This window comes from Euleptes europaea, chromosome 6 (assembly GCF_029931775.1).
Source record: "Euleptes europaea isolate rEulEur1 chromosome 6, rEulEur1.hap1, whole genome shotgun sequence".
NCBI classification, from domain to species: Eukaryota; Metazoa; Chordata; class Lepidosauria; order Squamata; family Sphaerodactylidae; genus Euleptes; species Euleptes europaea.
The window spans coordinates 34,200,634-34,272,165 of record NC_079317.1 but is presented as its reverse complement, the minus strand read 5'-3'; the positions used below and the strand labels follow the sequence as shown (position 1 = coordinate 34,272,165).

At 45.8% G+C, this 71,532-nt stretch overlaps 1 protein-coding gene across 1 annotated transcript; it reads left to right on the top strand.

Annotated features, from left to right (window-relative positions):
• The first annotated feature begins 27,641 nt into the window (after positions 1 to 27,641).
• Positions 27,642 to 67,192, top strand: TMEM63C (transmembrane protein 63C). The gene is made up of 23 exons (XM_056850881.1): positions 27,642 to 27,735; positions 30,202 to 30,444; positions 32,347 to 32,426; positions 36,612 to 36,699; positions 37,638 to 37,675; positions 40,618 to 40,760; positions 42,827 to 42,878; positions 43,634 to 43,742; positions 46,246 to 46,319; positions 47,295 to 47,375; positions 48,531 to 48,651; positions 51,697 to 51,830; positions 55,314 to 55,436; positions 57,196 to 57,349; positions 58,596 to 58,702; positions 59,584 to 59,670; positions 60,621 to 60,686; positions 60,905 to 61,067; positions 62,034 to 62,139; positions 63,694 to 63,861; positions 65,101 to 65,216; positions 66,640 to 66,711; positions 66,964 to 67,192. The coding sequence occupies exons 2-23, from the start codon at positions 30,247 to 30,249 to the stop codon at positions 67,174 to 67,176; spliced, it is 2,493 nt and encodes an 830-aa protein (XP_056706859.1). The 5' UTR covers positions 27,642 to 27,735; positions 30,202 to 30,246; the 3' UTR covers positions 67,177 to 67,192.
• Positions 67,193 to 71,532: the final 4,340 nt, after the last annotated feature.

Here is a 71,532-nt window from a genome sequence, read left to right as displayed (position 1 = left end):
GGAGGTTGCACGCTCACCAGCAAAATGGCCTTAAACTAAGACATAAAACTCTTTCCGCCCCCCCCCCCTTGTGCTTGTCCTACTCCTTGTATTCTATACTGCCTCTTGGGACCAGCATGCTGTTTTATTCTTCTTAAGAATGATTCACACTTTCTGGTGGCATCAGTGCTTGCTATGTTTACACCCGTGTCTCAAGAACAGAAAGTGAAAATAGGAGGCATAAGTCTCCAAACACTAAGGTGCAGATGTTGGACACATGTTAGGGAGCTATGATTTGCATGATTCCCTGGTGCACGCCTACTGTGTATTTAGCGATATTCGTCACCCCTTCACACTTCTTGTTTCCCCTACAGAGAACATGTGAGTGGGAGTGTGGCAAACAGGCCTCACACCGTGAAGCATAAATCAACCCTTAATTTAGTAGTTGCAGAGAGCTGCATTTCAAACACTAGTTTTTATATTAAGGTTGACAGCAACAAATACAAAAGAGGCCTGAAGCATTTTGACTCCTGAAGACGGAGGGTTCGTGAAGCTCCTCTTGTTCAGGATGGGATACAGGGAGCAGGGTGGTTATCTCTGGTGGGAGGAGCTCACAGTTCCACTGAGAAAGACAGTGACCTGTGAGTGACCCAGGACCGTCAACAAACTGGAACAGGCTTATTTATGGAGACGGGGCTGATGATTGCAAGGAAAGTATCCTTGAAAAAATATCATGGTGAACGGTTCCTAGGATGCCTCAGAGGAAGAGTGGGGGAAGGAGAATCTGAGAAGCAGCCAGCTGATGCTGTTCCGTACACAATTCTTCCCGTTTTAAAGCAACAAGAGGTGTTTGCAGCAGACATGCAAATTGGAAACTAGGAGAATCTCACTATTGGGGCTGCGCTCAGGGAGCCGAGCTCTCTTCCCTTTTCGCAGCCATCTAATGTACCATAATGCAGAGGCTGTTTCTCTACAGAACCTGAACAGGCTGGTTGCCGCACAGCAGGAGAAATCCCTTCCAGGTTCTCAGTCTAGTGATGCGTCTCTGACTGCCGCACTTGATTGTCTCTAGGGCTGGACAGGAAGCAGGCAGTATCTGAGCCTCTTCCTCCCCGAATGGTGATTTAGCTGTGGGCAACAGCCTTCCTAGTATGGGAATAACTAAAATACTGAACCCCATGAAGTTGATGAATGGCTGCAGTGACAGGATTGTGTGTGTGTGTTTGCCAGATTCCTCCCACATGTGCTCTGGCTGTAGACAAATGCTCCAAGCAGCATGGCCTACCGAGTATGATATATAAAGGGCATAATTTGGGGGGAGGGGTGAGCTAGTGGTTGCTTGCTGATGGCCAGAGCCCAGCTGAGGAGCCCGAGGAGGCAGAATGTTCTTTCTCTGGGGTCTCTGCTTCCCCTGTGTGTCGGGTATGCGTTGTGCTTCGAACTGGGGAAAGCCAAAAGCCAAGCCTTCTTCACAAAGCTGGCCCACCCCCTCTCTGATCTGCCAGTCAAGGCGAGGTTGCTCCCTGTGTCCAAAAAAGGCAAGCGGCAGGGAAGGAGGCCAATTCTTCATGCATCATCAGCTGCGTACACACCGTAGCGGCCTCAGATGTACTGACAGCATCTTCCCTCTTGTGTCTATAGAGGCACAGCTGCTGCTTCTCAGCAAGAAGTGAAGCTCTCGGGCTCTTTTCTGGGAACTTCATCAGGACCCAGAGAAGAGATTCGGTAAGTCAGTCACTAACCAGGACCACACATTCTCCCCCCCCTCCCCAATTACTTCCAATAACGTTGCTGTCTGTATTTGGGAACCAGCCGACTGCTGTCTAGGGTAAGTGGAAATTGAAAGAAGGTTTCTCGTTTGTCTGTTTGTTTTTAAAGGCAGGGCTTTGCATCAGGATTTCTTGAAACAAGATCTCAGTCTGCTTTGCCAGAGAGTTTCCTGTAACCTCTACCATGGCAAATGTATTCACAGTAAAGGGGGTACGGTTTTATTTTTGAGTTATGCTTTTAATTGTGAGTTCTTCACAGGGTTTTTAAGCCCCTGCAGGGTTGTTTCTGTTTTGTGCCTGGAGAAATTGAGTTGCGTGAGGAATCTTCAGCTGAGGAATTTAATGTGCCTTCAGCGTCAGGAAGTGTTCTTCAGCCTCAGTCAGTGGCTTATGGGCTTCTGCCAGCATGTGGAGTAAGTCGGGGTGGGATTGAGGCCTTAAGAACATAATGGTTGGAGAAGCAGCTTCTCGGGGTATGTATTTATCAGAGGAATATGATAAAGTCATGCTTTTTTTCTTTCTAAATATGAACTAGCTTTCTAGCTGCAGAGAGTGCCACAGAAACACTAGAGTGTTGTGTCTTAAGCAGTGTTGAACACCCAGGCAGATGGTTAGCAGTGCTCACGCCCTTCTGGCCTCAAAAAGGGGCGCAGCGTTTTGGAAGGAATTCATCATTGGAGTTGGCCCTTTATAGTAATTGTTCTCGTTGACTTGTCTTTCTTGATCTCGAAGCCTTTCCCGTTTCATTGTTATGTGCTTATTTGCCCCTCGCAGCATCGTACAGGAAGTTAGAGGGCTAGCAAGAATGTCTTCTTGGCCCACTTCCTAGGAATCCCTGAAGTAGATCAAGAGCTAAAATACACAAATGTGGTGTGTATGTGTGTGTTTAAAAAACTTTAAACATTCTTTAAAGAGAAGAGAATTTCTAAAATGGGATTTTATTGCTATTGAAACAAAACACTGCACTCTGATGTAAAACTCTTGTAAACTGGTTTAGCATAGATTTTAAATGAAGTACTTTGGCACCATAAGCACACACACACCCATTTTCTTTTGTACTGAAGCAGAAAAAATTCTGCTCTGCCATTCCCCCCCCCCCAAATCCCTCCATGATGATAATCAGTCAAGTAATACAAGTAATATAAATTATGAACTTAGGTGTACAGGAACCTGTCTTATACTGTATCATATCTTTGGTCCATCTGATTTAAGTGTTGTCTGCTCTGATTGACAGCTGCTCTCTGGAATCTTGAGCAGAGAAACGTCTTGCCTACCACCTGCTCCTTTAACGAGAAATGTCAGGACTTGAACCTGGGACAGGCATGCAAAGCAAACATCCTGCTGCCAAGCCTCACTCCCCTCTTCTTTTGCTTGCTGTTTTTTTAAATACCGTATCCTGTAGAATTTGGCATTTTTAAGGCCAGTGTGGTAAGCAACTCGCTAAATATGAGTAAGTGTGAGCGAAAGGGGGTGTATGTTGAGGGAGGAATGACTGTAGGCTGTGGGGATCTGCGTGCACATAGTGCAGAATCTCCTCCTCTCAAACTGTGGCATCCTGCAAATTCTCAAATGGGTGTTCAAAGCCATGAAGAGAAATTGCTGCTTTCAACATGTGAAAGCTGAAATTCTCAATATCGCTCTTCATCTCTCCTTATGAAAAGTCCTGTACGCATGGTGCCATCCTAGATTTCCAGCCATGCCCCTGAATGAGGGAAGGCCATTGGAAAGGCTGAGTCTCAACTTTAAACAAGGAACCTGTTCAAGCAGAAACAGCAAGGAATAATTTAAATGTGCAGTTGGATGCTCTGTGGCCATTAAAGGCAACCCAAGTACTAGCACCGATCAAGCAAGCAGCAAGTTATGCTCAAAGACCATTTACTAACCCAGATCTCTCCATGCGAGAGAAATGTTAGTGCTGGGATGCAAAATCCACCACCTTTGGGGGGGGGGATCAATTCACAGCTGACTTATGGCAACCCCGTAGGGTTTTCAAGGCAAGAGATGTTCAGAGGTGGTTTGCCATTGCCTGCCTCCACCTCACACCCCTGGTATTCCTTGGAGGCCTCCCATCCAAATACTTGCCAGGGTCGTCGAGGCTGAAAGTGCGTGACTGGCCAAAGGTCACCCAGTTTCCATGGTGTGAGTGGGGATTCGAACTTGGGTTTCCCAGATCCTAGTCCAGTGATGGCGAACCTTTTAGAGACCGAGTGCCCAAACTGCAATCCAAAACCCACTTAGTTATCGCCGAGTGCCAATGCAGCAATTTAACCTGAATACTGAGGTTTTAGTTTAGAAAAAACAACTCATACGTTAACATCTTTTGCCTTAAAAGAAAAACACAATAACAGAGCTTTCAATGATACAAACAACTTTTTATTGAAAGGTAAAAGTTTGCATTTGGCATGCTTTTGAACAATTAATGTGATTTTTGCTGTTGTGTGCATGCTGATAATTTGTCCACCCTTGGCTCATACTTTGTAAGTTTGAGAGCAACACATGCAGCACTCAGGTCATCTGTTAGTCTGTTTCTGGTGTCAGATTTGATATAATTCAAAGATGAAAACAGTTGCTCACAAGCATAAGATGATCCAAACAAAGTAAGGAAAGCAATCCCAAGTGCTTTCATTGACTTAAAATTATTTGGCAGAGAATTCCACACTTTAAGGATTTCATTTTAAGAACTAACTGTGCTGTCCTTTGTCATCCCTTCTATCTTCTCAAGTGTTTCACGCAGCTCATAGAATTTATTTTTCCAGATAGAGCTTTCTTGAAATTCTATTAGCTCCATTTCCAGATTTTCTAAATCTAACCAGTGTAGGCAGGAAAGATCAAGTTCTTCAAATTTGGCTTTATCTGGAGAAGTAAGAAAACACAGGGTTGTCTCCATCTTACGGAACTGTAAAAATCTGTTGCTAAAATTCCCCTGTGCAGCTGCTACAATACTAGAAAATTCCTTGTAGATTTCCTGATGGCTTGTAGGATTGTCTGCAAATGTAGAATTTTCTAAATGCAATTTTAGTTTTGGAAAATATTTCAGCTGCCCACTTTCAAGGTCTCTTTCAAAAACCTGCAGTTTTCTCTCAAATGTTTTGATATCACAAAACATCCTTTCTGCAGTTTTCCCTACGCCTTGTAGTTGTTTGTTCAGTACATTGAAGTGTTGTGTAAAATCTGTAAAAAACATGAGGTTGGTAAGCCAGGCCATATCAGTGAGGTGTGGATATTCCTGCCCGTTTTCATTCATAAACAGCCTAATTTCATCCAAGCAGGCTACAAATCTCTCCAGGACTCGTCCTCTGCTCAGCCACCGGACATTATTGTACATAAGTATACAATTATACTGTGCCTGAACCTCCTTAAGAAGTGCTTGAAACTGTCGACAATTCAGAGCACGAGCCATGATGTAATTCACCATTTTTGTGACATCTTTGAGGACATCATCAAATTTTTTGCTGCTGTCCCTGGCACAAAGAGCTTTTTGATGTATAATGCAATGGAACTGAATGACTTGATGTTTTGTTTCTTTAACAAAGAATTGTATGAAACCAGATGTTGCCCTCACCATAGAAGGTGCCCCATCACTAGTAATTGAAACCACTTTTTCTGGTCTTATGTCTTGTGACAAAAAAGCCTCCATCACAGCATTGTAGATATCTATCCCTTGTGTTCTTTTAGGCAAAGACACCAGTTTCACCATCTCTTCTCTCATGATGTCACCAACAGCATAATGCAAAATTACTGCTAGCCTTGCATGGTTATTTATATCTGTGCTTTCATCAAAGCACATGGAGTAACAGGCTGCCTTTTGTAAGTCAGTGGTGAGCTTCTGACTAACATCACTTGCCATGCGCTGGACTCAATCTTTAACAGCATTTCTGCTAAGTGGCATCTCAGAGATGCGTTGAATAATTTTATCCTTGTTTGGGAAATCATGAAAAAGGGAATTACTCCCAGACAACATGTCTGTTTTGATAATATTCCCATCAGAGAGGGGCTTACCATGTTTTGCTATGCACAGTGAAATTTGAAAACTGGCAGCTGTCAGATGATATGTTCTAGAAAGAGTTGGAAATTTCTTCTAGAAATGAGGCTTGGGGGAAGCTAGGTAGACAGACAGAGATACACCCTGGCATGACAGGAGGGTCAAAGATATGGCCCATGTCTGAGAACAAAGCCACTATAGTACCAGCCACATGGGACACCTGAAGCTTCATGGACCTTTATCAAGGTCAGTACTGTCTACTCACTGCAAAGCAGGTGTTCTACCGTTGAACCATGTCCCCCACCCCCAGCTCCTCAAGGGGAGAAAAGTATTTTCTTCTATTTAGCTCTCAGACTGAAACCAAGAGGACTAAAGGCCAAACCACACATTAGGTTGAAGATCCATTACTAGATCTTCACATGGTTTTTTCACCCTAAAATGCAGCCATATGGACAGACCACACTGGGCTGGGAGGATATTAACTTTCTTCATTTTCCCAATTAAAAATGTCCTCCCCAACTGGGTGGCTATTGTTCCTGGTAGACAAATCTGTTTCTGTCTTCTTTCCTTGCTAGGAGATAATTGTACCTGGCGTGGAGGGGAGGGTTCAGCTGAGAAGTTAGTACCTTGTTGTCTCTGTAAAGGGCCTTTTTAAAACAGCTGCACCCTGGGACCAAGTTCAGAATTAGATATATAGGTGAGTCAGCATGGCACTTAACATTCTGTAAGGGGGAGAAAACAATGTGGATGTTTGAAAAGGCAGTTGGAATGGGGTGAAGAGAGTCAGTTGGATGGTAAGGGATGATGAGAAGGTGACAGAGTAAGCAGGGATAAAAAGAAAAAAGGCAGAGCAATCAATGTGGTAATACCTACCTAGGAAAGCAGAATGGAAGAAACTGAAGATGGGCAGGGGCCCCAAACTGAAGACGGGCGGGCCCCCGACAAACAGCTGAGCTGCCCCGCAGCTCAGCTGAGAGGGGGTGTGGCAAGGTGCTCCACAGACTCCCCGGTCCAAAGTAAAGACGGGCGGGGCCCTGACAAACAGCTGAGCTGCAGCTCAGCTGAGAGGAGGGGGCGTGGCAAGGTGCTCGGCCACAGCCTCCCTGTCCAAACTGAAGACAGGCGGGGCCCCAACAAACAGCTGAGCTGCGGCTGACAAACAGCTGCGGGTGAAGCTCAGCTGAGAGAGAGGAAGGGGCTTGCTCGGGTGCAAGGAGAGGGGAGCGCCAGTGCAGGCTTGGGGAGCATGGGCTTGGGGAGAAGGAGCACCGCACCACGGCACAGCCCTAGGCAGACGCCACGGCTCCGCGTGTGACCACAGAGAGGGCTCAGCGTGCCGCTTGTGGTACGCGTGCCATACGTTCGCCAACACGGTCCTAGTCCAACACCTTAACCACTACCTCACTCTGGCTGTCACCACCTTATACTACTTTGCATAAAGGGGCCCTAGTTAATGAGTTCCAATTCACAGGACTGTCTGTGGCCCTCTGGCTGTATTCATTGAACCCCTTGTGTGGTGTCTTAATGGGGAAGGCATGCAGTCTGCATCCTTCCTTGAGAATACAAGAAGTTCCTTGCGACATGAGACAAACCATGCATTCCTGAGCCTGGGGGCCAAGGGCAGTTCCGTTGGCACCTGAGCGCCACAGAGCTGCATGCCACTCCTCCACCAGCACAGTCTCCCCGTGGCGCAGATCACAGCAGAGACTTGTGGCACCAGCATGGGGGGGGGGGCATTCCCGGTAGGCGGCTTCCTTTCCCCTTTCGCCCTGTAACGCTGGCGCTGAGAACAGCATTGCTGTTCTCTATGGGCCGAAAAGGCCCCATTTAACAAAAAAGCGCTGCAAAATGGCTTTTTGTTTGTTTGTTTCTCGGCATAGGTGGAACTGCTTAGGAGGCGGCTCAACTGCACCTTTTCCCCACCATTCCCCTACGCTGATTCTCAGGAATGCACGGTTAGGCTGTTTCAGACTTTGCAAACAAATCCCAGTTTGTTCATTAGAATGAATCTAGGGTTAGTCCAGGGCCCCCGTAACCCATTCCTCCTTCCCTTACACATGGAGCTGACATTGAAATGTTCATAAATCAGGATATGTTATGAGTCACATGTTACACAGTTTCTAGGTCCACGCTTGGTCCTAGCAAACCAGGCATGCTCTGGGAGTTCCAGCAATTTTTGAAACTTCATTCTTAGGCATCTTCCTCCCTGCCGTTTTCCTGACCTGAAATGGCTCAAGAGAACTGCAGTTTGCTCAGCTGAGGAAACCTGTATGTGGTTTGTGATTACATATAAGCTTCCCCAGCAAGGCAAGTAGTGATTCCCCATGGCTGTTTCAGGCCTAGAAAACAGTGTGGAGAAGGCTTAAGCCCCAGTTTCCCATGTGCTACAGTCTTGATCTGCATCAGGCCCCCACAGCGCCTGATAGTTAAGTTTCATAAACTGCTGGGAGATCCATATTTGGAGCTCCCAACACACATCTGCTTTGATGGGACCCAGGGTGGATGTGGAAACAACATGACGCGGTTTGGCCCTGTCAGTCAAAGCACAACTTGTTGTTCATTTCAAATTGATTCAGCACACTGAAGTTCCTTTCTTGTCTACAAAGTAGGAGTCTACACCATGGCCTGGTTTGTAGGCAAGAAAGGAACTCCAGTGTGTTAAAGACGCCCAACTGGAACATCTCTGCAAATTGCAGCTTGTTCTGGTTTAGGAGGTATTCAGTATGGTGGGGGGGAGGGGGCATGTGAGCCTAGGAATAAACTGGACTCACTTGTACTGCAAATATACTTGGAAGTGTTTGTGTTGTCTGAGTACAGCCTATAGATCCACTGTTGTGTTTCTGAGTTCAGCGAGCCAAATATGTCAGGGTGTTTGGAAACAGGACCTGAAGATTATGGCTTTTCTTTTTTTTTCCTTTTTTTTTTGTCTTCCCCTCTGCCTTCTGTTTATTAGGGAGAAATTGAGGAGAATTGGATTTAAGCAGAAATAAATAGGAGGCTGGCACTGTGGGAAAATTGCCGAGGAAAGTTTAGGCTTTCACATTGTTGTTTCTGAAGAGTTGAAACCTTATTTCAAGGAAACGGATTAGAGGATCTTAAAATTGTCCTTCCAGCAGAGCAACTGTACGATTGCACCCAAATGAACCTCTAGTAAAATTGCGATAATTAAATGAAAATGGGCAGTTGCCGTTCGAGCAGAAAGGGTTTTTGTTTTTGTTGTTGTTCGATAGAAGCTAAGTACAGCTGTTGTGCTCACTCGCTTCCCACAGAAACAATTAGAACTAATTGACTGCTAATTATTCTAAGAGAAATGTATAGCTGGCTGATTATCGCTAGCTATTTTAACTTTTTTTGCAACCTAAATGCAAACCAATCAACAAAAGTGGAGGGACCGTTTCTGATTCGTGGAAGCTTGTTTTGCTAGTTTAAAATGGAGGGGAAACACTCAAAACATTCCTGCACATGTGCTGCGTCTTCCTCATACGCTCACTCAGGTAAATATACATTTGGAGCTGTGCTCATCTCTGAGTTATGTACAAGCCCTCATACCAGTATGGCTGCTTGGTTGGTGGGTATTTGGCAGGGTGGTAAACGAATAAGCAGGAGCAGCACTTTGGACACAAGAGGGCCCTTCACAAGGACAGCTAAAAACGTTTCTGCTAAGATGCTATTTCCCTGTGAGAATTCCTGAGACAGGACCTGCCAGTATCCCTTTGCTAACTGATGCTAAGTGTAGATTTAGGCCTTGGCTATGCTACATGCTGATGGTTGATGCTGGACAAAGGTGCGAGACATTGCTTGGAAAGCAGGCAAGGGGGGTAGAGATATTTGTGAAGGAAAGGTCCATCAATGGCTACTAGCCATGGTGCCTGAAGGGAGCCTCCAAATACTGAGGCGGCAAACCTCTGAATATCAGTGCCAGAAGGCAACACCAGGGGAAAGCCTTGGCCTCTATGCCCTCTAGGACAACTGGTTGGCTGCTGCGTGAAACAGGATGCTAGACTAGATGGACCACTGGTCTGAGCCAGCAGGCTCCACTTATGTTCTTATGTTCAGGTGATGAGTTGCTTATACCCAGAGGTTTTGCTCTAACTTTTGTCCAGAGTGGAAGTGGGTTTTTCAGAGCATCCATACAATGTCATGCCCTAATGCTCCACTTTCTGGGTTTCCCTTGCTCTGCTTCAGTCTCTCCCAAGCTTGGCTTAATACAACGTTGAGGAATGATTGAGGTCAAAGTCTATTTGGATACCATGGGGATTGTGTGTGTGTGTGTGTGTGTGTGTGCTAAGTGCCGTCAAGTCGCTTCTGACTCATGGGGACCCTATGAATCAATGTCCTCCAAAACATCCTATCTTTAACAGCCTTGCTCAGGTCTTGCAAATTGAGAGCTGTGGTTTCCTTTATAGAGTCAATCCATCTCTTGTTGGGTCATCCTCTTTTCCTGCTGCCTTCAACTTTTCCTAGCATGATTGTCTTTTCCAGTGACTCTTGTCTTCTCATAATGTGACCAAACTATGATAGCCTTATGGGGATCATAGAATCCTAGAATTGGAAGGGGCCATACTGGCCATCTAGTCCAACCCCTGCTTAATGCAGAATCAGCCTAGAGCACCCCTGACAAGTTTTTGTCCAGCCTTTGCTTAAAGACTGCCAATGAGGGGGAGCTCACCACCTCCCTAGGTAGCTGATTCCACTGTCAAACAACTCTTACTGTAAAAAGATTTTTCCCTAATATCCAGCCAGTACCTTTCTGCCTGAAATTTAATCCCATTAATGCAAGTCCTATCCTCTACTGCCAACAGGAACAGCTCCCTGCCCTCCTCTAGGTGACAACCCTTCAAATACTTAAAGAGAGCAATCATGTCCCCCTCAACCTCCTCTTCTCCAGACGAAACATTCCCAACTCCCTCAGCCTTTCCTCATAGGGCTTGGTCTCCAGACCCCTGATCATTCTCGTTGCTCTCCTCTGCACCCGGTCGATTCTGTCCACATCCTTTTTGAAATGAGGCCTCCAGAACTGCACACAATACTCCAGGTGCGGTTTGACCAATGCAGCGTACAGTGGAACTATGACATCATGTGATTTAGATGGCCTACGTTGATGCACCCCAAGATTGCATTAGCTTTTTTGTCACTGCATCACACTGGCTGCCTGTACCCCAAGATCTTGTTCAAATACACTGCTACCCAGAAGTGTATCCCCCATCCAGTACACATGTCCCTCATTTTTGTTACCCAGATATAGAGTTCGAAACTTATCCTTGTTGAACTGCATCTTGTTCACATCCACCCACTTTTCCAGTGTGGTCAAATCTTGTTGAATTCTGTCTCCATCTTCTGGTGTGCTTTAGGGCTGTTGAAAAAAAAAATTCAGTAAAATTTGGATCCAGCAAAATTCGGCCCGTTTTTATTCAGGAAATACTGAAGTCCGAACTCCCCCGATTCAGATCCGTGGAATTAGGCATGAAATTCGGAGTTCATAAATAAATTCGGCCGTTAAAAGCATTAAAAACACATTCGCGGCTTTCCGCAGCTCCGGGGGGGCATTTTTGGAGGTAGAGGTCCCAAATTTTCAGTGTAGCTTGAGGGGACCCTTCTTGCAAGAACTCCCACGTTTTGTGAAGATTGGGTCAGGGGGTCCCAAATTATGGGGCCTGGAAGGGGTCCCCCCCATCTGCCCATTGGAATAAAGCCATTAAAAACACATTAGTGGCTTTCCGCAGCTCCGGGGGGGGCATTTTTTGAGGTAGAGGTCCCACACTTTCAGTGTAGCTTTAGGGGACCCTTCTTGCAAGAACCCCCAAGTTTTGTAAAGATTGGGTCAGGGGGTCCCGAATTATGGGGCCAGAAGGGGTCCCCCCCAATCTGCCCGTTGGAATAAAGCCATTAAAAACACATTTGTGACTTTCCGCGGCTCTGGGGGCCATTTTTGGAGTTAGAGGTCCCAAACCTTCAGGGTAGCTTGGAGGGACCCTACTTGCAAGAACCCCAAAGTTTTGTTAAGATTGGGTCAGGGGCCCCCGAGTTATGGGTCCCCCCCATTGGAATAAAGCCATTCAAAACACATTTGTGGCTTTTCGCGGCTCCAGGGGGGGCATTTTTGGAGGTAGAGGTCCCAAACCTTCAGGGTAGCTTGGAGGGACCCTACTTGCAAGAGCCCCCAAGTTTTGTGAAGATTGGGTCAGGGGCCCCCGAGTTATGCAGTTCCCCCCTCATCCACCCATTGGAATTATTGGGAGCAGGCAATCCTTAATGTGCATCTAGAGAGCGGCAAATCTAAGGCAAAACCTCCCATTGTTTTTGGGGCAGCCAGAGATAGACTCACCAACCCACACTGACCTCCAGGTGAAGGTGGCAACCAGTGAAAACAGCAACAATCACACTCGCAAAGAGGAGATCAACCCCCCCCAGGACAGGTCACCCCCCCTTTGGCTTCCCACACATACACACACACAGTAGAAGCCAGTCCGTGGCTTCTAAGAGCCAATGTAACTACACCAAAAGTGCATCCTGCTCAAAGAGTAAGTAAACAGCATAACTAGCATGGGTAACGTACGTATCTTTTCATTTCAACACAGCCAAAGTGCATCTTATAACGCTACTTGCGTAAGTGCGACCTGCACATATTGTATATCTTCAGTATTGATAGATGTCATGCTGCTGGATTCAAATCTTCCACAGCAACAATCACACTCGCAAAGAGATCAAGCCCCCCCAGGACAGGTAACCCCCCCAAAATCACACTCCACAGAGGCAATCAAGCCCCCCCCCCAGCAGAACAGCCCCCCCCCCGAACCAGAAGACGCAAATTCCTAACGAAGGAGAAGAACGGGCCAGACAGAGAGAGACTCACTGACATGGGATGTACTAAAACGAATGACAGGCTAGCCCATTATAAACAACAGGAGCGGCTGCACAGCCCATTGGAAACAATAGGAGCCAGCCAGAGAGAGACTCACACACTGACCCACAACTCCAGACTAAGTTGGCAACCGGTGAAAACAGCAGAAAGCACAGTCCCGCACAGAGGCAATCAAACCCACCCCCCAGCAGAACAGGTAAACCCACCCCCCTTTGGCTTCCCCCCTCACACACACACACACACACACACAGAGAGAGAGAGAGAGAGGAAAAAAGTTATAGAGAAAAGCCCCAAAATGGGTCATACTGTGGATGTCTTCTCTTCCATCAGGAGCAGGGACTGGGACTTGGAGTCAGGACTCAGGAGTAATCCAATACGATTCTAGCAGACTCACACACAGAGACTCTGGCCATTTATGCACGGGAGGTTTTGCCTTGGATTTGCCGCTCTCTGGATGCACATTAAGGATTGCCTGCTCCCAATCATTCCAATGGGTGGATGGGGGGGACCGCATAACTCGAGGCCCCCTGACCCAATCTTCACAAAACGTGGGGGTTCTTGCAAGAGGGGTCCCCTCAAGCTACACTGAAAGTTTGGGACCTCTACCTCCAGACATGCCCCCCCCCCGGAGCCGCGGAAAGGCGTGAATGTGCACACGCACCCCCCCACACACACACACAGGGATCTCTCTCACACACAAACAGACAGTGTCTCTTTCTCTCCCCGGACCGCGCAGCGGCCGGGCTCACACACTCATTCACAACTGATTGGCCAGAAGAAGACCCAGCTTGGCCACCGATTGGCCGCAGGAGAATGCTGCTTCGGGGGCGCCGAACTTGTACGAATTTATCTGGCGTCCGCCCAAACTCACCGAGTTCGGTTCGTCGTTTTCCCGTCTTTTTTTAATTCAGCTCCATCCGAACTAGAAACCGCCGAATCGGGGAAAATTCAGCGGTTTTTCTTATCGATGGAACCGAATCGACAGCCCTAGTGTGCTTGCTGCTCCTCCCAATTTGGTGTAATCTGCAAATTTAATGAGTAGTCCCTCCATACCCTCATCCAGATCATTTATAAAAATATTGAAAAGTACCGGGGCCAGAACCGAACCCTGTGGCACCCCCACTGGACACCTCTCTCCATTCAGATGAAATGCCTTTGACAGCTACTCTTTGAGTGCAGTTCTCCAACCAGTTCCATATCCACCTAACTATCCTAGGGTCCAGTCCATAGTCCTCTAGTTTACGCATCAGAACATCATGGGGAACCCTGTCAAAAGCCTTACTGAAATCCAGGTAAACAACATCAACCGCATTCCCTTGATCCAGTAAGCTTGTCACTTGATCAAAGAAGGAAATGAGGTTGGTCTGGCGGAACCTGTTGGGGACAAATCCATGCTGACTTCCCCAGATCTGAAACCTGCACAAACATACAAATTGTTATAACATTTCAAACTGCAGTCAGAAGATACAATGTTACAATAAACATGGGAATTCCTAAAGTTGAATGGCAAAGACAACAGAAGGCGCTATCCTCTTGTTTCATGGATCTTCATCAAGTCTCTCCTCATGCAAAATGTTTCACAAACAGCACTCCCCAATACACATGGAGAAAAACTTAGAACATCTGTCTAAAGTCTGCCTTCTTGAAAAATTAAACCAACATGGGTTACACCTGTCAAGCTGCTCAAGGAGAGCAGCATCCACCTCCTCAACCTGGTCAGGAGGTCTGTAGCAGACTCCAACCACAATACTGTTTGGCCTTCCTTCCGTTATCCTCACCCAGATACTTTCCACTGGGCTGTCACCCTCCTCCTCCAGTATTTCTAGACAAGCAAACCCACATACAGCACCACTCAGCCACCTCTTCAACCTTTCAATTTTTCTTGAACAACTCATATCCATCCACTACTACATTCCAGTCATGGGAAGGGTCCCACTAAGTCTCTGTAATGCCTACTAAATCATATCCCTCTGACTGCATTAGAAGCTCAAACTCTTCCTTCTTATTGCTCAAGCTTTGGACATTGGTACATAGACACCTGAAGCCCTGCACCGTCGTCTCCTTTAGATCTGGCCCTCCCAGGTGGGCCTCTGCTGTTTGCTCTCCTTCATTTAACTCCCTACGTTGGTCGTCTTCTTCCCCTCATGGTATTAGAAATGAGAGCTACATGGAGAATCGTTGCCATGGGGCAGCAACTGTGGTCAAGCTTAACTTGCAGCCCTGAGATTCCCTGCTGCTAAATTTAAACCTTTGCTGTCATTCAATCAGATAAGCCATTTTGCTTTGTGTGCTAGCTCGTACTATTTTATCCCACCCCTTCCTTCAAGGAGTTCACCATGTCGTTACCTCTTCTTCATTTTAGTCTCTTGCCAAGCAACCCTGTGAGGTAGGTTAGGCTGAGAGAGATGGCATCCCAGGCCCTAGTCTGCCACTCAGACCATTATACAATGGTATAGCACAATATTGCTGCATCACTACGTCACTTCTGGGGAAACCTGGAGGTGACCGAGGGTAGCTCTAGGAATCACCATAAACTCTGTGGTAAAAAAATGGGAGTACACCATGACATCATTTCTGGGTGCTCACCTAGTAGTGATGGCCCAGTGTCCGTGATGCTCCCCTTCCCCAGGCTCTGTCTCCCAAATGCTCTGTTTTGGAGGTGCATTGCCAAAATCCAGAACCCAGCACTGCCGGTCATGCATACTCCATGATCTGATATCCTTTGCCCTTCTGTACTGTGGGTGATGATGTTTTAGCATTCTGCACATTTACTGTAACTGCACTGAAATGATCTCCTGATCTTGCCAAACTAGATTTATCTCCAGAGTCGAACTAGAGCAGGATGCTGCTTGAGGATGATGCAGCATTAAGAAGTGAGCGCTCAGCAGCACTGTAGGCTTGGCAAGCAAATCAAGAGCGCATTTTGGCAGAGGATCCAATTGGGCACTGCCTGGGTTTTTCTGAGCTGACCTGCCAAGAAGAAAAACACATTGGAACACTCTTATATCAAAAAGCTTCAGATGTATATGAAAAGCGCATCTTTCACTTTTTCAAGCCCAAGCAAGATCCAGTTAGTATTATAGTCATGATAACAGACAGTATGCTACTTGTTGTTGAAGTCAAATCCCACAGGGAGGCTGGCATGAGCGCCCCAACGCCAGCGTCTATGCCACTTTCGGCGGTGCAAGTAGCCCAGGAACTGGCGGAAGCAGGCCAAATGCCAACTTGGGCCCTTGTGCGCCTCCTGAGGACTGTCGTCTTCCCAGCTCAGGAATGGGCTGTTAGTCTTCTGCCAGTTGCCAATGCTGGCCTGAAGGCCAAAAGTGAACAGTTAGATTTGTACAATAACCTTGTTCCTTTATTAACCTTGGACAATATGATCCAGTACATTGGTGGCTCTCACCTTTGTGGGGCCCTAGGAAAGTTTGCCCCCATCTGCTCCTCTGTTCAGTCTCACCCACCTTTCCTGTGCAGCATTGCTGAATGTTTCCAGTACACGAGTGGCAAAAAAAAAAGGGGTGTCAAAATGCAGGATGTGGGGCTTTGAATGCACTGTAGCACACACAGATTGCCACACTTATCTCCTGCTCACGCATACTTAAGAGAAAGGTTAACCTCTCCTGACTTCGGCTCTTTTACTGTAGAGGCATTATGTGGAATAAGATTGTTTGTTTTGTATTATGGCCTATGCAGGTTTCTTTAACAGGGTAAAATAAATATTGTCCCAGGGAGAATGAAGAGGTCAGGAGGAAAAGAGTGTTCTCATATGGTGATGGGAGAGGACGGAGGAGAGTGAGTTGCCCAAGCATGCCCGCTCTCTTGGAAGCTGTCCAGCAATTTGGGCAGACTCTTGCTTACATCTTAGGAGACATTTAGAAGATCTGTAATGACAACAGCATGCATGCATAAGTTGTGAATGTTTCCTTCCTTCCTGTGTGTTCCTTTGACATACATTCAGGCTTCTTGTGGATTGAGGGCTTCTGAGGCCCAAGCTAGACATTTCAGCGGCCATTTTAGAACAGAATTTAGCCATTTAAAATTGCCATGAGGGCACTGATCCATTGATTTCCTGAGGATTGCTCACTTTTATTTGATACATTTATATAGATATTTATATCCAGTTTTTCCTCAGTGAAGATCCAAAGAGGCTTACTACGTCATTCTCGCTTCCTCCAGTTTATCCTAGCAACACCCTTATGAGGTAGGTTAGAGAGAAAGTGACTGGCTCGGGGTCACCCATTGAGCTTCCATAGCAGAGAGGGGATTTGAATCTGGGTTTCCCAGATACTAGTCCAGCACTCTAACCATTGTACCTTATGCATTTCAAAGGAAAGGCTGAGATTCCACCCCCACCCCCAATAACTGATGCAAGGCACATTTTGCATGCGGATGTCAGAACGTGGGCAAAAACCACTTTCTTAAAAGCAGCCTTGTGTGGAAACATGCCATGGGATTGCTGAGGAAAAGGAAAAGAGGAGGAGAGAAGGAGGGAGCAACTTAATTACAGGGGGTTACATTATATGACAGTCGAGAAAACATTAACCGTAATAAACAAACACAAAACAGAACTTAACATTTTGTTTTTATCGTTCCTTAGTTTTATCACAATATAGCTTGGCTCCTGTAGCAGTTCCTTTGCTGCATGTTTCTGAGTCCAGCCACATCTATGTAAAACGACAGTTAGTAAAGCATTTTTAACAGTTACTTGTGTTTGCTCTGCAGAGAGGAATGGAGGTAAGAGCTGTTGGATCAAAGAGCTTCAGTGGGTGAACAGGTTGGGCAGAGCTGAGAGGTTGGAAGGGACTGGTCATGGCTCAGTGGCAGAGCATCTTCTTTGCAAGCCGAAGGTCCTGTGCTCAGTCCTTGGTATCTCCTGTTCAAAGGATGAGGTAGAAGGAGGTGTGAAAGGCCTCTGTCTGAAACACTGGAGAGCTGCTGCCAGTCAGAGTACACAATATTGATAAACCAGTATTTTGACTCCCTTTATGTGGAAGCTTTGAAAGCCAGTACTGGGGGTGGGGAGCTGCATTTAGACATTGCAGCAAACAGATTTGTCAATCATGGCACAAACGTAGTTTGTTTCCGTGCTTACTTCTCTCTGTCCTTCATGTATGGAGTGTAATCGAGGGCTTCTGAGGGCCAAACTAGACATTACACTGCCCATTTTAGAGGAGAATTTAGCCATTTAAAATTGCCATGAGAGCATGATACTAATTGGGCACATGGCACCTTTTAAAGTGCCGACAGAGCAGCCATTTTGGCACTTTAAAAGGCGAGCTGAAGGGAAACAAGATAGCCTGTTGCTGCAGCCCCCTTCTAGCAATTTTGAATGCTAAATTCTCCTCTAAAATGGCTGCTGTAATGTCTAGTTTGGTCCTAAGCTTTGAATCAGACTTCAGTTTGCCATAACATCTTCATACAGGCACCTGGGCAAAATGGTGTTTGTTTCCTCCTCACATACCAGGATTCTAAAGTTTGGTTTAATCCTAATTTGGAATACCTATTTGCCCAGCTGCCTGGATTCAAGGCCCTCCCTACATCTGTGGAGGGGAGGGGAGTGCAGCAGCATTCCAGAATGCCCTGCTCCCTGTTGACTCTCTGGGCAGAAGTTGGGACATCAAGATGTTACAGGGAAATCCTCTTTGTTACTTGGAAACCTTTATATGCTCACTGACTCCAAAGGCTAGCCTTACCCTGCCAAGCTGCTTTCATGGGCCCCTTAGTGCCCTTTTCCTGTACCAGCACACCTTTGTTATCCTGGACACTGCGTTTCTTCACATCACTGATGTCATGCAGCTGCCTTCCAGGAACTCTGCAGGGCCTGCACATTGTATAGTTCTGGGTCTAAAAAAGACGCATGCACTTCATTGTCCTACAGTAATTGTGCTTGTTTGTGGGCAGGCTTGCTGTTCTCCTTTCAGCCCTGTGAGATTTCCAATGCGCATTTCTTTTACGAATTGCTAAATGCTGGCTGATTTAATTGGTTTTGTGGTTAGCTCCCTTGAATGGCGTGACAAGAAGGCAGGATATAAACACATGAAATGGCTAAAGTGTAAAGGAAAGTGCTAGGAAGTAAGTGGGGAAAGAAGTTGGGGGGAAAGATTCCTTTGTTGAGACTGCTAAATTGTGGGTGTATAAAGTGCCGTCAAGTTGCAGCTGACTTATGGCAACCCCGGCAAGAGGCTTTCAAGGCAAGTGAGAAGCAGAAGTGGTTTGCCATTGCCTTCCTCTGCAGAGTCTCCCTTGGTGGTCTCCCATGCAAGTACCGATGCTGCCTAGCTTCCAAGATCTAACAAGATTGGGCTAAACCATGCCCCTTTCCTTCCCATTGCTAAAATATGTAGATGTAAAAATTTGGTAATTTAAAATAAAGGGCATACAAGGGGTAGGATTAAGAGGAGGCCACAAATGGTGTGCTACACTCTCTAAAGGAACCTATTGGTAGTAAAATATTGTGGCAGATATGCTGGGTTGGATCCAAAAGTCATGCTTCTCTGTTGTCTGAAGCTTCTGCCTGCAGAATGGAACCTTCCCTTTCCCCCATCCCAGTGCCACCCACGAGTTCCCTGAAATGCTGCTCCAGACAGGGAAAGCTCAGGAACAACATAAGAGGGCACTGAAACAAAAAACCTTTCCCTTTTTCCTGCGGACGATTTCAGTTGGATCCAACCCAAGGTTAATATCTCTTTCTGAAGAAAGGCTTTTCTGTGAAAATGTCTGGAAACACACTCTAATTATGAAAAGGTATGGAAGCACTGTAGTTTCTGGTGCGGACTGCAAAAGCCTGTTGTTATTCCTGCTGTCAGTGGTTATGTATTTTGACAGATGTGTTTGGTATAGCCACATCATGGGGGGGGGGAGTTGCCGTCAAGTCACAGCTGACCTATGGCGACCCCAGTGGGGTTTTCAAGGCAAGAGACATTGGGAGGTGGTTTGCCATTGCCTGCCTCCGCGTCATAACCCTGGTATTCCTTGAGGGTCTCCCATCCAAATACTTGCCAGGGTCGACCCTGCTTACCTTCTGAGATCTGACGAGATCAGGCTAGCCTGTGCTATCCAGGTCAGGGCACTTCTCATTACACCTTTTTAAAAAATTGAGATCTAAAAGGGTGATGGTTCAGGCAAATTGTGGTCTTGTTGTTTCCTTGGTGAGTTGAACTACAGCATGCAGGAGGGCAATTCTATCCTTGCTTCTCTGCCTCCTCCCCCATCACTGCAATTCATGACCTCACTCCTGGTATTCTGAGCTGAGCTCAGTGTGGCGGTATTGACTGATGTCTGTTTCCCAGGCAGTGCAAGTTATTGACTTGTCTGTGGTGCTGAGTCAGTATCTCTGGCAAAGATTTCCTTCTCGCCTTCCCGGGGAGGGGAGGTTGCCAATAACCTTGCACACTTGGCCATCAAAGTCGTACAAACAGAGAGTTCCATTCCTTTGTCATGGCTGTGGTCAGCAAAGGATGGTTAACCTGAGCAGACCCTAATAGCCATATGGCTAGGGTTGCCAACCTCCAGGTGGTAGCTGGAGATCTCCTCCTATTACAACTGATCTCCTGCCGATAGAGATCAGTCCTCCTGGAGAAAATGGCCACTTTGGCAATTGGACTCCATGGCATTGAAAACCCTCCCCTCCTCAAACCCTGCCCTCTTCAGGCTCCACCCTAAAATCTCCAGGTATTTCCCAACCTGGCGCTGGCAACCCTACATATGGTACTGGAAGATAGAGAAAACTTTTCCAATGTGTAGAAGGGAAGGAATGCCAAAGACAGCAAGGATCTCTTACTGAACAGCTGAGCGTGTGACTGACATTCCGGACTCCTGGCCTGCAGTTTTTGTCTTTCCAATCATGAGTGATCTATGTTATGTTTTCATTGTTCTATCAGGAAATTAGATTATAATTATGAAATGTCTGGTTGTCTTGTAAGGTATAAATGGTAACAGATAGAGCTAAGAATATAAGGCAACAAAACTCTGCATTTTTTTAAAAAAAAATTCCTGTAATTTATTTTGTTCTGACTTGCTGGTTATTGGATTCCAGGAAGGTTTCTCAGATGTTCTGAGTTCTGAAGTGGCTTTTAGACAGCACCCACCTATGGAACGCATCATATTAATAATAGCATTCGGAAGTCTTAATCGTGGTTACTGTCCTCATCCTATCGGAGATCAAATATAATTCTGCATTTGCCCAGAATAGCAAAAATTTCGGTTTGGTCAGGTTAGTCTTTAGAGAAAAGACTTGTTTTTTTAACATCTTAAAGATTAGTTTATTTTATTTTAAGAACATCAGCAATTGTAGACTATGCTGTCAGCCAGCCTTTCTCAAAATGATGAGAAATTATTAGATTGACAGACTTGAATAACACAAAAGATTTCAACTTTTGGAAGATCCGGGGGAAAGAACCTCAGCTACCACTTGAGGTAACCTTATGGGCTTGTATTTGATATCCAAGGGTTTTTTGGGGTCTAATCATGGAAAATGGAGGTTGAGTGCCAGGTTGTTGTGCTGTGTGGATGAATATTTTATAATGATGGATACATTTCTTTGACCTTTGATTTCTCATCTGATGGATAGAATGCGGTCTGTATTGATCAAGCGCTGTTTTTGCCAATGTACCATGTTTCGAATACGTTTAGGGCAGCCAATTTTTTTTTTTCAAAAGTCCTGCCAATGGCATGGAGCCAGGATTGGGCTACTGAGCAAGGCAGAGCATACCTAGTCTCCAAAGCCCTTTGTTCCTAACCAGCATGCATAGCAGTAGTCATTACTTGGGGTTGCCAACCTCCAGGTACTAGCTGGAGATCTTTTGCTATTACCGCTGATCTTCTGCCGATAGAGATCAGTTCAGCTGGAGAAAACAGCCGCTTTGGCAATTGGACTCTATGGCATTGAAGTCCCTCCCCTCCCCAAACCCTGCCCTCCTCAAGCTCTGCCCCAAAAACCTCCCACTGGGGGCAAAGAGGGATCTGGCAACCCTATCATTACTGCTGCCAAGCAATGCCCTCCAAAAAGACCAGCACTACCTGATTTAAGCTACCATTATGTTCTACTAAGCAATCGAGTAATGAAGTACTTGCAGGGCAGATAAACTCCACATTACCCTGGAAGATGGTAAGACAAGCAACCCACTTCTAAGCAAGTTAGAAGATGCCACAAATCCATGCAGTGCAGGTTGGGGGAGTCAGCACTAATGGGATTTTAACATGTCCCCAAAAGCAAAAATCTGAGCAAAATAAGAACAATGGTTTATCAAGGACAGCTGCCGGATAACGGAGACTGTGCTCATATCAATGATATTGGGGCATATGTTGCTATTTCCTGTTTGTTTGCTTATTGTGATTTTATTGCAGGTTTAGTTTTTCTTATTGGAAGCCGCTTGAAAGGGAAAAAAAACCTTTTTTTGAAAGGCACAGTATAAACCTTTAAGAGGATTTCTGTGTAATGTCGAGGCTTTCTTTGTAAGGGTGAAACAGCAGATGCTGATCCTGGAGATGTTGCTCAGTAAGGAGTTCCAGGGAAGGTATCTTAAAGTTGGGGGTGCAGGTTGCTTGCAGCCTTTGTTTGCTGACAGGCCAGAGGCTCTCTCAGCCAGGGACTCTGCTCTCCTGGTTAACAAAGAGGAGATGAATTATTCAGCATCTGACTGTGCCAGATGGTGACTTCCCTGCTGTTTACAGAGGAAAGGGGGTGAGAGAAGACAGGCAGGCAAGTGCACTTAACAGACTCTGCTGTCCCTCACACGTCATGTGCTTCCTATGGTTGCCAGCTTCCAGGTGGGGCCTGGAGATCTCCTGGAATTAGTATTTCCAGACTACAGAGATCAGTTTCCCTGGATACAATGGCTACTTTGGAGGGTGGACTCTATGGCATTATACCCTGCTGAGGTGCCTCCCCTCCCCAAACTCCAGTCTTCCCCAGCTCCACCCCACAATCTCCAGTAATTGCCCAACCTGGTCTTGGCAACCCTAGCCTTCCCCGTAAACATATGGACCCTCTTGGGGTTCCATCTTGCAGAAGCCAGCGGTTCAAAGCTTTGGGAGAAACCAGAGGAAATGTATTGTGTCCTGTTCATTTTTTAAGAGAGAGGTGCTCTTTATTTCTTATTTCTTTCTGCAAGGAAGATGTTCTCTTTATTTCTTATTTCTTTTTTGCAAGGAAGATGTACAGAACCCCTGCTGCTGGTGTGCTGTACGTAGAGCCACTCAGGAGGCTTCCATGTCTCCTTGCCTCAGGTGAAGAAAAGAAGGGGCCGCACCAAGGCAAAGCGAAGGCAAGGAAACAAATGGTGCTGAGGGAAATGAATTCTTTATTAATTTCACGTGTAGTGTCATCAGGGGGTAGGGTAGGGTTGCCAACCTCCAGGTAGTAGCTGGAGACCTCCCGCTATTACAACTGATCTCCAGCTGATAGAGATCAGTTCACCTGGAGAAAATGGCCGCTTCAGCAATTGGACTCTATGGCATTGAAGTCCCTCCCCTCCCCAAACCCAGCCCTTCTCAGGCTCCGCCCCAAAAACCTCCAGGTATTTCCCGACCTGGAGCTGGCAACCCTAGGGTGGGGACATTACTAAAACGAATCTTAAAATTCCCCTGACAAAGCTACACGTGAAACGCATAGGGGTTGCAAAAATTATTAAAGAATTCGTGTTCCTCAGAACCATTTGTTTCCTTGCCTTCCTTGTTTCAGGTGCCAACCCCCCATTAGGAAATCATCTGCCAAGTATATATCAGGGGTGCTTTTGTGAAAATGCATAAGAGAAATGAGCTGAAGCTGAAAACGGACAGTGACTTTTCAGCCTTTCAGAAAGTTTGAGCGGCATCACTTCCCAAAATGTGCATGTGATACGTGTCTTTTGACCTGCTGTTGTTGCTGATCAAACACGTTTGTCGGGTTTTTGGAACAATGCAATGCAAAAACCCCTTTGAAGTCTGCTTTCCAGAATCAAAAGCAGGATGTGTGTGCATAACAAGAGCAGGGATTTCCCCCATCCCTTGTCGTTTTGGTCAATTGCTTACTACACTCTGAAGGAATATTGTCTTTCAGCGTCAAAGTTATTAAAGCAGGCCTTAGAATCTGTTGTTGCGGATTTGCAGATTGGGCAGCTGCAGTGGTACTGCAGAGTGGTTTGAAGTGGTTTGCTAAGTAGGGTGCTGGCCCCCATCCAAAGGTATATCATGGAAAGCCAAACAGTTATCTTCATTTGTTACGCAGGCAGTTTCTACTGCCTTGACTCTCTCCTCCCCTTCATTTTCAGATGTGGTGTTGCCCATACCATGCTCCCTGCCCTCTCACAAGATTGCCTTCATTTTCTAAGCAGAGATGTCTAGAGTACTGAGTGGGTATAAAAAAGACGATGTTTTAGGATTTGTGTGGCAGTTGCCTTTCCTCCTGCATATATACTGCAGCATACTGGAAGTGCTCTTTTGACCTGTGTGCGGATGCCTCTCTCACACTTTCGGTTTATGCATGCAAAAAGAAAAACACATGCTCAAATCACACCTTGTACTTCCATGATTGGGAACGCCCACTTTTTTGTGGTGTGGGAGGAGGGAGGACGATGCTGTACTATGGCTACTCCTGACCTTCATATAGGTTACTCCCCAGGATCATTAGTAGTTATGATCAGGGCTGGAATCTGCATTCCCTGATATGAAGCAGCTACAGGGCCCTGGCCTTTTGGTGGGGTGCACTACTGATCCCCTGCTCTTTCCCTGTCACTTGCCTATGTTCCCTTCCTCTACCCTCTTGCAAGTGCTCTGCCACCCATGTTCCTGGCTGCATATGCTGCCCAGTACCACCAGTGAAAGGGCATATGGGCGGTGCATAGCAACAGCAGTGCTCTTGGAAATAGGGTTGGCAACCTAGCTGGAGATCTCCTGCTATTACCACTGATCTCCAGCCGATAGAGATCAGTTCACCTGGAGAAAATGGCCGCTTTGGTGATTGTTTCTATGGCATTGAAGTCCCTCCCTCCCCAAACCCCGCCCTCCTCAGGCTCGGCCCCCAAAGCTCCTGCCAGTGACAAAGAAGGACCTGGCAACCCTGCTTGGAAGCCATGGAGGCAGAGCTTTCACCATGGGGAAAGGGCTGCCGGTGGCTGCGAACACAGGTGGTGGGAGAGCTTGTGAATGGGCAGGAGAAGGACACTAGGTGGGAGGTACACAGGTGGATGGTCAGGCAAGGGGGCCCTGGGCGCTCTCTGCAAGATTTTTATGGGACCTAAAGGGCTTCTTAGAGATTCTTTACAGAACAAGGAAATGACAGGCACAGAGTGTTAAGCTGCAGTACTGCAGCTGAGTTCGATCCCAGTGGAAGCTGGTTTCAAGTAGCCGGCTCAAGGTTGACTCAGACTTCCATCCTCCCGAGGTCGGCAAAATGAGTACCCCGCTTGCTGGGGGTAAAGGGAAGATGACTGGGGAAGGCACTGGCAAACGACCCCGTAAACAAAGTCTGCCTAGAAAACGTCGGGATGTGACGTCACCCCATGGGTCAGGAATGACCCGGTGCTTGCACAGGGGACCTTTACCTTTAAACAGTTGCCAGATTTGAAAAGGTGTTGGAGATCTTGAAGCCTGACATCTTCTCCTTGGCTTTCTTTAAGGCTAAATTCACCGTATTGAGCACGTACATGAACACACAAAGCTGCCTTATCCTGAGTGAGACCATTGGTTTGTCAAGGTCAGTATTGTGTGCTCTGACTGGCAGTTACTCCCCAGGATCTTCTTGGGCCTTTCACATCACCTATTATCTGATCCTTTCTTAACTGGAGTGCAGTTTCCACTCTGGTTTACTTGAACAATAGGAGGTCCTGCTAGGGAACAGAAGCACCGAGGACTGTGTACAAGATATATACTATTCTTACTATGTTTTAAGTAAGGAATGTACTTGGGCAGGACATTTCATATAGAGAACCATGCAGTCCTAAGCACCACTGCTTGGGAGTAAGCCCTATTGATCTCTGTGGACCTACTTCAGAGGGAACAGGCATAGGATCAGGTTTTAAATGTGAAAAGTGGTGAGAATACACCTTTTGTAAGAAATTTCCAAGCAGAGTGCCTTCCCCATTTCTGCCCATGCAGTTCAGAGTTTGATATAACAGCCTCTCTTCTGTATAAAGAGGAATAAACTTTATTCGGAAAACTTCCTAAAATAAGAGAACAAAATTCAAGTCAAAGAGCCAGGCGTTCCGCGTTCCATCATTCTGCGTTCAATCAACTCTCTTACATCAAGGGAAGGTGCCTTGTGCTAGCAGAAGGCGCTGCTGCCAGCGGGACAGACCTATGGAATCCTACCTTTGGAGGGTCTGTGGCTCAGTGGTAGAGCCTCTGCTTGGCATGCAGAAGACCCCCGGTTTGATCCCCAGAATCGCCAATTGAAAAGCACCAGGCACTAGGTGATGGGAAAGACCTTAGCCTGAAACCCTGGAGAGAGGCTGTGGCTCAGAGGCATAGCATCTGCTTGGCATGCAGAAGGCCCCAGGTTCGATTCCTAGAATCTCCAGTTAAAAGGACCAGGTAGTAGGTGATGTGAAAGACCTGTACCTGGGACCCTGGAGAGCTGCTGCCAGTTTGAGTAGACAATATTGATCTTGAGGGACTGGGGAGGGGCTGTGGATCAGTGGTAGAGCATCTGCTTGGCATGCAGAAGGTGCCAGGTTCAATCCATGGCATCTCCCGTTAAAGGGACCAGGTAAGTAGGTGGTGTGAAGGACCTCTGTCTGAGACCCTGGAGAGTTGCTGCCTGTCTGAGTAGACAATACTGACTTCGATGGACCAAGGGTCTGATTCAGTAGAAGGCAGCTTCATATAAGTCCAGTAACACCTTAAAGATCAACAGAATTTTCCAAGGTAGCTGACAATGTAAGCTTTGACTTGTGAAAGCTTATGCTCTGGAAATTTTTGTTGGTCTTTAAGGTGCTACTAGTCTCAAATTTTGTTCTACTGCTGCAGACTTAACATGGGCACCCACCTGAAATGAAAAAAGAGGGAAATGGAAGCATAGTATATACCGTAGCTCACTTCTTTGTCTGCTTTTTTGGTTTTTATTTTTTTTTAATTGGGGGGGGCTTGCTGTCAAAGCACAGGTGACTTATGGTAACCCCGTAGATTTTTCAAGGCAAGAGACCTTCAGAGGTGGTTTGCCATTGCCTGCCTCTGCATAGCGACTCTGGACTTCCTTGGTGGTCTCCCATCCAAATACTAACCAAGGCCAACCCTGCTTACCTTCTGAGATCTGACTAGATCGGGCTAGCCTGGGTTATCCATGTCTGCTTTGGGTTGGTCTAAAACATTAGGAACAAAGGACGTTTAAAATTCAGTAAAAACCCTGACGGGCCTTTAATAATGCATTGGCTGCCCGTGCTCCTAGATACTGAATGATATAATTGCGGTGTTCGGCTGGCAAGAGGAAATGGTCTGAAGGTCTAGAAGGACAGAAGGGGAGACATGATAGAGGTCTATAAAATTATGTATGGTTTGGAGAGAGTGGACAGGGAGAGGTTTTTCTCCCTCTCCCATAATACTATAACACGGGGTCATCTGCTAAAGCTGGAGGGTGAGAGATTCAAAACAGATAAAAGGAAGTATTTTTTCACACAACGCATAGTTAAATTGTGGAACTCCCTGCCCCAGGATGTGGTGATGGCTGCCAGCTTGGAGGGCTTTAAGAGGGGAGTGGACATATTCATGGAGGAGAGGGGTATTCATGGCTATTAGTTAGAATGGATACTAGTCATGCTGCATACCTATTCTCTCTAGTATTTTGGGTGCGGTGGAACACAGGCAGGACGGTGCTGCTGCACTCGTCTAGTTTGTGGCTTCCTAGAGGCACCTGGTTGGCCACTGTGTGAACAGACTGCTGGACTTGATGGACCCTGGTCTGATCCAGCAGGGCTTTCCTTATGTTCTTATGACATTCCTGCTTCTTACAACAGTTTGTTTTTCAAGGAATGGGGCTGTGCAGCAAGACTGGATCCACTGGATCCTTACAAATCATGACACTGGGAACAGGGACTTGCAGATCTCAGTGACTGATCACTGCTTTGGTTTTTAGTGTTTTTCTGTAGTGCCTTGGACAGACTGCTCCATCATGACAGCGGCTGATCCCAGCTTCTGGGACTGAATCGGAAACAGGGAGTGACCCTTCTCAGGTAACATGGGTAAAGCTGCATGTTCAGCTGTGTGTAAAAAGATGGGTGTGTGGATGCTATGAGTTCTCTGCATAGAATTTTTGCATCTTTCTGAGTAGCGACAGCTAATGGGGCTTGTAGAGATCTGGTAGAAGAACAAACTCCCTTGCTGGTTTTATTTATTTATTTCCCTTTTTTAACACCATTTATAGTCTGTGTTTTTCACTGAGACTCAAGTTATACAGCATGAGACAATTTAAATAAATAGGAACGGAACATCCAATAAGCAATACAATAGAAGTTTGGATTGCAGAAATCTAATAACTGCTGAAACCAAACTGAAACAAAGCATAAATATTAACATGACACATTAAACAGTGGAGGAATTACATAGTTGGGTCATACTTATATAGGGTTGCCAAGTGCCAGGTGGTGGTGGGCAAAACCCTGCCAATCCACCTGGCCGCCCGCTGACCAGCTGAGGGTCGGCAGGCAATCTGTGCAGGCAGGGACAGGTCACTTCTGGTTCACATCCGGAAGTGCTGCATTGCAAAGGGCCAGTTTCCACTCAAACTCCCAAACTGGGGAGTAGAAACCAGCCCTTTGCAATGCAGCACTTCCGGATGTGAATCAGAAGTGCTGAAGCACTTCCGGGAGCGCGCGACCACCACCACCACCTCCACTCCAAAAACCTCCAGCCGAAGAAGAAGAGGGAGCTGGTAAGCCTATACTTATAGCATCAGACAGTAGGTTTTTTTAAAAAACCTCCTAAATAATTCAGTTTTGCATAGTTTGCAGAATGCCAGGAGAGTTGGAGCCTTCCTGGCCTCCTCAGGCAGGCCATTCCACAAGGTGGGGGCCACAACGGAGAAGGCACGTGCACAGGAAGTTGTTGATTCTGCCCAGTTGAAGGTTGGCACCTGATCCAGGCCAAGTAATTCAGTGTTCTGTCCTAACAATAGCCTCTGGGTCTAACCAGATTTGAACAGCAGCACACCTGTGCAACTGACTAGATATTTATTTGTATTTTTATCCTTCCGGGTTATCCTCCCAGGAACTCAGGGCTGTGCACAGTGTTCCCCCCACCCACCCTTGTCATCAAACAACTCTGTGAGGTAGCTTAGGCAGAAAGAGAATGGTTGACCTAGGGCGAAAATGCACGGCTGAATTCTGGCTGGAACAGGGAAGAAAGGAGGCTAAAGCGACCGTGCATTTTCGCCCCTAGAGTCACCCAATCCAAGTCATGGCAGAGTAGAGATTTGGACTCAGATGTTCCTCGGTGACGATGAGCATTCCATCTTTGTCCCTGTCTTAAGCATATTAAACTGCCTTATACCAAGTCGTCTAGCTCAGAATTATCTACACTGACTGGTTCCCTGGGTGCCAGGTAGAGAAGAGGCCCTTCCCAATGCAGATACCACAGATCCTTTAACCGACGATGCCCAGGATTGAACATGCATCCTTTTGCATGCAAAGAAGATGCTCTGCCACTGAGGAGAGCCAGCATGGTGTAGTGGGTAAGAGCGGTGGTTTGGAGCAGTAGACTCGAATCTGAGAAACCGGGTTTGATTCCCCACTCCTCCACATGAGTGGCGGAGGCTAATCTGGTGAACCAGGTTGGTTTCCCCACTTCTACACATGAAACCAGCTGGGTAACCTTGGGCTAGTCACAGCTCTCTTAAAGCTCTCTCAGGCTGACCTACCTCACAAGGGTGTCTGTTGTGTGGAGGGGAGGGGAGGTGATTGTAAGCCAGTTTGATTGTTCCTTATGTGGTAGGGAAAGTTAGCATATAAAAACCAACTACTACTACTCTTCTTCCTCTTCTTCTTCTTCTTCTTCTGTAGTCTCTGAATGCCAGCTTCTGGTATTCAGAAGCTGAATGCCAGCTTCTGGTATTCAGAAATAGACTGCACCTGAACTTTGATGTTTCAGTTAGTTATCATGGCTAGAGACCTGAGCTTCAACATTAGACTGCAGTCTTAGGCATGCTTAGTTGAGAGTAAGAGTTTATCTCTGCCATGATGGTTTCTTCTCCTTGCTTCTGGGGCCATCCTATTGCCAGCAGTGCATAGGTGTTATTCCCTGTATGTAGTGGTAATAATTAGTAAATCTTTGTAGGACTGAGTTTTTATGGGAGTAGCTGTGGCTCAGTGGTAGAAGATCTGCTTTGCATTCAGAAGGTCCCAGGTTCAATCCCCAACAACTCCAGGTAAAGAGATCCTGTAACAGCTGATGTGAAGGACTTTCACCTAAGACCCTGGAGAGCTGCTGCCAGTCAGAGTAGACAATACTGACCTTGATAGACCAGTGGTCTGACTCAATCTAAGGCAGCTCCAGATATGTTAATGTATTGAGCTTCCCTCGTCTTACCTTGCAGCATTTTCTGCTGCCTAAAGTGAGCGCTGGAATAAGGATGACTGTCTACTTGGCTTGAGCATTTTCAGACTCCTACTCTGACCCTCCCTCTCTTTTCTAACTCCATCCAGGTATTTTATGGAGTGAGACACCCAAGGAGACCACCCACATCATCGATGGACAGCATGTTCATAGACGATCCTACGTCAGGGGATGGGAGCTCCCTCTCCCTGAGTGTCCTCATGCTTCTGGATTCCCTGAGCAACAGCACCGAAGAGCAGTGCTTCAGCGCCCGCTCGCATAGCACAGTCTTGCAAGGGCTGCCTTTTGGTGGGGTACCCACTGTACTTGCTCTCAACTTCATCCTCTGGCTGGTGAGTGGTGCTGGGCCAAAGCCATATGTCATTACTGTCCACTTATTTCCCACCTCCCCACAGTGCTCCATGTGCAACTGGGCATGGCTGGGATCAGTCAGCGGGACCAGGAATAACCCTTGGAATAGAAATTAGTCCAGGGGGGATTGATGTCACAAACATCCACAGTCAGAGGTCTCAGGTCCAGAGAAGAAAGGGGGAATCCTTACTGCAAAAGGCGCAGAGTGTGCATACAAGTGTGGTTGAGTATCTGGGGAAGAGTGTAGTAACTTGGAGTGAATAGATTGGCTTCAGCACTACTCTATATGCTGTTTATTTCTTTGTCTTGATCCACCTAATATCACAACATATCCGGACATATATGCATCAGAGAATGCAAAGCAGTAAGAATTTGATTTTTTTTTTAAAGAGGAGATTTTCAAACATCTAAAATAGAACCTCTTACGTACTAATATTAGCCTGCCTGAAAAGATGGGACATTGATGTCTTAAAAGCTGGGTATGGGGGGAGAATCTGCGTTGTAAGGTGTTGTATGCATGGGTTGTTTCCATGGCAATCCCCCCACAAACTACTCTGTTTTCATTATGCACGTCTTTTCCAACCTAAAGGTCACTTCATTCTCTCCTCATGTTTTCCCTGTGTTTTCTGGATGCTACCAGAAACAGCATCCAGAAAATGCAGGGAGAACATGGGGAGAGAGCGAAGTGACATCTAAAGGTCGGGAAAGACCGTGCATAATGAAAACAAAGCCCCGAAGTAGTCAGGGGTAATGGCAACGGAAACAACCCGTGCATAAAAGGCCTAAGTGTGTCATTTGATCGTCACTAAGCTGAAGTGGACTCAGGCAATGCCTGACCCATTGCATCCAAATGATCTTATCTGGCATTGCTGTTGTCCTGACACCAGTTTGCAACGTTGAGGTTGCACTGCTACCGAGGATGTTTGTTCCTGCTCAAAGTTCAGTCCAAACTACATGGTATGTTAAGGGGGGAGGTTTACCAGGAAGACCTGGTGAGCAGAGAATGTTTCCCCCTTCCCACTGCCATCTGCCAGTTTGTCCTCTTGGCAGTTACCCCTCTGGACAGTTTTTTAGCCTTTTACTCACAAAGTTCCAATAAAGCCCATCTTGGATTGGTGGGGGATTGAGGATCTGCCCAGGAGGATATTTTCAGTGAGCATCATCAAGCATAAGCAAGATTATGCACCCTCTCTTCTTGCCTCTCCTCTATGCATGTTACTCCAGCAAATGCAAGACTTGGAATGCACATTTGCTGGAGAAACATGGAGATACCAAAATGTGGAAGCAGAATCCTACCATCACTATACTTTATTTTCATAATTGCCATACATTAGGGCTGAACTACATGAGACATTTATTTTTAAGTCAGGTAACTCGCATACCATCAACTACACATGACGCTGCTGAAAACTCAGCTCCTGAGCATGCAGGGCCTCGATTGCTTGGGGAGAGGAGGGGCTTTTACCTTTGCCCTGCACTGTTTTCCATACCCATAACAGCCATTGGGGAGCTGCATGTATACTAATGGGCGAATGTGCTGCTCTCCAATGGGGGCAAAGCATGTTTTGGGTCAAGGAAATGGTGTAGAGACAGAAGTTGAAGCTCCCTTTCCCCCCATACCATGGACCTGATCACAATCAAGGCCCTGCATGCCTGAGGACAGAATTCCCAGCAGCATAATGTGTGGCCGATGGTATGAGAGAGGGGTAGAGGGAACCCAAACCGGATTCTTAAAAAATTATCTTGTGCAGTTCAGCCTTTTTAAAAGAAGACTAGATTCCCACCTGAAAGAGCTGCTTCTGCTAGTGCAAAGACCAGGAAAAGAGGTTTCAATTAATTATCTTTTAAAAACTGAGGCCTGTAATTTCTCTTTCCTGTTGCAGGTCCTCCTCTTGGTCTTCTCCTGCCTTCGGAAAGCAGCTTGGGACTACGGGCGCCTGGCTTTGCTGGTGGATAATGACAGGTAAGGCCTTCCAATGGATGGAGGGGCAGAGGGGACAGTTTCCTGAACCAAGAGGTCCAGCCGTGCTAGGTGGGTGGAGGTGGGCTGACGACTGAAGGTGCCGGCAATCCTTGCAGTAGCCCCAAGGCAGGATAGCAGTGTCACCGCATGCCTGAAATTGCACAACTTTATGCATAGTGGTACCCCATTAGACAGAGTGTAAGAAAACATATGGACTCCTGAGGAACCAAACACTTATTTAAGACAATAATCAACAATGTTCTCATGCTTATAGTCACTGATAAAGCCAAGAAAACATGCCAACAGTTACAATATTTAACATTCATGGTAGGTTGGTGTAAGGATTACGTAGGTGAAGATAGAGATGTTCAGAGTGCTATGGAGGCGATTTGAATGCATGTTCTCTGCCCTGAAAACAAGTGCTTCGAAATTCAGAGAAAGAGTTCAGACTAGTTCCACCTTTGGTCTTCATCTTTTTGATAATGTATGTGAAGCACTTAGCACTCATACTATGCCTTACAGGAATTTAAAGAAATGTTAGTATCACTGTTATTAATTGGCTCTAATCATATCTCTTCCACGCCCCTACCCTCATTTCTTTTCAAACCAGCCGTTTCCCTCCAAGCACATGGAATTCCTACGAGTAATGATAAAAGGGTGACGTGGGGGTGGAGGTGTTGGTGAGATGTAAATTCTTGTGAAAGAGAAGGAATTGCCACTGCTTTTACGGGAGGGTTGGAAGGAGGCTCTACTCCCAGAGGAGGAACTAAGCCCCCCCCCCTCCAATTTCCTCACTTTCCCCTCTATCCTATCAAGGTGAAAGGGAAATACTTGGCAGAGGGGGTGTCCCCAGTCTGTAACTTTCAGCGGGTGACTGGCCTTTACTGGTGGAGGCTGAAGAAAGGACTCAGACGGAGATCCATGATTCCTATTTGTGTACAAATGACACAATGGTGGAATAATACAGGAGTTGTTGATAGTGAACTCCAAAGAGGCTGCGGGTCAGATCTGAAATCAGATAAACCTACCCTCTACTTTGTATTATGTCTGCATTAGGGAGCCATGAAGCTCTAACACCCTCCCCCCTTCACAGTGGCCCTTCTTTCCTTCACAGGAATTTACCTGCAGGGAACATGGAGCAGCTTCCTGACAATATCCTCTTGTAGACTCTCCCTTCTTACACTCCGTGGCTTTGGCTGTCTGGTGGTGAAGGGTTTTAAAGGGGGTTCTTTTAGCTTTTGTTCCCTTTCAGAAATACTGTTGGCGTGTGTACATGTCGGGGAAATGAGAGGGTTACAGTGAGCATCTGATCCTGTCAATATTGATTACAATCTCACAGTAACATAGGGTTGCTTGAAAACCCCTAGTTTGAAGCGTCATATCTTGCTCTGGAGCATGCGTCCGTAGAAACTTAATGGGCATTGCTTATTTCACAACTCTAAAACAACTCTTGTTGCAAATTTGTTCCAGCAGCCCTCTCCTCATGTTGTGTGAGATTATTACTACATTGTAATCTGTCACTTGTTGCTATTAGGCGCTGGGTTTCTTTTAACCCTTTCTCATGTGTTAATACCAAAGGAGACAAGATGGTTTCTGCCCAAATTTCCCTTTATTGTCAGGCACCGAGGGCCTTGAACCATGAACTGCGGGGGGGCTTGGTAAGAGTGATTGCAAATGTTGACTGCGGCCTATCTGCAAAGTGCTTTAAGCCAATCAAGACAAGGTGGGGGATGAAATGTGATGCTGGCAAGGCAAACTTACCCATGCAGGTCCGGTGTCTTATTAAAAGTGGGCCGCTACACAACCTGGATTAACCTACCCTTGGAGCACCTCTCCTGACTGCCAGTCTCTGGATTGTTACCTGAGTATGCATAGCTGCTTTGTGAGTGCCCGCACAAATCCCTGTACTCACCAAATTCTAGATTCCTATTTGAAGGGCCTCCCAAGTTCCTTGCTGTGCATTAGGTAGTAAGATAATTTTCCTATCTAAGGGACAGAAGACCCTAAGAATCTGCATTTGGAGGACATTTTTGGGTTGCAGCAAGAGGAGGTTGTGCTCCATAGGCAGAAATCCTGCTGTTCGCAGAAGTGCTCTGGTGGAGCCAACCGTCTGTCAGGAGAGAAATCCTCAGAACTCTTCTGAGTTGGCAATACAGCTAAGGGAGGGGCAAGTAATGCTCCAGGCCTTTCTGAGGAAAAGCTAAGGATCTCTAGTGATTCCATTGAGCCACAATCTACCTAATCTAAGGGCACTTCCACACATGCTGGATAATGCACTTTCAATCCACTTTCAATGCACTTTAGCGACAGTTTGCAAATTGATTTTGGTGTTCCGCACAGTAAAATCCAGCTTCAAAGTGCATTGAAACCGGACTGAAAGTGCATTATTTGGCATGTGCAGAAGTGCCCTTAGTTTCAACATAGCCGTACAAAGCCAATCATTCCATATTTCATAGCGTATTTCTTTCTCCTCACAGGCTCACTGTCTGAACAGCATTTTAGAATGACCCCCAGAGCCTGTCTTAAACATCCATCTTCCAATAAATGCTCTCACCCTGCCTTCCTTGCTCTTGGTTATTCCACAGTTTGCTGTGGTCATGCCACTTAGTTCATATTGCAGTAATGGCAAAGGTTTCCAGTCAAGAGCCCCAGGAGGTTGATGATTTTCCCACTGAACCATCACTGTGGCTCAAATTACTTGTCTCGTCTAAGGAATTTGGTCTCCATGCAAGCTTTTTTTTCTATCCCAATTTTACAAGCAAGTGGCAGGGTGCCAAGTGTGTGACATCATGCCTGTGATGTAACCATGGAACAATAGCAAGTCTCCTGTAATTGTTGGATTCAGATGACAGAACATTGCGGGAGAGGCCATGGAGCTCATGCATTGAACCCATAAAAGCCCTGTTAGTAGGGAAGTGTGTCTCTGGTCAAAAAATACTTGGTCAGTTGCCCTGTCAAATATTGGTCAGAAGTATCATACTGATAATGTCTCAGCTTATTTGTTAATTTATTAATTGAAATATTTATATCCCACCATTCCCAGTGTTTCAAGGTCACTTACAAACTTCACCACAAAAACATATTAACACATTCTCAAGGACAGACTGACCGAAAAACTATATCAGTTGTCCTAAAAAAACCTCCTGGAACAGGAAGGAAGGCCTCCGAAGTGGGAATCCTCCTGATCTCCTCTGAGAGGGCGTTCCAAAGAACAGGGCCCATGGCTGAGAAAAACTGGCAGGTGTAATGGACTTCACATGCCCAAATGGGGTTACTTTATATTGAGTCAGACCATTGGTCTGTCTTGTTCACTACTGTCTACCCTGACTGGCTTTTCAGAGCCTCAGGTAATCACCTTCTACATGATGCTTTTAACTAGAGATGCCCGGATTTGAACTTGGGACCTTCTGTATGCAAAGCAAACACTCTATCACTGAGCTACAGCCTTTCCCTCAGGGATGGGGCACTCAGGAGTAAACCCTAGGAATATTTCTGCTTATATAATTTATAGTTTTTCTTTATGCTTGTGTGAACAGATGTTTTTATTCCACCAATAGACACCTCCCCTGACCCCAACCCCATTTAAAGCAGGAATCTCTTTTACTAGTAACAAACAGTAGTGGAACTATGAAGTAGCTGAAAGCAGCTCTCATTTTCATCCAGTCAAGAGCAGTGATGAGTGCACATGTACAATTCTGGTGTCTCCTTCCTGTTCATGAAGATTAAATTGCTGTCAACTGCTGGGGAGGCTCCTGTCCCCTCGATTCCATCCCAGTGACCGTGACACACCTGTCTACATAGCTATTCTGGTGAAACAAACGATAACATGCATGGGGGAAGAAGAGCCACCTGTTACCCATGGGCTTTCTTGAATGTCAAAAAATTCTTGGAGTGCAGTTGCCTTATTTAGAAAATGTAGATTCTTCTTCATCTTCCTTCCTCACCTTTTTTTCTGTAGTCCTGTCTCCTTTGGTAGGGGCTGGGATAATTGCAAGAAGAACTAGGCACTTAAATTTGTTCTGATCAGAATCATGTTTTCCTTTTTCCTTTCCTCCTCTTTTCTTTCCTCCTGAAAACCTACCTTTATTCAAACCTCCCAAATCCCTTTCCCCCGGTCTTCTTTGCCCTTCAACCCCTTTCCTGCTTCTTCCCGGATATACTTCCTCTGTTCTGATATATGGGAAGCCTGACATCACTCTTCTATGGGGAGCAAAGTGAAAAAGAGAAATCTCCATCGGAGACCAGTCCCCTGGATGCAGATAATAAAGATGTGGTGAGTTTCAGTGGAAATTTCTGTCAGTGTTGATATCTTGGGTCAGTTCAATATTAAAGGGAAGTAGTTGCTGATGGATCCTATACTTTCTTTCCACTTGCTCTCTGTTGTGCCCATTGTAGAGGTGGTTCCTTGCTGTAGAGTACAAATTCCTCTGGCACTAGACACTTCCACTCAACTGAAACCAATGTCTTTCAAGTAGCCAAAAAGTACTTAGTACAAGAGGATCATGCTCCACAGTGGAAGATCAATTCTGCAATGGATAAAGAGGCATGCAAGCTGAGAGAAGATCCATCCCAGTATTTTTTTTCACCTATCGTCCTCACTTTGTAGTCATACTATCCATCCTACAACAATGCATATAAGGCCAGAGGAAGATAAATGCAAGGGGATCATAATGTTCCGATCATATCCATTGCTTGCTTTCACTGCCATTCACCCGTGTGCTGCTGTTTCCTGAGGTTGTGCTAGGAATTCCCATCAGCTGGTTAACAGGAATATCTCTGAATAAGACCTGCCAACTTGAGTCGTGCAGATGATGCAAGTTACCTGGTCTCCTGTCTTCGACAAAGGCTAGTACCAGATACGAGAGTGGAAATGTACGGAAAGGCAAAATGCACTTTCCGAAGTAGTCTGTCCTCTGATGTTCTAGCAAGTCATAGTTAGTCATCCTGCTTTTCGGGTTCCTCCTAATTCCTAATTAATTATGATTAACTGTAATTAAATATCAATGCATAAGTCCTCTGCTGTGTCTTTTTGCTTCTAGACAATGTTGTTGAGGTTCTTGTCTGTTTACTTTTGCCCTGAAAAAGCATATTCCTGCACGTGTTCAGATACGAGCGTAACTTCACAGAGATGGAAACAAACCTCTCCAGATAGGTGTGTTGTCATCTGATTGATTTCAGCCAGTTCTCCTTTTCCTTTAACTATCTTTCTAGGGATTCTGCTCCTGGCTCCTGTCTATCTACCAGATGAAGTGAGTATCTTCTTAAGTGAGAATCGCAGCACTGGTGTCTTCCGTTAAAAATAATTCACACAGTTAGAGAGGCACCCTCTCTTAGTAGAGGTGGGAGAAGATGAGGTCTTTATAGTGCTGCAGATTCTTGTCCTTCAGTTGTGACGAGTCTGCTATTTAACACTGCATCACAATGGTGTGTTCGGGAGGGCTACACACTGTATCATGTTTAGAGAGAATCATTGGTTCTGGCTGGAACTCATGCATGCATGCACACAAAGTGCATTCCTACAGACACTTGAGGCCATATGAAAATAGGTGAGGCTAGTAGATGGGATTACCTTCAGCTGAAGCACAAAGCAGTATGACAGCCAGTGTGGTGCAGTGGTTTGAGTGTTAAATTAGGACCTATGAGATCCAACTTCAAATCCCCACTCTGCTCATTGGGTGACCGTAAGATATTCTCTTTGCTTAACCTGCCTTACAAAGTTGAAGAGGGGAGAACAAAGTACTGAGTTAATTGGAGGAATAGTCCCTCCCCCTTTTATTTTGGTAGCCATTTTTTAACAGACTTTAAATTCTATCTTCATCAGAGAGTGGGAAATGCCCACATTATTTTTTTCTCTGTATACAAACGCATGTGCTACCTTATGAGAAGAACCACATCCACATCAGTAACAGGCCCAGTTATCCCTCAGGATCTTCTGTCAGAATGTATAGTTTGCCTGAAGAAGTCCTATGCCATCTGAAAGACAGCTACAAGCCTTTGTACCTTTAAAAGCAATGCTGGTTTGTTAAAGTTGGGGAGAGCTGGAAGGTCAGTAAACAGTGCATTGATGTCCTTCATGCACATCACAGTGAACACAGCATTTATTTATTTATTTACTTCATTTCTACCCTGCCTTTCTCCCCCATGGGGACCCAAAGCAGCTTACATTGTTCTCCTCCAGTTTATGCTCGCAACAACCCTGTGAGATAGGTTAGGCTGAGAGAGTGTGACTGGCCCAAGGTCAACCCAGCAAGCTTCCATGGCAGAGAGGAGGCGGGATTCAGACCTCGGACTTCCAGATCCTAGTCCAACACTCTTACCACTACACCACACTGGCTCTCACTCAAGTTACCTTATTTCTTATTCCTTCCCATTCTCATAGCCTTTGAGGACTCCCCCCCCCAGAGGGAAGTAGTGTGCAAGGCTCAAACAGAGACATAACCATAATGAGAGTGTTGGGATAGGAAGGCCAGAAGAATACAGTGTTCTGAAGGCAAATGAATGTCACTGCTGTAACTCAGGGGTCCCCAACGTTTTCGTTCCTGCGGTCACCTTTGGAGTTCTGATATAGCATGATGGGCACAGTCATAAAATGGCTGCCACAGGAGGCGGAACCAGCCACAAAACAGGTGCCATAGCTTACCTTCAGTCACATAGTGAAGATCCTTGCGCTGTGGTGGCAGCTGCTGCCAAAGCAACATTTTTAAAAATCTGCACAGCCAATTAAATCTCTAATGGTCAATCAGAAGCTTTGCTGGGCAGATGCCGCACCTGCCGCAGCCCACTTGGAATTTTTCATCTATTATTGCTGAGAAAAAACACTTGGGAATGCACAGCATGTTTCCTACAGCTCATACAACCTTTGTCTGTTTTGACAAAGGAGATCTTCATATCAAATGCCCCTTCAGTTTTAATTCTGTTACTTATTTATTCCTTTCTCCAAGGGGCAGCAAACGCAGTTCTTTCCTCCCCCATTGACTATCCCAAAGTCCACTAGTGAACTAGTTGAATGGAACTTGAATCTGGACCTCCCCAGTCTTAGACTGATGGTCTCATTACTGCATCACACTGACCTCTCTTGATATGCTGGGAAATATTCCACTTTTAAGTCTGTAGCTCATATGGATTTTCAAGGGTTTTCCCGATGTAGGGAGTCTTGTGGCAACAGTATGTTTATAGGGACAGAAAAAAACCCATCAAAGGTTTGAGTGGCCACCACAAAGCCTAACCCCTTTCACATGCCTCTGCCTCAGCAACAGCTGATTGGTGACAGCCTGAGGAGGGTCTCTGCCACAGCTACAGATTGATTGGTTCCCTGGTTCTCCTGAGGAGAAGAATCCTCCAGAGAGGGCAGGGTCTGGGAAAGGGGCTATGCGCCTCCTGTCAGGCTGCCTTTATTGGAGCAGGGAGGGGACTGATGAGGAAGGTGGTGAAGAACCCCCTTGCCTCCAATTTCTGAGGTCACTGAGGGCACCAATTGGAGACATCAGGAGGCGGGCCAAGGGAGGGGTGGGTTTCAGACTCTCCACCTGTATGGGGGGGGGAGTCACACACATGACCAAACACCATGTTTGTATTGGTCTTCATGGCCATATATGCACTTCTAGTGGAGCAAATCAGAGAAGACGTTGCACCAGATAAAAATGTAGTAATAACGCCATTTGCTGTTAGCATGTTATAATAGAGCCATTTTGCTCTCAAAACAGATAAAAGGAAGTATTTTTTCACACAATGCATAGTTAAATTGTGGAACTCCCTGCTCCAGGATGTGGTGTTGGCTGCCAGCTTGGAGGGCTTTAAGAGGGGAGTGGACATGTTCATGGAGGAAAGGGGTATTCATAGCTATTAGTTGGAATGGATGCTGGTCATGCTGCATACCTGTTCTCTCTAGTATCAGAGGAGCATGCCTATTATTTTGGGTGCGATGGAACACGGGCAGGATGGTGCTGCTGCAGATGTCTTGTTTGTGGCTTCCTAGAGGCACCTGGTTGGCCACTGTGTGAGCAGACTGCTGGACTTGATGGGCCTTGGTCTGATCCAGCAGGGTCTTTCTTATGTTCTTATGCTCTGGTAAGCATGGGGAAACTGGGAATTTGGCCGGCATGGTTTGACAGTGTATTATCTCAGGAAAGGGAAGGTGCGTGATAATATGTGATTCTAATGATACACCTTCATCTCTCCACACAACCATAAGGGATGAGGAAATTCAAAGCAAATGTGGAATCGACGCCACCACCTACCTGTCCTTCCAACGGCACCTTCTGGTGCTGCTTATGATCATCTGTGTGCTGTCTGTGGCTGTCATCCTCCCAGTCAACTTCTCTGGAGACCTCCTGGGTATGTGGCATTCTGATTCCTCTGGGTAGGGCCAAGGCAGGACACAGAGTCCAGTAATATGTTGGGTGGCCATCAGTGATAACTGGTGGAGTGCGTTGAGGGTCACCAAGGAATTCCAGAGAGGCTTTCCTATGGATAAGTAGTAATGCTGAGGAAATTGGAAAATCAAGATGGCAAAGAAACTTTTTTTTTGTGATGGGGGCTAACAGAGAGAGGCCAAGAGAGTGATGAAGACAGGAAATATCTGGAAGTCAGCCAGGCATCTGGCCCAGAGAGGTTTTGTCCTTGAGTCATTCATAGCCTTTACACTAATAATACAAGGAGTAAATTTTGTTTTGAACTTGGTTGCAATGTGAGCAGGGTTGAAGTAAATGTTCAACATTACATGTATAATATCCAATGTGAGAAATAAGTATGTGTCATTCAAATTATAATTCCTAGAAGTTTGAGGTAGTACTGCACATGTGCTTTCTGATTCTCGACAGCCTTCATGATGTTAGCCATAGGGGGAAAAACAGATCTTCTGGCTGGAGAAAGTTTCTCCAGCCTGAGATAGGATACATGCCAGTAATTTTAGGATTCAATCCTAAGGACACTTTCCTGAGAGTAAGCCTTACTTCTGAATAGACCTGTTTAGGATTGTTCCCAGGATCAGCTAAATTGCTCTATCAGTGAGAGACGTATTTTAAATAGTGAAGGTATAAGTTAAGGTCTTGCTTCTTTCTTTTTTATAGTCTGCTTCAGACCTGGTACATTACTGTGATAGGTATCAAATAGCAAATATTAAAAATGGCATTTCCTTCAAACAGAGTAGTAGCTAATTAAAATGTTGTAAGTCATTATCTTACATTTTCTCAAACCAATGCCTGTACTGAGTTTTTAGCAATATACAGATTATGTAGATTTAATTAATCCATCAGGGGTGACCAGTTTCTCTGTTCCTAAATCACTAGCTCAGGGAATAGACCTTCCACAGAAAGAGCTTCACAGATGTGGAGCTTACAAGCTCTAATGATACGTGTTCATTAATTGAAGTGCTGAAGAACAAACATGCTTCCAGAAAGGTCTCCTCAAGAGGCAGGTTGCCAGTGGTTCTTTGTCTTTCCAGAAAGCAAATTAGAAAACAGTATTTAAAAAAACCATTTATGAGAATGTTAAAAATTTTCCTTAAATGTTAAAACTGTGAACAAAAAGGTTTAACCACATCTTGATTTAAATTAGATAAGGCCACTAGGGGACCAGAAAGGATTTATTAAGAGACCAGATTCAGGCTGTAGGCCTCCAATAGACCATTTCTGGATTAACCATGCATTCCTGAGGGAGGGGCGAATCCTCTTAGGAGGAGGTGTGACCTTGCCACCAGTGTAAGTGCGTCTTATCATGGGACAAGATGCACTTACGCTGGCAGCAAGGGCAGTTCCGTCGGTGCCTGAGCACCACGGAGCTGTGCCTTGCCCCTCCACCGGTGAAGTCTCCCCGTGGCGCAGACCACAATGGAGACTTGCGGTGCCGGTGTGTGTGGGGTTTCCGGGGCGTTCCCGGGGCAGGCTGGGGGCAGAGCTAGGCAGTTCCTTATGCCCTTTCGGCCCTGGCCACTGCCAGGGGCTTTTTAGCAGGCGCAGCCTTGCTGTTTTCAATTAGGCTTTTAGCCCTGTTGAAAACGAAAACACCTTTTAAAGGCTTTTTTCATCCTGGCAGTATGCAGGAAACGGCTTAGGAGGAGGTACAGCTGCGCCTCTTCCCCGCCGTCTCCGCACGCCAGCATCTCAGGAATGCATGGTAAGTCATTAATGGGTAGATTATGAAAGCATTTTAATTCTTTAATTGGTTAAGATTCCTAGCATCCTAAACACATAAAATTGACGATTTGACTACCTATACCATAAAATGTAAAATGAGAAATTGCAAGCTTTAAGCATTTTTTAAGCCACTTTGGGTCCCCATTGGAGAGAAATGTGGGGTATAAAAGAAGTAAATAACATAACTAAATCTTCTATGAAAGTGCTGTAGCCTGTCTGTGGTTTTTCTTATCTCTGTCTCTCTTTCTCTCTCTCTCTCTCTTTCAGGGAAGAATCCGGCTAATTTTGGCCGAACCACCATTGCAAATGTTCCAAAAGAGTATGTATTTCCAGAACTTGGATCTGCTGCCTTTGTAGCTTGTAATGCTGACTGCTGGGGGTGAATGAAACAGATTTACATACAGAGAGACCTTTGTTAGCATTTCCAGGCTCACTCAGAAAGATAGTTTGTTACCACTAGGATCCATTTTTGTGTGTGTGTGTGTGTGTGCCCGCGCGCGTGATCAAATTTGCTGTGCAAGTCGATATGAGCTGCAAGACTCCGAGGTAAATAATAAAAAGGTTCTTTTCTCCTTCTGAGCCCCCCAAAGGGATGGGATGGAGGGAGAGAGGAATATTGAAATAATCAGCATTTCCCATTGCAGGAATTCTTGGGGGAGTTGCTGTGACTGGATGTGAACAATATCAAGGCCTCTGTTCTCTGCACTATTCTGCTTTTCTAAATTTTTTGGTTTAATTGCTGAACTCTGTATGGGCCACACGCACACCATCCATGCACAAAGGCCATTGTGTGATGATCTTATAGTATCGAGTTCGAGTCAGGAAATCACTGAACTAAGTTTTACTTAGGCACCTGCTCCCCATGTGAGCCCTGGTTAGTTTTTCCATTGTAGTATAATAGCATACATGGGAATAACGCTAATTCAGGGTCCTTCTGGGTTAGATCTCCCTCCATAGTACTATGATACCATGATAATTAGCATGTACTGGGAAATGATTGCTGTTTCCTTATCTTGCAGACAAGATCCCTTACTTTTTCCTGGTTGACAAATCTCTTTCCTTTGTCTCTTGCAGTGACCGACTCTTGTGGCTGCACAGTATCTTTGCCCTCCTCTACTTCATTATAACCATCCTCTGCATGGCTCATCACTCCATCCAGCTCGACTACAAGGAGAATGAGAAGGTGACAGAGACGGTGGCCCTTTGCCCTCCCCCCCTTCTGCTCTGATCAGTTTTAACTGTTGTTAGTAGCCAAACGAAATACTAAAGGTTTGAGCTGAGTGTAGTGGAGTGATTAGAATGCTCGATTGTGCTCCAGGAGAAATGGGTTGAAATCCCAGCTTAGCCATATACATACTTGGCAGCCTGGAGAGGTCAGAGAGCAGCTTCAGATGTTTAACAGTATCCTATCACTCTCTTCTGTGCTCGTTTCCACATATTGGCCAAATAGCGAGCTTGCCCAGCTCCGCCCACACGGACGTGAATAAGCTTGATTTTCTCATCGTGGCAGAGACGAGTGAATTTCCCCCTCCAGACCCAATACAGGAAGCAGGAACAGATTGATAAAGGTGTCCTCAGCCTCCATTCTTGATCCGTTCAATAGAAAGAATTCACTGGGTTGCTCTGAGGATCAATAAGATAAGCACTTTCACACAATAAAAGTATCATATACGAACAATTCATACTAGTTAAATCCTGAAACTGCTGTAAATGGGGAAGTGGATTTCTCCCAAATAGCTTTTTAAAAGTGGGAAATGAATCTTAATCCATTCCTGCGAGCTAACAATTTGCTGCTGTTAGGGAAACTAAAATCAGATGTCACTGAGGCCCATCGTTAAAGCATCATGGATCAAGAATAGAAATCCTTTTAGGTCCCTTCCTACTGGCATAGTTGAGACAAGACAAAACTTACCCCTCTGTATCCACCAGTTTTCCCCAAATTGTGGAGCTATTTATTCAGACCCTCACCCAAGAAAATATGAGGATTCTTACACTGTGCCACTGGTTGGACTGCATTTTGTATGGTGAAACCGAGGGTTGCCAAATTTGAGTCCAGTAGCTCCTAATGGGCCCTGACCTGGATGGCCCAGGCTAGCCTGATCTCATCAGATCTCAGAAGCTAAGCAGGGTCAGTCCTGGTTAGTATTTGGATGGGAAACCACCAAGGAATACCAGGGTTGCTGTGCAGAGGAAGGCACTGGCAAACCACCTCTGTTAGTCTCTTGCCATGAAAACCCCAAAAAGGGGTCGCCATAAGTCAGCTGCGACTTGGCGGCACTTTACACACACAGCTCCTAATGGACAATCAAGATTTGCAGGGTGTTCTAGGGCAGCCAGGTATTCTCCTGCAATCCATACACATCACGGTAAGAGTTTGACAGCAGGGAGGACTTGAGCAGGATTCTAATTGTTCTCTGCAGGTGTAGGAGAGGGAATCCGTGGGCAATTGGGCAGGAGGTTGCTGTGTGTTCTCTCACTCTTGCTGCCTCTAGGTTCTCAGGTTGACTGACAGGCAGTGTCTCCAGAATGCCTAGCAACAATGTAGTGAAAGCCATCCAATTTTTGTCATATACTCTGTTTTTAATCATGCAAGCCGATTGCCTCAGCAGGTGGAGGAAATCTCAGGAATGCAGGGTTTTGTGGATTCTGCAGGGCTATGATCACATTTTAAAAATGCTTTTAAATTCCTTTCTACAGAATCTTGATCATCTAAGGTTTATTTGATTAAAGTTCCAGGGGTTCTCAGCATGGTGCCCTAGGGCGCAATTGTGCTCACCAACCTTTTCTGGTGCCTGCCCGGTGTTTTTAGGAAATAGGCAGGACCAGGTAGGGCTTTTGCCCCTCAAGAGTTCTGATTGACTATTGAACATTTGATTGGCTGTGCAGATTATTTAAAAAACGTTGCTTTGGCAGCAGCTGCCACCACAGCATATAGATCTGCACTGTGTTGCTGAAGTTAAGCTGTGGCAAACATTTTGTGGCTGGCTCCGCCTCCTGTGGAAGCCATTTTGTCACTGTGCCCTCCATGCCATGTCAGAATTCCACATGTGCTGCAGGCTCAAATAGGTTGGACAGTGACATTTCTAGCCCTCGTTACATCAGATTATGTCATTTGAAGATATGTAACTGTTGAATGTTTCTGTTGAATGTTTAGACTGAAATCCAGAGAAAAGACTGTTGAAATCCATGAGTTATAAGCACACCGGGTGTTAAAATCCGACTGATTTCCAAGTAGTTTATGTTAATTGTGACTTCAGCAAACCATTGTAGGTTTTTTGGGGAGAGGGGGGAATACAGTGCCCAGGGATCATTCTTCACAACCTTCCCAAATAGTCTCCAGAGGCCTCCAATTCCTGCCCACTCTGCTCTGCACTTTTATTGCACTCCTGGCATTCTAACCCACCTGCCCTGCTCTGCCATGAACAGCTGGTCCCCAAGCCCCCTCCAAATAAATTATGTCTACAAAGAGAAGAATGATATGTAAGGAAATGTATGCCAAATGTGGGAAATGGTCCTTCATTTATTCCAAATCTAGAGTTGTGTTCCTCTGGCAGCCGTGTTTCCAATGGCAGAACTGGGATTTGTTACGGCAGGATTCTAGATATCCTGCCTGTTTGCAGTGCGGACTAAGCCCTGCCCCTTTTTGGAGCCTCCATGTCAAGTGGTCTCCCTTTCTCCTGCCTCAGGTGGCCCGTACACTGATGGTAACTGGGGTTCCGAAAGAGATCACTGACCCATCCCTTGTCATCAAACACTTCCAGTAAGTATGTCCAGAGGGACCACTTTCTTTGCCTCTGAGCATGTCCGCGTTTCCTTCCTTTGTTGAATCAGCTGCTATTCACTGACTAAAAGGCACAGTCACTGGTTATTTTTTTAATGGTACAAGGAATACTAAAGATTAAATTGTAAAATATATACATTGCTCTGTCCATTATTGCAAATGGTACCTGAGATTAGGCAGATGGCAGCCTGGGAGAGGGTCTTCTTGGTCGTGGCACCAAAGCTCTGGAACTCTTCCCCCAGGGAGATTCGTCTGTCCCCTTCTGTTTCCATCTTCTGCCAGTGGGTGAAGAATTTTTTGTTTTGTTTGCCATTCTCCCAGTGATCCCTCCTTCCTGACCAATGTTTTACTTGCTGTTTTTATGTTTTCATGCATTTTTATCTGTTTTTATTTTTTTAATGATGTGGGGTTTTTTGGAAGGATTGGTTTTAATTGCTTTAAAATGTGCGTTTATCATGTATGTTTTAATCTGTCAGCCACCTTGGTAGCCCTTGTGAAGGCAGACAGGTGGGATATCAATTTTAAATTAAAAATAAATAAATAAATAAATAAACGTGGCTTAGTTTCCCAGTAGCAAGCATGTGAATGGGTTGGACCTGTTCACAACCAGCTCTGATTGGAACGGGCTAAATAAGAAGCACTTACAGTCCTCTCAGCAGGTACAGCAGCAACTTGGGCCAGAGGATCAGGTCTCTGTCTCTTGAATTCTATGTTATTTTGTCCTCTGCTGGAAATGAAGCATCGATTTCTCCCATTTCATTGAACAGTTCCTGAGAAGTGAGTTATGTGGCCGTCGGTTGGGCATAGGACCCTTTCCTCTAAAAGGACGTGGTGTAGCTTTCCATTGGAACCAGGAGTTCCAATGTTGCATCCCTTCCAGATGCATTGAACTATTTCATCCCTTCCAGATGGGTGCATAAATCAATCTCAAATCCTGATTGCCTTTTCTTACAGTGAGGCTTACCCCAGCTGCACGGTGACTGGCATCCAGTTCTGCTCAGATGTTCGCAAACTGATGAAGCTGGATTCAGAGAGGTAGGTTTGCAACTGCATTGTTATGAGCTCCCGTGAATACAATGTGCCGAGTGTTACCTGTATGCAGGGACAGTGCTAACACCTCTACAGAACATCATTCCTTGGAAGTACTAAGGACCATTTGCAAGGTTGTCATCTCATAGCTCATCTCAGATGCTCTGCAAGATTGTTTTTTTTAATTTAGTTTGCCCCTGACCTTTCTCACTCATGCCTCAGCAGTTCTTTGTCTGATGCAGAATCTCACATCCCATCCATTTGGCCTTGTTTACTTGCATCAAGCACTGAAGAGTGGTAACAGAGGAAATTCTAGGTACATTTCATGTTCATAGAACTGTAGGAAGACAGCAGGAAATGAAGATCTAATCCAGTCTGTACACCAATACCCTGAACACATTTAGTCTGTGGGAAGAAGAGTCCTTTTTTTTACATTGCCATTAGATTTCTTTAGCTAGAGAACATTGGCAGGATGAATTCACGAAAGAGATGGATGTAATCAAGTGAGAGAGTCAGCCCAGGAATTACAAAGCTGTGCTCAACCCAACCAGGTACGCTTCTGCCTCTTGAGATTTCACTAGGCACTGTTCCCTAGCACTAATCTTTATGGCTGTAAGGGCTGGAAAGCTTCTTTTTTTAAAAGAATGTAAATTCCAAGGATGCTGTGTCCTTCATGAGATCCACATTCCCACACTTCTGCAGTAGGACAGCTGTTACGTGTACATAGCATGCCATTTTTTAGCCCTTTCTGGCTGTTTGTAATGAAAAAATGGCTGTCCTCTCTAACTTCACTCCCTAAGACTCCCACCTGGCGGAATGGCCTGCCTGGGGCAGTCAGGAAGCCTTTTACACTTCCATCATTTCACAGAATATGTAAAACAGAATTGTCCAGGAGGGCATTTTTATAAAGGAAGTAAGGCCATCATAAAATGGAATTGTTCAAGAGGTGCTTTTACAAAGTGGATAACATTTGTAGTTTATTACACTGCATATTGTCTGTATTGTCTTATTTTTTCTACATTGTTTTCTAATTTTTAATCCCGTTTTTGCATTGTTTATGATATGTCATGTCCTATAAAAACAGTATATTTTGGGATCTGCCTTGAGCCCCAGCAAGAAAGGCGGGCTAGAAATGTAACAAATAAATTTTGTTTCTGATAGGCGCAAGGCAATGAAAGGGAGAATGTACTTTACCACTAAGGCTCAGAAGGAAGGGAAAATCATGATCAAGATCCACCCTTGTTCCCGCATCTTCTGCTGCCGTATCTGTGGCTTTGAAGAGGTAGGAAGGAGAAAATCAGAATGCCGGTACTTCTTGACCGATTGGGATTGGGCATTTGTGTCTTCTCCCCCCTTCTTTATTTTGCTCATTTACTAGCTACACAATCTGTGCTAGAGACAGTCCCCTTCAGCCAACCTAAATGTTCCTCTTTTAGAACGAGGGGAAGATGATCCTTATGGAGGGCAATAGTGGCTTTCCTATGGTGAAATTTCAGCTCTGAAATTCCAGCTCACCACTGATGCTTTTTGAGTGTTTATAATGGTTTTATAGTTTTATACTTTTAAACCTTAAGAGGGAGGAGAAGGAGGAGAAGAGTTGGTTTTTATACCCCGAGTTTCTTTATCTTAAGGAGTCCCAACAATCTTACAATCACCCCCCTCCCCACAACAGACACGTTGTGAGGTAGGTGGGGCTGAGAGAGTTTGGAGAGAATTGTGACTAGCCCAAGGACACCCAGCAGGCTTTATGTGTAGAAGTGGGGAATCAAAACCGGTTCTCCAGATTAGAGTCCACCACTCTTAACTACTATACCACGCTGGCACATGAAAGGGGAGGAAGGAGCGGATTTGAATAGTGTTTCTTAATTGATCTTGAGACTAGGGCTGTTACCGCACTTGTATTCCCAGCGATGTATTAAGAGTTTGAAAATGTTATAAAAAATACTGTTCGCACTTTCTATGTATTCCCACCGATGTATTAAGAGTTTGCAAACGTTATAAAAAATGCTGTTCGCACTTTGTTTGGCCCCTTTAGCTGTGAAGATGTCCAACCATTTGTAAGCCGTGGTATCCAAAAACCCTTTTAAAGCGATGTTTTTTACAACATTTTCAAACTCTGTATTCCCAGCGATGTATTAAAAGTGCAATAACCCCCCAAGTCTCCCTAGTGTGTTTTGACAGGTGCGTCACATTAGGAGTCACTGCTGAATGCATCAGTTGTGGGCAAATTTCTTGTTGTTGTCTTTTGAGTATTCAGAATTCAGATACCACAAGAGTTACCATAACATAGGTCTTCAGATACTACACAATAGGTCTTCCATTTGCTGGTGAACAGAGGGGTCCTTTCAGTGCTATAGGACAGCCACTTGGCTGTCTTGTGCTGCTCAAAGGAACCATTTTGATTGTCCAGGATCAAGGTTCCCATAACAATGGAATATAAAGTAGGTTCATGGCTTTTCAAAGGAGAGAGGTCTTCAGACACACAATTCATGCTTCAACCGCTACACAACCAGTTTTCCACTGATGAATTGTGACCCACAATTAGGGTTGCCAGATGGTTTCAACAAAAATACTGGACAAACTTGATAAAAAATTATCAAACCCCCCCCACACACATGTGCACTTACTTCTGGGACTTACTTCTGAGTAGACCTACGTAGAATTGTTCCCTGAGTGAGTTAGTTTAGGTTAAGAGCATGTGACTGGCCAAGGTCACCTAGTGAGCTTCCATGGCAGAGAGAGGATTGGAACCTGGGTCTCGCAGATCCTAGTCTGACACTCTAACCACTATACCACACAGCCTCTCAGTTTAAGTGCTCTTGAGCACTGTATTCTGCAAAGAGGGCCTTGCAAAACTGCTGTTGCCAGGATTCCTTAGGTTAGCTAAAATGGTATAAATCTGAGTGTGAATTTGCCCTTAGGCTTCTCTTTTGTCATGCAGCAGAAATTTACCAACTACCTCTAAATTGTCCACAAATTTCTTTTAAGCATCTCAAGAGGAACAACCCTGCAAATAGAACTCTCCAGGAGGCATTTGTGGCTTCCCAGAATTACCTCTGAATTTCTTGCACTGCAGAGGGAGTAGACAGGAGAACAAGGCTTCATTTTACCCCTGGACTGCCAGGACGTTCTAAGTGCCACCGGGCACATACAGAGTGCATTTCTCTCACCACTAAATAATGCCAGCTCATAGTTTTAGGCCCAACCTGAACATGTGATTTGGCTCTCCCATGATTCTTTAAAACTGTAAATGTAGAAGGAGTTTTGATGGGGGAGAGGTTATTTCAAGCCCTGGCCTGTTTTGCTTTGCCCCTCTCATCTTCCTTCATACACCCCTGTGGAGAAACAGACATATAACTTTAGTATCTGTATGTTTCCCAGTACATGGCAGGTGTAGCTGCAGTGTTGACATACTGGAGAATAGAGAGTGGCTGGCCTGAATTCACTTGCAGGCACAGAGAGGAGAGGGGAGGAGACGGTGCCCCACTCTCCTCTGCTTCTGCAACTGGCCCAGATCCCCGCAGATTTGCTGCCTGTTGCCCCCTGTGTCTGTCGGCTATGCCTCCCAGGCCCAGTTCCTAAAAATACCAGACATTTATATGTCCACTGTTTTCTCAGTTTTCCCCCCAGAGAGTGTGTGGAAATACTGGACTTGGGACAATGCCAGGCACGTGGCAACAAGCCACGCCACCGGCACTCCCACAATTTTGATTTTTGTTGTTCTTTAAGGGTTTTTCCCCAAGAAAGTGAGGGGGAAGGAATAAAAAAAGGAAGGAAGGAGAGGAGGGAATGAAAAAAAGAGCCCCCCTTTTTCAGTCTGCGGCTTAAGGTGAATGAAAGTTGACGGTTCCTGGTCTTCCCTGCACAGTCTGTGCAACCTGCTTCATCCAGCACCATCTAGAGGCCTCACTACAGTACTGGCAGTCCTCTTGACAACTCTCCACTGTTCCTAGCAGAGTGTCCTTGACGTGGTTATTGCTGCTCTTTATCATTCAAATGGTGTGAGCCTGAAGGTACCAGAATGACACAGTCTCTCTCACTTGTGTGCTCGCACCTTCTGTGATGGCAGATTCCCTCCTTCTGCGACTCCTGAGTTCGAATGTGGCAGTCGACGGACATTTTATTGAATCTCAGTATTGTTGTGGAGTGCGCTTCATTCTTCTTCTAATGTAATGGAGCAAATCAGTTTATCCTTGAGTTGGAAACAACTTCCAAAGAAGTGCTTTAGAGTTCAGGGAAACAGCCAACGATTACAGTCTTTGAGGAAGTAAAGAAAGAAGGTGCCAGTTTCATACAACACTCTTTGTGTTTGCTTTCATTCTGTTAGGTGGATGCTGAGCAATACTATGGGGAGCTTGAGGAGAAGTTGACAGATGAGTTTAATGCCGAACGCAGTCGGATTGCACTCAAGCGCCTCGATATGGCTTTTGTCACATTCCAGGATGAGAGGATGACAGCCACGTAAGGACTCCTAACTGTTTTCTAGCACTTCAAAGAGCTTGACAATTTTATTCCATTTGCCCTCACTGAGTGGGGCCATCCATTTGGTCTATATCAGGAGGTAGGGCTTGAGCCCATCTGGCCAAGATCCAAGACTCTATCCAATGAATTGGTGTCTGCCTTAGCCTCTTTCAGCAGCTGAAAAACATTGCCCACGTACATTTCTCAATTTGGACAAGTAGTTTCTTTTCCCACATGTGCCATTCAGAAAAAAAGGGCCCATTTTAATTACACGCACAAGTAACAGTTACAAAAACCTTTTGTATATAATCCTTGGGGGTGATGATTTTAAGTGCCACCCAAGGTCAATCTATCATTGCTAGTATTGTGCTTTCTGGGAGCTGCAACGGTGAGCACACATCTTCTAAGCATTTGGCAAGAAGAACCTAGCCCAGCCTTGCAAACAAGGCTTGGTTCTTTGTGTCCTTTATGGTTCTTGTGATCCTTTGGTGTGTGCACAGACAATTTTTTTTAAAAGAGGCTAGACATATATCTCATTAACAGTAAGCCAAGACCGGGCTCAGGGTGACTCACATAATATAATTATATCATAAAACATAATAAAACAGTTAAAACAATGGTTAAAAACCAGCCCATACAATCATCAGCAACAGTATATTCTAAAAATGTGCAGCTAGCGTGATATATGGCCGCAGCAGAGCCTGCTGTATTCCACATCCCCCAAAGATGAATAATTCAGGGGGCAGAAGATGTGCAGGGCAGGGAGGATAGCCAATCAGGAAGAGGCGGGGGGGGAGGGAAGGGAATGCAGAAACCAAAAGCCAAAAACAACTGAGGCAATGGAAGAAAAAGTAAACATAGAGGTAGGGAGGCCACCTGCGATGTAACTGTCACTGCCTCAACCATAGGACTGCCGCAGTGGTCGGCAAACTCATTAGTCAAGAGAGCCAAATATCAACAGTACAACCATTGAGATTTCTTTTGAGAGCCAAATTTCTTAAACTTAAACTATATAGGTAGGTACACTGTTTATTAACTTAATAAACTTTAATTAAAGTTTTAAGTCTTAATTAAACTATAGGTACACTGAATAAAACTTGATATCATACTTAATAATGATCTTATTTAATGATAAAAATTAAATTGTAAGTAAGGTATCCATAAAATTAAATCATGACAATGACTGACAAACACTTAATGTGAACAATGGCCTTGCATCTCCTTGGAAAGTTTGGGTAAATCAGGTTTGTATGTTGTTTTTAATTTTAGGCATGATTCCAGGTTCTCATCAATAAGACGACTTCTCAATTTACTCTTGATACGGTTCATGCTTGAAAAAGATGGTTTGCATGAATATGTAGAACCGAAAAGGGAAAGAACAGCAAACACTAGTAGAGGAAGGGAGGGGGGAGGAATGGAGAAAGGAAGGAAGGAACTGGGAAAGGAAAAAAGGAAGAAAGAAAGGGGGGAGGGATGGAGAAAGAAAGAGGAAGGAAGGAATGAACTGGGAAAGGAAAGAGAAGGAAGGAACTGGGGAAGAAAGGATGAAAGGGAAGAAGGATGGAAGGAAGAGTGGGGGAGGGACAGAAAGAAAGGAAGGAACTGGGAAAGGAAAGAGAAGGAAGGAACTGGGGAAGAAAGGATGAAAGGGAGGAAGGATGGAAGGAAGAGTGGGGGAGGGACAGAAAGAAAGGAAGGAACTGGGAAAGGAAAGAGATGGAAGGAACTGGGGAAGAAAGGATGAAAGGGAGGAAGGATGGAAGGAAGGAAGGAAGAGTGGGGGAGGGACAGAAAGGAAGGAAGGAACTGGGAAAGGAAAGAGAAGGAAGGAACTGGGGAAGAAAGGCAGTCTGGAGCTGGACTTTTGGGAGCCGCCTGAGGGGGACGAGGAGGAGGAAGGCGGCGAGGAGGAGAGTTTACCCCTTTCAAGTGGGCGGGTGATTAAGGCGCGAAATCCGCCCCCCGCCCTGGAAGTTCCCCTGCAAGATCCCGTCCGGGCAAGACGCAGCCTGCGCGGGGGGGGGGGGGAGGCGATGCGCCAGACCGGCTCCAAACTCTCAGTCTGAGGCGCGGGGACGGCGAAGCAAGCTCGGTCCTGGCCCAGGAAGCATTGTCGCCTTCCCCGCCCGGGGCCAGGCGGAGCCAACAGGAGGAGGAGGTGGGGGGTGAGAGGTCGCCCAGCTCCGGTCGCCCATAGAGACAGAGGAGGAAAGGCGGCGGCGGCCAAAATGAGGACCGGACAGCCACGCCTCACTCCTCACAGTGGAGAGAAGGAAGGGAGGAGCCCCCTCTCTGCCAAACCAAGGCGCGCAGCCGGGCGGCAAGAAAAGACGGGGGGGGCAGCTGAGGGGCTCTTGTCTCTGAGGGGCCGCCGCCGCAAAGGTGGGAGGCGGGGACGGCGCTGGGGCGAGAAGGAGGAAGGGTCACTCCTTCCTCTCTCGGAGACCCTCCCGCTGCTTCGGCCGGCCTAGGGCGCTGCTTCCACTCGTGGGAAGAGCCGCAGTCAGGGGCCCAAAGAGCCACTTGCGGCTTGGGAGCCGCGCTTTTGTGACCCCTGGACTGGCGGAACATCTCAGTCTTACAGGCCCTGAGGAATTGAGCCAGGTCCCACAGGGCCTGGATCACACTCGATGGAGAGTTCCACCAGGCCAGGGCCGGAGTCAAAAAAGCTGTGGCTCTGGTTAAGGACAGCTAGATGCTTCTTGGGCCAGGGACCACCAGTAGGTTGTTACTAGCTGAGTGTAACGCTCCTGCTGCCTTCCTCTTCCCAGTTTCACAAGCATCTTGGTTGTTTGTAAGCCTGTGAAAGGCACTTTGAGTTGGAAGCTCCTTCCCCTCTCATCAGGGTGTTTACTGAGACTCCTGCCTCCATCCTGCTGCTTGTGGAAGACACATGTTTCTGGTTTGGGTTTGCCTAGCCCAAATTCACAAAAACAGTCTGATGGTGTGAAAATGGAGACTGTTGCTGTGGACTGTGAGCAATGCCAGCGTCCTTCTACAGCGCCTCTACTCCCAAGAACCTTTTATCCCTCCTAGCTTTCCTTCCTGTACTAATATTGGACCTAATGGGTTTCAAAATGGCGTTGGGAACACTCTGTGATTCTTTAATGTGGTGCTGTGGTTGAGTTCTGTTAGAGGTGGGGAGGATTTCCCCCTTGTTGAAGGGAGGAGGTGTCCCCTTCCGCTGTGATATGAAACATGATCCTGACTAGAAAGCCAAGAGCATTTTCTCATTAGAGGTGTTAGTAGGGTGTGTGTGTGTGTGCATTTGTCCTTAGGCCTAACTTGTGCTTTATTTTCAGCCAGAATTTCTCCTTGCGGAGATTTGTAGAGACTGGGTAATCGTTCTCTATCTTCTCTTTTAATATAGGGCTTTTGTTAGCTGCCTTGGTTTGGTAATATTTTTTAATTGCCCAGTGATTCCGCGTGGGGGAACAATGCAAACCTTTTGAAGTAACTGCTGCCTCTTCTTCTCTTCCCCAGTATTTTGAAGGATTACAGCCGTATCCGCTGCCGCAAGCATCCACAGCAGTCCTCCGTTACCACAGTGGTGAAGTCCCATTGCTGGGGGGTCAGATATGCCCCTGCCCCCAATGACATCATCTGGTAAATGTTCATCCTTTTCCACCACACGCTGGGCTGGCCCTGGATCCTCTAGGCTGGCTCAGTCAAAGCCACAGGCCAAGACCTTTGGGCTAAGAGCCCTTTGGCTCATGCCTACAGACTCGTACCTCTGGCCAGGCCCAGGCTTACCTGAAAGTCCAGCTCAGACCTTATTCAGCTGGCAGACATGTTCCCAAGAATTCCTCTCCCCTGCTACTTAAGTTCCCCTTTTGAACATCTGGATATGTAGAGGATTGCAAATCTGCTTCTTTGAACCCTAGTAACACCAAGTGAGATACATGGAAATCAAATGTATCTGGCGCCCTGAGTCTACCAAGGCATGCTAGTCCATCTAGGCACTGTATTTTGAGCAAGAATAATCCTGGTCAGCTTCCCAAGATGCCATTTTAAGGGTCACCATCCAGACTGCTGTATCATTCATCACAGCAGAGTTAAGTAAAACAGCCACTCTCTCTGCTGACTACAGTTAATGCACTTCTGTAGGAGGCAGAGAGGTTTATTAGTAAAGGTATTGGAAGGTGCACCAAGAGCTGCTAAAAGGGCCTTAATCACTTCCAGAAGGTCTCATGGCAAATACTTCATCATCTGATTTTGAAGGAAGCATTCTCCTGTGAACACTTCTAGCTGTCAGCCTCCTTATTGATTTTATTTATTGAAATATTTATACCCCACTTTCCCACCTCATAAGGGGCTCCAGCAATCTTAGAGCTTTCGCGGACATCTGCAAGCCAGATGTCAATGGAGCTGTTTCCCATAGAGATGTGTACTAGGAGGGAATGCATGACTAGGGTTGTCAACTGGCCTGGAGAAAAATGCCCTGGCCCTTTAATAGAGGCTTAATGGAATGTTGTTTGCCAGGTGATGTTATTGACCTCCATGCTATGAAAAACTTCAGCTACCCATTTTCCCGCATTAAGCATTTATTAAAGGCCGGACATTTTCCCCCAATGCCTGTTGGCAACCCTACAACTGCAGCTTTTACCAGAATCAGCAACAGCAGCTCCAAATCCCTATGGTGAGATACTACTTCTTGGGGGTACTTCCTGTTTGATTTCCTGCATTCCAGAGGCTTTGGGAGCAAAAAAATATCAAGAGCCGAGGACACCCATGCATTACTTTATTGTATGGTTCCTTTTCCCCTCTTCAGTTGTGAGAGGATTAGTGTGCATACTCTAAATACGTCATGCTCTTAAAGGCATTAATTTGTTGGCCAGTATCCATACTGGTGAGCACAGGATCTGAAAATTGCCTCTTCCCTGCCCCAAACAAGTCAGGTGCTCTTTGGAGTGGTACCACGGGAGTCACAAGGAGCTGCCATAGAATAAAGGAAACTTTGTATATTACCAGTTCCTGAGTGAAAACATTTTCACATGCTGGAAGGTTTGGATTCCAACCATAATCTTTTTATTCCCTCCAAAAAAAAAAGTTTCCCAGTTCCTTTTGAACACATTTCCATCAGTGGGAGTGAGCTCTGCCCATAATTAGGATGTCATGTTGTTTTATCTCTTGAAAAATCCAGCAAATATTCATTTTTGCCAGGGGAAAGATTACAAATCTCTGCCCCTTGTCCTTGGCCCAGTCAGTAGAATCCCAGCTGGACATCAAGGTTTATACACAAGCTCTAAATCCTGCAAGCTGGGCAGGGCATTATTCTGAGATTGGATCTCTTGATGTCTTGGTGGTAGAGGGCACCGATGCCTTCCGTGCACACCCCATCTTGCATGTGCTTTCTTTCTCATAGGGAGAACTTGTCCGTCCGTGGTGCATCGTGGTGGGTGCGATTTGTCCTGCTCAACATCTGCCTCTTCATCCTCCTCTTCTTCCTCACCACGCCCGCCATCATTGTCAACACCATGGACATGTTCAACGTTACACGGCCTGTGGAGAGCCTCAAGGTGCACAAGCCCCCCCCCCCCATGGGGTTCTGCCTGATTGGCACCAAAGCTTGGCTGTGAAGAAGATGACATCCCACTCTGTGCCTCTCGAGGCTTGCCCATTCCATGCTCATCAAACAAAGGGAGGGTGCCAGTCAGTGCAGTGCCCCTGGTTTGATAGGAAGCTTTGGTGTCTCTATGTGCAGGACTGCAGGAAAACCAAGACTAGTGCATGCTCTGTGTGAAGGCCTATCAAACTGGCCCTGGACATGCAAATATATACCGAACAGGTTGCCGATATGAAGAAGGAACGACATATGGATAGCAATTGCTGAGGCAAACACACACCTGCCCTTGAGGCTCATTTTTAAACATTTATCTGCCTATTTATTTATAACATGCCCTTTCTTCCTAATGGGAACCCATTGTTCTGCTCGCTTCCTTTTTATCCTCACAACAGCCCTGTGAGGTAGGTTAGGCTGAGAGTGTGTGACTGCCCCAAGATCACCCAGCAAGCTTCCATGGCAGAGCGGGAATTTGAACCTGGGTCCCCCAGATCCCAGTACAACACTCTAACCACTACACCACACTGCCTCTCTGAAGAACTGGCCTTGCATGGACCCGGCATCTAGTTTAAACTGGGCCAGTATAAGTGCACAGCACTTCTGCATACATTATTAGTGTGCTGAGCATAATATTTTCCCAGGTGACACAAACTGGCGAACACATGATGCTGCCTTATACTGAATCAGACCATCAAGGTCCACCAAAATCAGTATTGTCTACTCAGACTGGCAGCAGCTTTCCAGGGTCTCAGGTAGAGGTCTTTCACATCAACTACTTGCCTAGTCCCTTTAACTAGAGGTGCCAGATATTGAACCTGAGACCTTCTGCATGCCAAGCAGATGTTCTACCACTGAGCCATGGCCCCTTTGCATTCAAAGTCAGCTTTGAATGCAAAACAGCTCATGGTCAAGTGTCAGCAAGCTGCTGGGTGCTTGCAAAATAATGAGGGTAAGTTCTTTTCTGCCAGCCTTACGTGCAAGCCAGGCCTTACACTTGGTCATTGAAGTAGACTTTCTCAAGACATGAGTCCTCTAAATTGGAGATCAGGCAGGGGTGGGAAGTGGCGGTCTCTATAGCGAATCACCCTCACAGAGCAGAAGTTGTATTCTTTTAATCCCATCCCCAGGGGGCTGCATGGAGAGAGATTTCTGGGTCCCCAGAGGAAGCCCTAAGCTTATTCTTTTTCTCTCTTTTCTCACAGAACCCGATTGTCACCCAGTTCTTCCCCACACTGCTGCTGTGGGCCTTCTCTGTATTCCTCCCTTTCATTGTGTATTACTCAGCTTTCTTCGAGGCACACTGGACGAGGTAACTCTCATTCTCTCTAACCCTTTAAACTGGAAATACAATAGCATATCTCACTGCTGGAGTCAGTTTTGGTCTCACAAATTTATTTTCAGAGTTAGCCGGGGTCTGTAGGGAGCCTTCCGACCATGCTAACAGTTACAAAATCTGGAAACCCCCAAATAACCGAAAGAATCTCTGCTTTAATATTAAAATAAATATGTTTTGTAGTAAAGTAAAAGTAAAGGTTCCCTGTGCAAGCACCGGGTCATTCCTGACCCATGGGGTGACGTCACATCCCGACGTTTCCTAGGCAGACTTTATTTACGGGGTGGTTTGCCGGTGCCTTCCGCAGTCATCTTCCCTTTACCCCCAGCAAGCTGGGTACTCATTTTACCGACCTCGGAAGGATGGAAGGCTGAGTCAACCTTGAACCAGCTACCTGAAACCAACTTCCGTCGGGATCGAACTCAGGTCATGAGCAGAGCTTGGACTGCAGTACTGCAGCTTACCACTCTGCGCCACGGGGCTCCTATGTTTTCTGGTACCTATGGTCAAAATGGGAAGCCTAAATTTGATGAGCTTCGTTGCAAACAGTACCCAAGGGCTGAGTCGCTTCCATTGCTCCTTGGTTCCAGTTTTCAGATTAACTTCCCAAACAGTTCTCAATTTCGGAAAGAAAAACAGGTGCAATCAAAATGATGCCTGCAGATAAATTCATGCAAATGTGCTTTCATTGCATAATATATGGTAGCATTTCAGTCGTGTAATTTGAGGAGGGGAAGGTTGATTGTGTCGCTTCAGACAGTTTACTACAGATTTCTAATCTCATTTTCTCTGATCATTTTTTGCAGCCTTGATATCTGCTCTTGGTTAACAAAAAGCTTCCCCCCCCCTCTTTCTAGATCAAATGAAAACCAGCTGACAATGCACAAGTGTTACTTTTTCCTGGTCTTTATGGTTATCATCTTGCCTTCGCTTGGACTGACCAGGTAACAGAGCAAAGAACATACAAAATACAACCTGGTCATACACCCCATTGAACAAACCTATCATGAACCCCCCCACCACCACCGATGACTTACAAATCAAATGCACAAATTTCTGCACCACAGAATGCACTAGAAATTCAGCCCCCCTAATGTTATAGAGTCCAACAATAATTTTAACAGTACCTAATAATAGTCGAGAACAGGAGACCCCAACCTTACGGAAGCTGTGGGCACTTATGAAATTTTTGGAGGGCACCACCACCAGTTGGCTGCCAGGGAGGCCGGGGCCAATCAGAAAATGATGGGAGCTTCCACATCAAGCACCCTGCTATGATGGAGACAGCACCCTGGAGACATGAAGGCAATGTCAGTGTTCCAGTGAGGTGGAGGATAGCCAGGATTGGCACTTCTGCTTTGGCAGGAGAAGGTAATGGGTGCCAGGAAGCACACTGGGAGGCAACATAACTTGTGGAATTTTAGAGAGAATCTCAGAAGGATGCATTCCATGTGGTGGTTGTAGTTTGTGCAACCTAAACCTAGTTTTGGAAGTGTTTTTCAGACATTAATTCTCTCCATTATCAATGTCATGCCAGTTGCAGCAGTGAATGTAGCTGTGAGAAAGGATTGCTTAGGTTAAGTTTTCCCAACTATGCTGCATAAGCCCTTTGTAGTGAGGTCCTCTTTAATTGGGCTTGCTCAGTGGACAGCTTTCTAGATTAGACAATAATATTTCAGAAAATGTCTTGCATTCTATTAAAAACAATATCTTCCAGCACTGCAGTTAGATCCAGTACTATACTTTAATCATGCTTGGTCAAAGGCCTGGAGGAAAGATGCATTTTAAGGTTATTTTTCTAAAGTCTTTATATAGAAGATCCCTGCCCTGAATATTTTCCTGTACTACGCAATCAGCCTATAACCATCTCCTGTTCTCCATTGCTCTTCTGCAGTTTGGATCTCTTTTTCCGGTGGCTCTTTGACATCCACTTCTTGGATGAGGCAGAGATAAAGTTTCAGTGAGTATTGCTGAACACTGAGACTGTACAAGTGTGTTGTGTCACCAGTTCTACCAATGGGGATGGGTGCCTCTGCTTGTATGTGTTAGCACACATATGTGTGGCGGAGGTTGTATATGAGTATGGCCTTGGTTCTCAGCAAAGTTTGGGGAATGCCAGTCACTTCTAAGATGTGCTCAGAACACCTCTTTCTCTCCCCTTGATTTTTGTATGGGTAGGTGTGTGTTCCTTCCTGACAATGGCGCTTTCTTCGTCAATTACGTCATCACCTCCAGCCTGATAGGAACAGCCATGGAGTTGCTGCGCATTCCTGGGCTTATTGTCTATGCTACCCGACTTTGTTTTGCCAAGTCTGAGCCAGAGCGACTCCATATCAAGCGGGTTTGTGGTTCCATTATTTCCCTCAATGTTGACTAGCCTCCTGAGTACTGTAGAGCTTCCTTCTTCACTAGGTTTCTACATTGCTATGCCTTTTCAAGAGGTGCTCTGGCCTCCTAAATCCTTAAAGCCTGGAAAAAACTTCTGAAACACACGTATTGGGTTTGGCTTCTCCAGATAGTTACATAAAGAAGGTGCTGACTTGGGAACAAGCATTGACCTTGGAGTATTGTTAGCAAGGTTATGTTCCACATGCATTAGGTGCATTGCAGTATTCTATGTGGCATGCTCTCTAGAGCTAGAGCTGCACTTCTTGAGAAGCGTGGCTTTCTTTTTTAGAAAATTGCATTTCTGTTCCTTGTAGTTGCAGAGAAATAACATAATCACCTGGATAGCTTTAATCAATGACAAAGTCAAACGGGACCATGGAGAAGGGGATTCCATGGAGCAGCAATGGGGATTCTTGAGGAGCAAAAATCTCATGGGATTCTGTTTGATTTGGTACACAGATGACACTTAACCATGGCTAACATTAAATGTGGTTTGTTGCTTTAGCCTTGATTAAGATCCCAAATGTACAGTGAAACCATGGCTTACAGAGGACAGGTATAAGGAGCCACCAGTGAAACCAGTTGATTATCTTGCAAGGAAGGAAGGCTAAAGAGGAGGGGAAACTGCCTTAATCATGTTTGCTCAGTGCAGTCATCGCTTAACCATGGTTAATGCAAACCTTGATTTGCAGATCCTCTTGGAATAGATTTCTCATTCTGGTTCGTGGGCAGTTCTTATCTATGATTTAGATGCTGAAGCATACTGCTTAGCATTGATGAAAGAAAACAAAGTAAGAGCAAGAGTTATTCTGCACATGGCCTTTGAACCCGGTTCCCCATCCTTCAGTGTTCTTGTAACCACAATGAAGTTGAAGACAACAGAATAACTGTGTGGTTTTGTGTTCCCCCCCCCCCCCAGAACCAAGCGTATGAGTTCCAGTTCGGATTGGAATATGCCTGGACCTGTTGTATTTTTGCTGTCGTCATGACCTACAGCATCACCTGTCCTATTATTGTCCCCTTTGGTGAGTATACATGAGGCTTCCTTCTACTGAGTCAGACCTATCAAAGTCAGTATTTTCTGTTCTGTCTGGCAGTGACTCACCAGGGTCTCAAGCAGAGGTGAAGTATTACCTGCTTCCCAATCCTTTTTTCTTAAACTGGAGATGCCATGGATTGAGCCTGGGGCTTTCTTTACACTAAGCTAATGCTCTGCCACTGAGCCACAGGCAATTTCCAAAAGGTGCTGTTGTTACCTTTGGCCATCTCTGTAGCTTAGTCCATCGCAGTCTGAGAAGGCGCTGGGGCAGGAAGTAACCTTATAAGGCAGGTCACGTGCTTGCCACTGTGAAATGAGCTTTCCCAAATATGATTGGAGGCCCCAGTCCTTCTGGGACATACATCACAATAGATCAGTTCCTGAAGTGCAGGAGGTTTTGAATTACACAGAATTGTGAGTCCCACAAAACGGCAAAATGAGTAGGAGGTTATCACCCAGGAGGATCGAGCCTGTGACCAGATTTGGAAATCTCTGTTCATAATGATGAGATTCAGGGGCTGTGACTGAAGTCAGGAAACCTTGAGGCAGCACATCTAGGTGGGATCCTTGATCATCACTACCAGTGTAGTGCTGGATACTGTGAAAGCAAGCCGAGCCCAGCATAGAACTCCAGGGCCGCATTGGAACTCCATTAGCAGCTCCATTGGCAATAAGAAGGACGTAGGGCCACTAGCTTTCTGCTGTTGATCAGCAATGAGAGTGGCTCTTTTCCAGGAGAACTGGAACTATTGGATGTATAAAGATGCCTTATACTGTATCTGACCTTTGGTCCATCCAACCCAACAGTGGGATGTAGCGAAATCTAATCAGAGTGGGATTTTTTCCCTTCCCCCCCACTTCCACTGTAGCCTTCAAATCTCCCCACAAAGTAGCTCATGGAAGAAGAGTTGTTTTTTATATGCCATTTTCCCCCTACCTTTTAAGGAGAATCAAACCAGCTTACAATCTCCTTCCCTTCCTCTCCCCACAACAGACTCCTTGTGAGTTAGTTGAGGCTGAGAGAGTTCAGAGAGAACTGTGACTAGCCCAAGGTCACCCAACTGGCTTCATGTATAGGAGTGGGGAAACCAACCCGGTTCACCAGATTAGAGTCTGCTGATCATGTAGAGGAGTGGGGAATAAAACCTGGTCCCCCAGATTAGAGTCCACCGCTCTTAACCACTACACCACGATGTAGTCAGGGGACCATTATCAACAGAATGAGAGGAGGGAAATCAGTGAAATCTCTTCCATCCATCAGCAGAATTTTCCCTCTAAGTCCACCCCACTGTCTACACCAGGATCTCAGGCAAAAGACTTTCCCCTCCACCCCTGCTGCTTAAAAACCTTTTAATTGGCAATACCAGGCATTGAACCAGGGACCTTCTGCATGCAAAGTATGTGCTTGGTCACTGAACTGTGGCCCCTCCCAGTGAATGGTGCAAAGTCCGCCTACACCACAGTGTCAACCCCCGCAGCATCTCAGCCACTGATGTGTCTCCTGAATTGCCACCTTCCCCACCAATCTCTTTCCACACAGGTTTGCTCTATATGCTGCTGAAGCATATGGTTGATCGCTACAATATTTACTACGTATATATTCCCACCAAGCTGAACCAACGTATCCACTCCGCAGCTGTGAGCCAGGTGGTGGTGGCTCCCATTCTCTGCATGTTCTGGCTGCTGTTCTTCTCCATCCTCCGTCTAGGTAGGTACAATTTACGGTTTGCCAACTCATTCATGTGTCTCTGAATGTGGAGGTGGTAGCAGTTTCTGAACTGGAATATTGCAGAATGTTTATCTACTATAACATTTTCATACCTGGTGTTTGTGAGAATGGATGTACAAACTCTGCTGCTGAAATGCAATGCTTGATCGCTTTGCTTCCAGGCAGATTGAAACTTGTTTGCCAGAGTGGACTCTGGTGCTAAATGAGTTGGAGAACTAGCTCAGAAATCACATAACTTTTAGCTGATCCCAAAAGCAAATGCTCAGTGCTGCTTCTCACTTTTATATAACACTTGCACGTTGCAATCCATGCACCAAATTATGCACAATTATTTCTTAAGTATTTTTGAAATAGTTATCTTGGGCACACTCATATCAACCCTGTGAGCCAGGACATTTTTGTTCTGAATTTACACACACACATAGTTTAAGGCTGGCAGGTGATGACTTGCTTAGGGCCACGTAGTTGTTCATGGCAGAGGTTACCAATGCTTATACTTGAGATCTCATGGTTATCTTGAGCACTCAGCTCTTGCTGGGGATGAGATTTGCAAGTCTCCCTATATATAATCATAGATACATTCTGTATTACATGTGAGGGATTAGAAGCCCAAGTGACTTCTGGTCTTGCAATCTCTGCTCCTTTGAACAACTAAACCATCTCTTAGTCTGGAAATATCTGGAGGGTGATAGCGCTGGTATGGAAGGACTTACTGATGTTCCACTGCTCCAGAACTCATGAACACATCTGGCCATTGGTCTATCGAGGTCAGTATTATCTGCTCTGACTGACAGTGGCTCTCCAGGGTCTCGGATCATCTGTTGATCATTTCAATTGGAGATGCCAGGGACTGAACCTGGGAGCTTCTGAATGCAAAGCAGGTACTGGGCCACTGATCGCCTAACTCCCAGCTTCTAGAACTGTGCAGGAGCTAAAGTCAGATTGATGTAAGGCAGATTTTAACCAGTACACCCTAGGATTGGAGGGAGGGGGTGTTGATGGGGTAGTCCATTGATGATTCTCTGAAGGGGTGGTGCTAAAGAGTTTAGCTTGGTTTGAGGGGTGAGGGTCACTTTGAAGGCCCCCAGCCAGATGTCAGAAGTCTTGCAACTACCACTAGAGGTATTTCGGCTGTCAGACTTAACTGTGCAAGTAATCGGAGGAACCAGAAGCAGCTGATGCAGATCCCTGTGTTGTTTCTCTCTGTGTGTCCTGCAGGTATCATCCGGCCCATCACCCTCTTCACCTGTGTAGTCCTTTTCTTCTGCATCCTTTTTTCTTTCTTCGGCCTGTGTCTGAAGAAGCTCCAGACGAGGAAACCCTCCAGTTACCAGGTAGGAAATAAACAAATGTTTCCTGTGAGCTGAAGAACATAAGAAAGGCCCTGCTGGATCAGACCAAGGTCCATCAAGTCTGTTCACACAGTGGCCAACCAGGTGCCTCTAGGAAGCCCACAAGCAAGTTGACTGCAGCAGCATTTATCCTGCCTGTGTTCCACAGCACCTAACATAATAGGCATGCTCCTCTGATCCTGGAGAGAGTACACCCCAGCTGTTCATTGTGCATCTCAGTTGGACTTCAGCAAATTCAGAGAGCCAAACACTGAATGCTGGTCCCTCCATTATTTTAAAGATATGCATATGTTGTGCATAGATGAAGGAAATTCTTCAACTTCCTTCTTCAAATTTTGTACTGCTTTTCAAATAGATGCACACATTGGGGGGGGGGCATTCAGGAAAGGACGATACAAAATAGGAAAAGTCTGGAATCCAGCAAGCGCAGGAGACAAATTTATTCAAATGTATACATCCCAACACATTTTGAGTAGTTTGCCTCTGTTAAAAAGCTTCAGACCATAGGGATATGGGAAACACTCTTAGCTGGAGAAACATCATATACACTTCTGGAATCAGGATGGGTCCCAAAAATAATTGCAAATCTATGGATTTAAATAGTGTACATCCTGGCATTCAAAGTGACTTCCAGAAAACTCAATAGCAAAACAATTCTCCAACCTGAAGAAACAGGAGACTTTACCTTAAAAAAAACACCCACAGCACAGACTAAAACCCCAAAAGTTCAAAGGGAAAATGTTTACTAGATGAGAAGTGCCTTGCATAGTTTATGAGACTTAGCAATGGAAGGGGGTCTTTGTAGCTCCTTTGGCAGACCATTCCACAAAGGCTGAAGACCTAACCAAGTAGACCTCCAGAGAGGTAGGTACCGTCAAAAGCAAGAGCTGTGCCAACCTTGCTTTGCAAGCAGGTCTACATATAAGGAGAGGTGATCTGTCAAGTATGTAATTTACAGGGGAGACTAGAAACTCAGTGTGACCACAGTTCTTTACAAAAAGCTATTGTAACAATATAAATTTTTTTGCCGTTGTTGGTTCCCTTTTTTGTAGCTACTACATTGTCTTGGAGTACATTCTTTTGAGGAATACACCAATGTCAAATAGTGTTCCTATTTCTTAAAAAATAATGAGAAGTGATTTTCAGGTTATGGAAAGATGCCAGTGTTTCTTGGTTACATTTTTCTCTTTGCCATTTGCTAATGGAACTCCTTTGAAATGTGGTGTTGGAGGAGAGTGTTACAGATACCCTGGACCACCAAAAAAACCAACAAGTGGGTTTTAGATCAAATCAAGCCTGAACTGACCCATAGTGATCATTTTCACACGCACAGGCTCCCAAACATGGCAAGGCCTTCCTTTTATCTCTCATCCTACCTTTTATACTTTTCTCTCTTTGCAAGCAGATGTCTGAGCAATCTGAAGAAGCCTTCAACGATACAGAAAGGAGTAGCATCTCTTCCACCCCCAATTCCAATGTATGTATGCCTGCCATTTCCCATATACCTCCCCTTTTCCTGCATGCCACAGCTACCAAGGTGCCAGCATTTCTGTAGGCACTAAGGAGCATTCTGGATTTTTAACAGGCAAAGTGAGAAACCATTCCCTTTGGCTGTATGATTCTGCCATCTGCTGTTGACCAGCCAGATCCTTCCTTTCATCTGGACTGTATTCCCTTTGCAAGTAAAGTCTCCCTTGAATGTAACCTGCTGTTTGCTTCTCTGTCACAGATGTTTGTGGCCACGGTGCTGCAAGAGTCAGAGCTGAGTCTGACGCCAGCCGCCTCCCCGGCTCATCAGTCCTACGGCACCATGGGAACCCACCTCGAGCAAGTGGAGGATATGGACGAGGGTGGCATGCAGAGCTTCGAGACAGAGCTGGAGAGCACAGAGGGTGACTATGGAACGGAGCTGGTGCTGGACAACCAGAGTTCCTATCATTGACAACCTCCGTCCAGAGCAATGACCGCTAGATAGAAACATCTAAATGTTAAGAGCGTCGGAGGGAAGTGTTACGTCCTAAAGCCTAGGTTGTTCTGTGCTGCTGTGTGCTAGTCCTGCGGTGAACCACTCCTGGGCAAAGATCTGGTTCTTGCTAAGGAGTCTGGGACCCATCGGGCTGATGATGAATAATGAGCCTTCTATGCTGCATGTCTTGTTGCCTCAGTCTTGGGATGGCAGCTGACTGCTGTGCACAGGTAGCTTGACTCGTGGTGGAGACGGGACTAACGAGGGAGATTTGCGGGGGCTTCCTCGGTTCCAAGAGCTCCAGCTGCTCCACAGCCTGTTCCATTTGTTGCCGCTCATCCTTCCACTCCGGGTCCTGCAGACTTCCATTGCCTGACTCTTCTGATAAACCTCCAGTCTCCATCACCCGTGTTCTCCCACGCTCTCCCTCCTCCATTTCTTCGCTTTTCATTTATGTCTTCTGGTTATGGGGGAACCACTTCTGCTATGTGTGCAGCCCTCCTGCTCGTGACAGTCAAGGAAAGAGGCTGTGGAGTTCCCTCCGCGCTATCCCCCACACCCTAGCGGGTGTGAACTTTTACAGAACCCTTTTGGGGGGAACTGAGAGTTTCCTGAAATGAATTAAAAATGATCAACGTGTCTATTGCAGAAGCTGGAGGCCCCCAGGGATTCCTGAATGCTGCGGGGGCACTAAGAGATTCTCTGTTGTGAATGATAAAAACTCTTAAGCTTTTGGTTGTGCCCTACAAGCTGCTGCAGCTTTTGCCCAAATCAGCTGCCTCTAAGAAAGACTTGCTGTGCCCATTTGGCCTGACTTGTCTCTATTTTTCTAAGCTGGTTGTGTTCCAGGAGAACTGTCCCATGCACATCTTGCCTGTTCTTTGTCCAGGGCCCAGAAGGGTGGCTGGTGCTGGATTTCCTTGTTAAAGTAGACTTCCAGATGTGGGTGAAAGAAAGATTGAGCTAGTAGCCGTGAGCCAAATGAAACACATCAGCAATTGGCTTGTGTCTTTTTAAAGCCTACATCTGCCACAATTGCATAGAAAACAGGGAAGGGGTGTGGTCATAACTTAAAAGCAAGAGGGGTAGATGTGTAAGGGGAAAATAACCCTCTCTGTGGTCGTTTATGCATGGGAGTTTTACCTGAGGTTCGTTGCTCACTAGGCCCACACTTTCCTGTTGAAAGTCTATGCACCAGCAGTCTCCAAGCTCTAATCAGGAAGTATTTGAATCCCTGCCCCTTGAAATGCTGCTTCATAATTGGCTGTAGTGAGAGAAAAGTTCCTTCCCCCCAAACCCAATTGCCGCAAAAAAAAAAAGCATTTTAAGAACATAAAACAAAAAATCGAGCAATCTGAAAAGCGGGGGTGGGGGAGAAATCCAAGCCTTGTTTTTAAAAAGCCTTTCTTCTGCTCAGAAAGAGCTGCCAGGAAGCAGGAAGTATTTGAATCCCCACCTCTGGACATGCTGCTTTGTAATTGGCTGTGAACGAAACCAAGCTTGTGTGTCCTGCACTTTGCCTTATGCATGGAGATTACACCTGGGCTGAGCTCGGGAGAGAGAAGAATCAGGTTAACAGAGGAACAGGAAGTCCTGGGATTTGTAAGGGCTGGCAGCGACGTTATCTCTAATGGAGGGGAAACTCATGCATAACTCCAAGGAACAACCGAGACAGACGAGAGGTAAACAGGAGTGAAAGCACCCATGCATAAACAACCTGTGACTGCTGCTCACCATCTTGCAGCCCCCTCCCCTAGACATTTCCCCCCAGCTTAGGCCTGCTTGTAGTATTAGACCCTGGCAAGGGGGAAAAGGAGCTCACGTGATCGACTGCAGAAAGATAAGCTGTGGATGAGGGGCTGCATGCTTTCTTCGGGCACCTTTACATGACCCACGCCCTCCCTCTGTTGTGATTGTGGCAGATCCAGATTTAAACCTAGATGTGCTGCTGTGTTGTCTAATTTGACCCTTGCTGGACACCTGAGGCTCGGGTGGAATAATAGGCAGGGGTGAGGTCTCTGCCTTTAAATAAGTCATGATGGGTAGCTTTATTAGTCTGTCTGTAGCAGCAGAAAAGAGCAAGATTCCAGTGGCACCTTGAAGACTAACAAAATTCCTGGCAGGGTATGAGCTGTCGTGAGTCACAGCTCTCTTCTTCAGATACCTGGTATCCGATATCTGAAGAAGTGAGCTGTGACTCATGAAAGCTCATATCCTGCCAGAAAATTTGTTAGTCTTTAAGATGCTGATGGACTCTTGCTTTTTTTAAAAAATGACAAGGGAAGCCTTTGTGCACCAGCATGTTCCAGATTGCCAGCTCCAGCTGCAGGAGTATCACAGATGCACCCCAAAGACTCCAAGAGAGCCAAGTTGATAGGTGTGACTACAGGATACTTTTCTGTTAGATTTCTGCACAGGCATGATTTAAGAGCTGATTAGAGACACATCCGTCACATGGGGCTTTCTCTGGCTCAGTTGCATAATACGCTGCCCTGTTAGATAGTTCACATGCTGAATGTGTTCTGCCAGAGTTTCTAGAGTTAAATCCATGGGTGGGTGAAGGAGTTCTCTCATCCTGGTATTCTAGAACATGAAAGAGCTTGGAACACGGCCAGTGTCATAAAAGAGGTAACTGACTTCAGAGTAATAGGCGCCTTATATCAAGTCTCACAGATATAGGTTTGCCTCCTTTTTTTGTCACTCCTGCAGTGGTGATAGGCACTACGGGACAGTTTGCATGTTACAAACCCCTCATTTCCCCCACGTTTCCTGTTGCTCAAATATGTATTTTATTTATTCAAGACATTTTCTTGCCGCCTTTCCATCAGATCAGGGTCCATGAGGCAGCAAACATTAAAAAAATTAAAACATTTAAACAATTAAAAATACAGTTGAATTGTGAAAGTCAATTAAACACATAAACAACATTAGGAGGAGGGCCAATAACTCTTATTAATGGGTATGCCAGACAAAACATAAAAGTTTTCACCTGCTGACGAAAGACACTAATAGAGGGTGTCATTTGGAGTTCCATCCTCAGGACTTAATTCCCAGGCACCCCTGGGTCAATTTAGATCAGGTTGGCCGGGAGCGAGGGCATAAGCCTTCCCCTACACTATTTTCAGAACATAAAATGGCCTATTGAGGAAACCAACATGAAGGGGTGAAGGTAACTTAACTCTCCCTCTCTCGGAGCTCAAAACTGAAGAAAGAACCACATCAGCAGCTTTGTTACTGGTTCTCCATATCAGCCTGTACCAATTTATTTTCACTTCTGCCCATCAGTACACATGTAGCCCCCAATGAAGCAAATAGTGTTTCCCTAGGGTAATTTCAGGTCAGGAAAAGTGTGTGGGAGGGAAGACATAAGTCCTCTCTCCCTACAATCCACAGTCCGAGTTGGGCCCAGATATACCTGGGAATTAAGTTTTGATCACAGAACTCCCCATGCACATCTGGATCGATAGGTCACATGGGGGACCCAAGGACGTGGTGTGTGATTTGGACCTAACAGGTGAAGTTTTCCTAACAGAGAGATGCATTAGTGAAGAGAGCTTTCTCTAAGTTGCTGCACCTCTTTGGTGAAAAAGCTTCACCTTTTGATTTTGTGCTTGCTGTGCAACTCTTAAGGCACAGAAGCCCAAACAGGAGCGTAAGGCCCATTTTGTGCAGGACTGATCAAGTCAGCTTCCTGTTGCTGTTCTCAAAGCAGAGGAAAAAGATCTAGGGTTATAAATTAAACCTGGAGTTAAGAAGAATATCAAATTGGGTAAAACTTAAGCTTCAATCCAAAATGCATACCTTGAAATAAATCCTGTTAAAAGCAATGAGAATTTTTTCCAAGTAAAACATTGCTGTCAATCAAGGTGTTAACATGAAGTATTAAAGATGTTAGATTTTTCCAACAATAACATGCAAGACTGAGCTGAAGAAAAACCCAGCCTGGGCTCTTACATACACAGCCACTATACAGGTACACTGCCTTCAGCAAGCAGAGCAGCAAATGGAGTTGAACTGGTACGTGAATCCATTTAATATCTTGTCAACCACTGGAGAATTTTATCACATCTACCAAAATGAGTAGCCAGAGAAGTAGATGAACAGTAAAATTCTTACTACATGGCAAGATGTTACAGATAACATGGTGGCCATATCACCACTTAATAATCAAGTTATCCCTTGAAAATTTTGGACCAATACAGCTCAATACTTTCAAACTTTAATGTTCCCAAAAGCCAAGCTGTAAACAGGCTTTCCTCCTTAAAATCAGTTAAGAACATAAGAAAGGCCCTGCTGGATCAGACCAAGGCCCATCAAGTCCAGCAGTCTACT

Bases quoted from the DNA above. Each gene is read 5' to 3' on its own strand.
- TMEM63C (XM_056850881.1), top strand. From the start codon at position 30,247: ATGGACAGCATGTTCATAGACGATCCTACGTCAGGGGATGGGAGCTCC. The intron at 46,320-47,294 runs GTAAGTATGTCC...CTTTTCTTACAG, and splicing joins CTTGTCATCAAACACTTCCA to TGAGGCTTACCCCAGCTGCA. The intron at 59,671-60,620 runs GTAACAGAGCAA...GCTCTTCTGCAG, and splicing joins CCTTCGCTTGGACTGACCAG to TTTGGATCTCTTTTTCCGGT.